General features: G+C 36.7%; 1 non-coding gene and 1 pseudogene across 1 annotated transcript; both read left to right on the forward strand.

Moving 5' to 3' along the window:
• The first annotated feature begins 25,575 nt into the window (after window positions 1-25,575).
• LOC122732239 lies at window positions 25,576-43,704 on the forward strand (annotated as a pseudogene).
• A 10,882-nt stretch (window positions 43,705-54,586) lies between these two features.
• Window positions 54,587-54,688, forward strand: LOC122733095. The gene has a single exon (XR_006353699.1). It is a non-coding gene; the product is annotated as a U6 spliceosomal RNA (small nuclear RNA).
• The last annotated feature ends 17,401 nt before the right edge of the window (window positions 54,689-72,089 follow it).

Consider the following 72,089-nt stretch of genomic DNA (forward strand, 5'->3'; position numbering starts at 1 on the left):
CCATTGCAATAATATACCACAACATTTTTAGCCAAATTGATTGTCATCCCTTTGATTTTCAGTTCTTAGTCACCACAAATAGAGCTGCTATAAATATGTTTGTGCAAATGTGTTCTTTCCCAGTTTTAGTGCTACATCAAAGTATCAAGTTATGTATGAAACCAAGAAAACAAAGAAATAAAAGTTATATATTCTCTTTAAGAATATGAAATTTAGGCCACAGCTAGGTGGTACAGTGGATAAAGCACCAGCCCTGGATTCAGAAGCACCTGAGTTCAAATCCAACCTCAGACACTTGACACTTACTAACTGTGTGACCCTAGGCAAGTCACTTAACCCTCATTGCCCCACAAAAAATAAATAAATAATAAAATAAAATAAAATGTATGAAATTTAAAAGGTAACATACTTATGTTTTATTAATATTCAGTAGTGCTTACATAAGAAAATATAGCCTAAAAGTTCCATTTCATGATCTATTTTATATTACTATAGTGGTTTTATATACACATATGCACACACGCATATGTTTGTAAATTGTAATATGTAATATAAATGTGTAGATGCATATGTGTGTGTTTAGCTAATTGCAATGAATCCTATAGATGAATACAGAAACTTTGTATTCCTGTATCCATTGTTTTTAGAAATATGTTTGATCCTTTAAAATAATTTAAATCAATGTAATTTCTTAATATTTGTCAGCTTTCCCTATTTTAAAATGGGATCCACACTTGTAAAAAATAAAAACCAGTTAAAGAGAAAAAATATGCCCTTTCCTCTTTTTTTCTGTCTTTGGGATATAAACCAAGCCATGGTATTGGTCAATCAAGTGGTATGCACAATTTTACAGCCCTTTGGGCACAGTTTCAGATTGTTCTGCAAATGGTTGGATGAGTTCACAACTCCATCAATAATGTATTAGTGTCCCAACTTCCCCACATCCCCTTCAACATCCAGCATTTTCCTGTTTTGTCATATTAACCAATGGGTGAGATGGTACCTAAGCATTGTTTTAATATGCATTTCTCTAATCAATAGTGATTTGGAGCATTTTTTACTATGACTATAGATAGATAAATAGATAGGTAGACAGTTGATTTCTTCGTCTGAAAACTGTTTATATCCCTTGATCATTTACCAATTGGGGAATGGCTTATATTCCTATAAATTTTTTCAGTTTTCTATATATTTAAGAAATGAGAATTTTATCAGAGAAACTGGTTACAAAAATTCTGTCCCAGTTTTCTTCTTTCCATATTATCTTGGTCACATTGGTTTTGTCTGTGTAAAACTTTTAAATTTTATATAATCAAAATTATCTATTTTACATTTTGTAACTCCCTCTATATTTTCTTTGGTCCTAAATTCTTCCCTCATTCATAGATCTAACAGATAAACTACCCCATGTTCTCCTAATTTACTTATGGTATCACCCTTTATGTGTAAATCATGAAACCATTTTGACCTTATCTTGTTATATGCATGAGATGAGATGTTGGTCTATGCCTAGTGCCTGCTATATTGTTTCCCAGTTTTCCCAGCATTTTTGTCAAATAATGAGTTTTTGTTCCAAAGTTTGGATGTTTGAGTTTATCATATACTAGATTACAATGGCCATTTACTATAATGTAATTTGTATCTAGTATAGTCTATTGATCTACCACTCTATTTCTTAGCCATTATCAGACTTTTTTATAATTAACACTTTTTTTTAGTGAGGAAATTGGGGTTAAGTGACTTGACCAGGGTCACACAGCTAGTAAGTGTTAAGTGTCTGAGGCTGGATTTGAACTCAGGTACTCCTGACTCCAGGGCCAGTGCTCTATCCACTGTGCCACCTAGCTGCCCTAATTAACACTTTATAATATAATTTGAGATCTGCTATGGATAAGAACACATTCCTTCACATTTTTTCCCATTGATTCCCTTGATATCTTTGACCTTTTGTTCTTCCAGATGAATTTTGTTGTTATTTTTTCTTGCTCTATAAAATAATTTTGGTTGTTTGATTCATATTGCACTGAATCAATATATTAATGTAGATAGAATTTTCACTTTTATTATGTTGGCTCAGCCTAACCATAAAGAATTAATATTTTTCCAATTATTTAGATCTGTCTTTACTTGTGTGACTAATGTGTTATACTTGTATTCATATAGTTCCTTGGTTTGTTTTGGTGGGTAGACTACCAAGTATTTTATATTGTCTATGGTTATTTTAAATGGAATTTCTCTTTCTATCTCTTACTTTGTTTGTTATAATATAGAAATGCTGATGACTTATGTGGGTATATTGTATATCCTGTAACTTTGCTAAAGTCATGAAACTGCATTTTAACAGCAATATTATTCAAGTGGTATCATTTGGTTGTAAGATATATATTGGGGGGGGAGGCAGCTAGGTGGTGCAGTGGATAAAGCACCACCCCTGGATTCAGGAGGACCTGAGTTCAAATCTGGCTTCAGACACTTGATACTTACTAGCTGTGTGACCCTGGGCAAGTCACTTAACCCTCATTGCCACACCAAAAAAAGAAAAAAAAAAGATATATAGGGAAAGATAGATATGTACATAATTAGTATATATGTGTATATACAACACATATATACACACATAAATATTAACCTTAGATGTCAGAATGATAGTTGAGTATGCTGATATATGTGCCCTATAGGTTCTCTTTTCTAAATGTATAATCTGGCAATATTAATTCTAAGATATTTGAAGTATAGAAAAATACCTGAGGAATGGGGAAAATATTAGTTTTTATTAATATCCCCAAAATACAACTGTGAGTACATACTCTAAACAATATATACTAATATATATCTATGTAAACTTTCCATTTGATATCTATATATAAATCTGGAGCATCCTTAGTGATATTAGACAGAAAGAGGCAGGCTTTCAAAAGCAATAGTCCATAATGAACAACATCTTTTTCATTACACAAATTGTCTGAAATAAATAAATAATCCCAATGCACTTATTATTTGTCAACTATACAATTAAAACATTTGAGTCAATAGAAACAGAATCCTAAACATTCTCTTTCATCAAAGTGTCTATAATGCATATGTCAACACTATATTCCTTAAAATATAAAAACAACAAAGATTACTTTTTTCAATGTCTCACTTTTAACATCAAGTAATGTTTTCTAAAGATGTCATCACCGCCATGGAGACACTGTCCATACACAATCCAAGTTGAGGAGGAAGCCTTTATAGATAGTGATGTTCTCCAAATGCCCCTGTTTGCAGATGACACTGAGTTGAATGCATTGAGACTTAGAACAATGCAAACCCTGTTCAAAGCAATCCAAATTGATTTAATAGATTTTCACCTAACTGTAGGGAACAAGTAAATAAAGATCATTTCTTATCTAGAATGCAGTAATTCAACAAAGATTCATTGGACAATTCATATTTACCATTCTTTATATTGTGAAGGAGACAAAAATTGTCTAAGAATGGTCTGTGAATTACAAGAACTTCCACACCATGATATTTATTCTCCTCAATAAAGAAATAGCTGCTTCCTTAATTGTGGCTTCCCTAAATATCAACAGTGGGGAGACAGGCAACCACCTCTCTTCCCCATTTTCAGGGATTCTTAACATCATCAGCATATCTCTACCTTGATATCATGGGTATAGAGGAAACTAAAAAGAAGTCCTCTGAACTCTCTCCTAAAGCTTACAAATTCATCTTTGTAAATGTAAAGGAAAGGAATACTAGTTTTGCTAAATCCCATATAGGTCTTATGAAAGTGTACTTCTTATTATATCTCTGCCCATCACAGGCCCTGTTTGTACCTTTGCTCTAAGGTCACCTCCAATTTACTCTATATTCATGTATGAATATAATTGTTTGTCAGCTTTATTGCTTATTAGAATGTGAAATCCTTGAAGACAGGGGCTGTTCTTGCTTTTCTTTCTACCCCTAACACTTACCAAAGCACTTAGCACATAGTTTTCCTTACCTCCTAATTTATCCATAAATTTACTCATGTTGAATTGTTATATAATTTACAAAAAGGTAAGATTCATTGGAGTTATAAAACTTTTGCTTTGTCCTATATCTTGTGCACAGTAGACAATAAAAAAAATGTGTAGTGAATATAGGAATGATTAGAGGACTTACTTAAGGAATTACCCAAAATGCTCATAAAAAAACAAAGAAAAAACCAGAAGCACTTGGTTGTTTAGAATTTCCTATACAATGGCAAATATATGCAGGTTGAAATTGTTTGTACCTATGACACATGTATCAATGCCATTTATATTTTGTGTACTTGAATTGCATTAAATATAGTAGAAATGAATCTAAGCATTTAGGATTTCTAACATTATCTAAGAGACATGATCCAATTTTAAAATACCAATAAGAAGAAAAAATACTATAGTTAATTGAGGAACCAATTAAATAATTAAAATATTACCATTACAGTAAAATATATGGAAAGATGACCAAGCAACTGTGAAAGGAAAACAATATCTCCAGTCACTACAATTACACATTTTTTTCTTTTATTTAGAATTTTATTTTCTCAAATTACATGTAAAAACAAATTTTTACATCAATGTTTTGAAATGTTGCATTCCAAATTCCCTTCCTCCCTCCCTCCCCACTCCCCCTTAAGAACTCAAGCAATTCAATATAAATTGTACATGTGTAGTCATGTAAAACATTTCCACATTAGGCAGGTTGTGAAAGAAAACAGACAAAAACAAAACTTCAGATAAATGAACTAACAAAAAATTATGCTTCAATCTGTATTCATATACCATCAGTTCTTTCTCTGTAGATGGATTGCATTTTTCTTAAGTCCTTCAGAGTTGTCTTGGATCATTGTATTGCTGAAAGTAACTAAGTCATTCATAGCAGATCATCTTACGATATTGCTGTTATTTTGTATACAGTACATTTCACTTTGCTCATGTAAGTCTTTCCAGGTTTTTCTGATAGAATCATGCTTATCATTATTTTTTTATAGTGAACTACATTTATATACTACTTTAAAGAGTGATTTCCCTACAATAAACTCATGAGGTTGATTAGTACAACAGTAATAGATAACATTTATATAGTACCTTATACCTGGCAAAGAATTTTCTTCACAATATCCCAGAAAAGTAAGTAATATTCAATCAACCCTCATCAATCAATTCTCATCTTCCTCTGATCATCAATCAACCAGTCAATCAGTCAAACATCATCATCATAATCATATTACATTTCTCTGGCCTCTGCTTCAAAGTTTTTTCACATTTTTACTGTTTCTCTATATCCCCATGATATTTACTCTATTTTCTATCTTCTTTCACCTGATCCCTCTTCAAAAGTGTTTTGCTTCTTACTGTCCCCTCCCCCAATGGGCCATTCTGTCTTTCAACCCTCCCCACCTTTTCCCCTTCTCCTCCTACTTTCCTGCAAGGTTACATAGATTACTCTGCCCAATTGAATGTGTATGTTATTCCCTCTCTGGGCCAATTCTGATGGAGTAAGGCTGGCTCACTTACTCCCCCAACCCCCCACCCCATCTTCCCCTCCACTCCATAAGCTTTTTCTTGCTTCTTTTATATAAAATACTTTTCCCAATTCTACCTCTCCCTTTTCCCTTTCCCTTTCTCCCACAGCAATCTTCTCACACCTTTATTTTTTTAAAAATACCATTCCTTCATATTCAACTCACACCTGTGCCCTCTGTCTAAATATACTCCATCCATCTGCCCTAATAATGAGAAAGTTGTTATGAGTTGCGAGTATCATCTTCTCACATAGGAATGTAAATAGTTTAAACTTTTAATATTCTTTATGATTTCTTTTTCCTATTTACTTTTTTATGCTTCTCTAGGGTTTTGTATTTGAAAGTCAAATTTTCTATTCAGCTCAGGTCTTTTCATCAAAAATGCATAAAAGTCGGGGCAGCTAGATGGCACAGTGGATAGAGCACCGGCCCTGGAGTCAGGAGTACCTGAGTTCAAATCCGGCCTCAGACACTTAAAATTTACTAGCTGTGTGACCCTGGGCAAGTCACTTAACCCCAATTGCCTCACTAAAAAAAAATGCATAAAAGTGGGCAGCTAGGTGGTGCAGTGGATAAAGCACTGGACTTGAATTCAGGAGGACCTGAGTTCGAATCCAGCCTCAGACACTTGACACTTACTAGCTGTGTGACTCTGGGCAAGTCACTTAACCCTCATTGACCCACAAAACAAAAAACAAAACAAACCAAAAATAAGAGAAAAATGACAAGCAGGAACAGAGGGCAGCAGCTTCAGTCCTATGCAAAGAACAAAAATGTCCTAGGAAAAATGCATAAAAGTCTTCTCTTTCATTGAATTTCCATTTTTCCCTTCAAGGATTATACTAAGTTTTGCTGGGTAGGTGAGTCTTGATTGTAATCCCAGTTCTTTTGCCCTCCAAAATATTTTATTCCAAGCCCTCTGGTCCTTTCAGGCAGAAGATGCTAGATCTTGTGTTATCTTGACTGTGGCTACACAATACTTGAATTGTTTCTTTCTGGCTTCTTGCAATATTTTCTCTTTGACATGGAAGCTCTGGAATTTGGCTATAATATTCCTGGAAATCTGCATTTTGGGATCTCTTTCAGGAGGTAATCAGTGAATTCCTCCAATTTCTATTTTACCTTCTGCTTCTAGAATACCAGGGCAATTTTCCCTAATGATTTCTTGGAAGATGATGTCTAGGCTCTTTTTATTTATCATGGCTTTCAGGTAGTCCAATAATTTTCAAATTATCTCTCCTGGATCTATTTTCCAGGTCTACTGTTTTTCCAAGGAGATATATCACATTGCCCTCTATTTTTTTCCATTCTTTTGGTTTGCTTTATTGTTTCTCAACTTCTCATAGTCATTAGTTTGCTCAACCCTCATTGTTAAGCAATTATTTTCTTCAGAGAGCTTTTGTATATCCTTTTCCATTTGGCTTTTCAAGCTGTTGACTTTTTTATGACCCTCCTTCATCACTCTCATTTCTCTTTCCATTTTTTCCTCTACCTCTCTTAGCTTATCTCCAAAGTCCTTTTTAAGTGCTTCCATGGCCTGAAACCAATTCATATATTTCCTGGAAGCTTTGGATGTAGGATGTAGGATATTTGACTTTGTTAACTTCTTCTGAGGGTTTATTTTGATCTTCCTTGTCACCAAAGAAACTGTCTATGGTCCATAGTTTTTTTGTTTCTTTGTTTTGTTTTGTTTTGTTTTTCCTGTCTGCTCATTTTCCTAGCCTATTTCTTGACTTTTAACTCCTTATTAAAGTCGATCACTGCTTCCAGGATGTACTGTCCCAAGCTTCTGGGGATCCAAGGTGGCATGATTTAAAGAAAGGCACATTCTACACTCCCCTGGCATGTGTTGTGGTCTGTAAGTAACCACAGGCCTCCTTACTCTTTAACCTGGGAACAGAATTCTGTTTCACTGTGGTTGCAAGCTCTAACATGCCTATACCCCTCCCCAAACTGGGCCACCAGTCAAGACTTATTCCTGGTTCCAAGCATGGGCAACACAACAGAGTTCTGCCTCAGCACCAGCAGAGACCCCTGCAATGTCCCCCTGGCTCCCCACTTGACACCCTTGCCAGTCTACAACTTGAGTTCCAGAAGTAGCCACTGCTTCACCTGATTCCAAGGCTCCAGAGCTCTGATTCTCAGGGGTTGGGGCTGGGTCTGTGTGTTGTGGCCTGGATCTGCACTCAACTCTCACTCTGGTACAACAGACCTTTCCTGCCAACCTTCTAAACCTTCTTTGGCTAGAAAATTATCTCACTCCATCCTTTTGTGGGTTCTGCTGCTCCAAGAATTGTCTTTTGTCATTATTTGAAGGGATTTGGAGGGAATTGTGGAAGAGTTTTGAGGAGTCACTGCCTTTCTTCTATTATCTTGGCTCCTCCCAGGAAGTCCCACAATTATTTTTAAAAATTAACATTTTGTGTCCTCTAAAATGTTATTTAAAGAGACTTTGCTTACGTATTAACCCTAGCCCAAAGAAGAAAGAATGGAAGGAAGGAAGGAAGGAAGAAGTGAGCAAGGAACAATTGAAGAAAACTAAAATTTTGTGAGGTAGATAGTTCAAATATCTTTATTCCCATTTTACAAATTAGGAAGCTTTGACCTTGCTAAATATACATAGTGTTCCATTTGAAGAGTGGAGAAAATAATAAGGCAATAATGATTAATGATGAGATAGCTAATGACCTATAAAAGTCCCCTTGCTTACTGGTATTGCTTTTATAGTGATAGAAAGAGAAAAGAAAAGACAAAAGGAAGGAGGGAAAAGAGGGGAAGAAGTGGAGAAGGAAGAAAGGAAGAAAGAACTGAAGGAAAATAAGGATAGAAGTAGGGGAAAATAAAGGAGAGAAGGAAGAAAGGAAATAAAGAGTAAAAGAAGGAGGGAAGGAAGGAGGAAAGTGATGAAGAAAGAAAGAGTAAAAGAGTAAAAGAAAGATGAAGGGGGGTGCAGTTAGGTGATGCAGTAAGTCAAGCACCAGCCCTGGTTTCAAGAGTACCTGAGTTCAAATCCAGCCTCAGACACTTAACACTTACTAGCTGTGTGACCCTGAGTGTCACTTAACACTATTGCCCTGCAAAAAAAAAAAAGAAAAGAAAAGAAAAGAAAAGAAAAAAAGAAAGAAAAGAAAAAGAAGAAAGAAAGAGGGAGGGAGGGAAAACAAATCTTTATATATATATATAGAGAGAGAGAGAGACAGAGAGACAGAGACAGAGACAGAGACATAGAGGCAGAGAGAGAGAGAGAGAGAGGGAGAGACAAAAAGATCTACCTAGCTAGTCAATTCGCAACATAAACTCTGCCATGAATTTCTCTGTCTGGGTATTTATGACTTTTACATTTTCTTTTTTTAAAAAAATTAATCAGTAAGTATTTCTTAAGATTTAATTATTTCCAAGGATAGTGATAACTAATGGAAGTACCAAGACAAAATTAAATGTCACTGTCCTCAAGAAGCTTGAATTCTACTTGAATTTGGAAGGAAACTAGTTATTCTAAGAAATGCAAATAAGGAGATATTTGCATCTAGGCATGATATTAATTTCTTCTAGGAAATCTCTGAGCATATAATTTCAACTCCCCTTTCCAAAAACCTGAACAGAACAATGGATTATTTTTTTTCTTTCTGGATATTTGGAGCTCAACCACCAACCATGTACTTTGCATGTAGAAAATAGGTGCTTTACAAATGTGTAAATGAATTTATTTACTGAAAATCCAAAGTAAAAAAAAATAAAAATTTTAAATTTTTTTTTAATTTAAGAAAAAGTAAAAGAAAAAAAAAGAATCCAAAGTCAAGAAGAAGCATATAATGTATACAGATTGGGCTCCTAGAATAGCTGGACTTTAATTCAGGCTCCTATTAGCACAGTGCCTGGCATATAGCAAGAACTTAATAACTGCAAGTTGACTATCAGGATCATAGAAAGTAGAGCTAGGGGAGGCTCAGCCAGGTGAAACAACATACCCAACATCACACAGGTAGTAACTGATGGAGTAAAGATCTGAATTTCGGTCATTTGACTCCAGAAGTGGTGCTATTTCCATTGCACCACACTGCACTCTTTTTCTCACTATAAATTTTTCTATAGTAACCAAAGGAAATAGAAAAAGGGGAGGTAGATTTTTTTCTGCTGTATTACAATCCAGGATCCATTTTTTAAAACTTATAAGAAATAATAGGGGGCAGCTAGATTGTGCAGTGCACCGGCCCTGGAGTCAGGAGGACCTGAGTTCAAATCCGGACTCAGACACTTGACACTTACTAGCTGTGTGACCCTGGGCAAGTCACTTAACCCTAATTGCCTCACCAAAAAAAATAATAATAGGGATGCAACTAGCAGGACACTGTAAGCATGAATGGTCATAAGTCCTAAACAACAAAATTCATATCAATCAGACATTATTCAATTACAGAGAAAATACTGTAGGAACCTCTTATCTGATAATTTCTATCCTGCCAAAGTACAAAACTAACATTTAGTATAATGAAGCTGAGAGAAGCAACATAGGATCATGTATTTGGACTTGTAATGGGGCTTAGAAGCTGTCTTATGTAACCCTGTCATTCCACAGAGGAGAAACTGAGGGTTACAAATGTTGAGTGACTTGCCCAAGGTTATGTAAGTGATGGTAGCAGAGGCAGCATCTCAATTCAGGCACTCTGACTCCAAGTTACAGGCTTTTTCCATTATGTCTCATTTCCAAAAGTCCATTCATTTTAGTACTACAGATAAGGAACTGAAGACAAGAAAGGTAAAGTAACATTTTTTGTGACCCAACAATTTAATAGCAAAACTACACTGTGAAAGTGTTATCCAAGAAAAACCTCTTCAAAGATATTTCACAGCAGCATTTTTTTAGAAACAGTATGGTTCAGTCTGCACTCATAAACCACAGTTCTTTTTTTCGTGATGTTGAGAATATTTTATATTATGAAGTTCTTTGAAATTGTTTTGTACCATTGCATTGCTAAAAAGAGCCAAGTCTATCACCTTTGTTCATCTCACAATTTTGCTGTTACTGTATATAATGTTCTCCTGCTTCTGCTCCTCCCAGTCAGCATCAGATCATGTAAATCCTTACAGGTGTTTTTGAACTCCCCCTACTCATCATTACTTTTCACATTGATTTTTTTTAAAACTTTGTGTTCTAAATTGTCTTCTTCCCTCCCTTCTCAACCCTCCCTATGAAACCCAGAAATTCAACATAAGTCATACATGTTCAGTTATGCAAAACATTTTCTTAGTCCGGTTGTGAAAGAAAATAGACAAAATACCTTTAGAAAGGTGATAACAAATAAAATTATACTGCAATCTGTATTCAGATACCATCAGTTCTATTTCTGTTGATGGTTTGCATTTTTCATATGTCCTTCTGATAGCTCCCTGCTTATCATTTCCTTCAGTTACTATTGTTAACTGTATTACCCTCCTTCTTTTTCCTACCCCTTGATATTTCCTCTATTTTCTCTCTTCCTTCACCCTATCCCTTCTCAAAAGTTTTGCTTTTTACTGTCCCAATCCCCAATCTGCCCATCCTTCCTTCAGCTCTCCCCCCAATCTCCTTCCCCTCCCACTTTCCCACAGGGCAAGATATCTTACTATACCCTCCTGATTGTGTATATTATTCCCCCTTTGAGCCAATTTTGATGATAGTAAGGCTCACTCACTTGCACGCTCCTTCCCCATCTTCCTCTCCACTCCATAAGCTTTTGCTTGTTACTTTTATGTGAACTACATTTCCCCAATCCACCTCTCCCTTTCCCTTTCTTTTTCTTCCAGTGTATTCCTCTTACCCCTTAACTTTATTTTAAAGGTGTCATTATGGGTCAGCTAGGTGACACAGTGGACAAAGCACCAGCCCAGGACCCGGGAGGCCCTGAGCCCCCATCCAGTTCCAGACATAAGCCACCTCACCCTGCTTGCCCCACAAAAAGCAAGGATAAACAAAAAATAAATGCTTTACAGATATCATCCCTTCATATTCCATTCACACCTGTGCCCTCTGTCTAAGTGCATTCCTTTCAGCTGTTCTAATACTGAGAAAGATTTTGTGAGTTAGAGGTATTATCTTCCCATGTAGGAATGTAAACAGTTTAATCTTTTAATATCCCTCATGATTTCTTTTTCCTGTTTACCTTTTTATGCTACTCTAGGATCTTGTATTTGAAAGTCATATTTTCTATTCAGTTCAGGTCTTTCTATCACAAATGCCTGAAAGTCCTCTTTTTCATTGAAGTCCCATTTTTCCCCTGAAAATTTGTAGTCAGTTTTGCTGGGTAGGTAATTTTTGGCTATAGTTTCAGTTCCTTTGCCCTCTGCAATATCATATTACATGTTCTCTGGTGCTTTAATGTAGAGGCTGCTAGATCTTGTTTTATCCTTACTTCTAGCTCCACAGTATTTGAATTCCTTTGTCTAGATGCTTGCAACATTTTTTCTTTGACCTGGGAGCTCTGGAATTTGGCTATAATATTCCTGAAGTTTTTCTTTTTGGGATCTCTTTCAGGAGGTGATCTGTGGATTCTTTCAATTTTTATTTTACCTTCTGCTTCTAGAATATCAGGGCAATTTCCCCTGATAATATCTTGGAAGATGATGTCTAGGCTCATTTTTTAATCATAGTTTTCAGGTAGTCCAATGATTTTCAAATTGTCTCCTGGATTTAATTTCCAGGTCAACTGTTTTTGCAAGGAGATATTTCATAGTGCCCTCAATTTTTTTAAATTCAATTGTATTTGCTTTACTGTGTCTTGGTTTCTCATAAATTCATTAGCTTCCATTTGTTCAATCCTAATTCTTAGGCAATTATTTTCTTCAGAGAGCTTTTGTATCTCCTTTCCCATTTGGCTTTTCAAGCTGTTGACTTTTTTTCTCATGACTCTCCTGCATTGCTCTCATTTCTCTTTCAATTCTTTCCTACATCTCTCCTACTTTCTCTTCAAAGTCCCTTTTGAGTGCTCCATGGGCTGAGACCAAATCATATTTTTATTGGAAGCCTTGGATGTTGGAGCTTTGACTTTGTTATTATCTTCTTCTGAGCATGTATTCTGGTTTACCCCTCTCCCAAAGAAGCTGTCTTTTTTGCCTACTCATCTTAGCTGGAAGCAGATGTCTAATTGAAATCCAATTCTCTATGGTCAGAAGTTTGGCATGCCTGTGCCCCTCTCGCACTGGGCTGCCACCACTCGATTCAGCACATTGGTTCAGAACCAGGGCACTTCACTGCAACTCCAGAAAAGACTGCAGCCAATTAGCCCTGGCCAATGGCTGAACCCTGTCACCAGTCAGTGAGCCAAGCCTCAGAAGAAGCTTCTGGCATTTAAAACTCTGAGCTCCCGGAAGCACTGTCTGTTCTTGGCTGGATTTGGACCTCATTCTGAGCTCCTCTCTCAGCCTGATCAGCAGGTAATCTCAATTGCCATATTTGGCTGGAAAATAGTCTCACTCTGTTCTTATGTACATTTGGCTGCTCTGTTTTGTTTGTTTGTTTTTTATGGCATTTTTGGGAGTGAGTGGACCGATTTATCTGGAGGTCCACCATCTTAGCTCCATCTACAATTATTGCTTCCCTCCTTAATTCAATAATTCTCATTAAACATATTGTCATGTCAAGGCAGTTCAGACAATCATGGAAAATCCTACTTGGCCCATTTCAGTTGGGCTGTGGTTAGAATGCTGTGTCTGGAGTTAGGAAGTCTCATCTTGATGAGTTCAAATCTGTCTTCAGATAATAGTAACTATATAATCCTGGGAAAGCCACTTACCCTATTTTCCTTTGTTCTTCATCTGTAAAATGAGCTGAAGAAGGAAATAGCAAATCACTCCAATATTCTTGCTAAGAAAACTCCAAATGGGCCAGACACCACTGAACAAAAACATTTGCATTTTCCCCCAAAATCTTGGTATTCATTTATAGATATTATATAATTCAATTCACTGATGAAAACATCAAATGCTATTCCTCTTAAATAGTAATTAAAGAACTTTATTAACAATGACCACTTTTGATATTTTGCAAATGTGAAGGCTATAACAAATATTTTTAAAATATGCAACTTATCATAAGCAATTAATTTTATCACTTAATCACCCTTTGGTTGCTTGATTTTCTGGTTTATGTGAAAATTGGGGGTGCGGCAGGAACAGTGTTCAAGGTATAGGTTAAAGAAATTTTCCCTTTGTTATTTTTTAGAATGCACACAATTTCCGTTCATTGGTGATGGAAGTGTTCCATGATTTGCAGCAATATATCATCACTTCAAGAATGAATGATAATCTACATTTCTGTGTATTTGTCTACTTGAACAGATTTGTATTATTTGAGTACTTTCTCAAATGAAATCCAATTTATTTGCTCTGTCCTGTTGGATACTAGATACAATTTGTCTTCCACCTGGTATTACTTGGCCCTTTAATAGCTTTAAAAAACATTCTTATCTGTTGATCCATCTCAACAGACACTCAGCTATATGAAGAATTAAAATAAGCCTTGTAAAAATTGTTCTCTAAAATCTTCAACCAGGACAGAGATTAACATTTATATTTCAGGGCACAAAGATAGGTGCAGACTATCTGGATGATGTTCAAAATGGTTAACACCCTCTCTTTGCATTTGAGACTCGCTAGGTCTTTTTCAAAAACAGTTGTCAAAACATATTCTGTGGCTTGCTTTTCTGTTATTAAATTTTCATCTGTGTAAAATAATCATATAATTTGGAATTGGACTCATGTTTGGCAACAGTCTTTCTGCTCTCTTTGGTGGTGATTTGAATCTCTAATATTATGAGGCTTGATTCAATTATCACAATATCCTCTCCATATTGGAACATGTAGAGGAATTCACTATTTTGGGGATCTCTCCTGTTGGCTCTGTGCTGAACATTTTCCACCACACTAGTGAAAACTTTGGGGGAACTAATTGTCCATTTTATGCCTCAGTTGATATTGTTAGGCAGATGATTGACAAATAATATATCTATTCTTACATCTCTTCTTGTATGATCTTAACATCCACATGGAAGAAACCTTGTTACCTGAAATCCTTTACAATAGCATTTTGCTCTGTTGAGTTAAATGTTTTGTTATTGTAAGAAACAATAGATACAATGGCAAGATACCACATTGGAAAGGGCAGCAGATTTAAATTCAGATTCTTTCTCTGCCATTTACTATTCTTGTCAGCTTTTTTTTTTTTTTTTTTTTTTTTTTTTTTTTTGTAAAAGGAGGGTATTAAACTTGATGATCTCTAAGCAGGGGTGTGTTGAAACCAGCTCATATCACTCATGAGTGCCAATGATTACATTTTCTTTGTAAGCATTTATACTTCAGAAATTGAAAAACACAAATGGGGTATTAGTTCATTGCTTTGTTAATTATGTAGACTTAAGAAGGTGATAGATAGGGGCAGCTAGATGATGGAGTGGATAGAGCACCGGCCCTGGAGTCAGGAGTACCTGAGTTCAAATCCGGCCTCAGACACTTAACACTTACTAGCTGTGTGACCCTGGGCAAGTCACTTAACCCCAATTGCCTCACTTAAAAAAAAAGTGATAGATAAAATGTCAATAATTCAAATTAAACTTAATAGTATACCATTAGTGATTGGAGATCCAGTTCCTAAACATTAACTTTAGGTTCCTTCTAAGTCTATATCTATTATATTTGATGACTCCCAATCAATGTATAGATCATTCAATAAAGGTATAATCTGTAGTTATTTTGCCTATCATTTGTTATCTTTCAGGTATCAGATATCAGAAATCCCTAAAAACTTTGAAAATTGTATCATTATTTTTATAAAGTTTTTATTTATTGAATTTTTAACTTATGGGACAAAGCCCTGTAATTTCCACTTCTTTGTCACCACAAAGAGAACTTCTATGAATATTTCAGAACATCTATTTCCCTAATCATCTTTGGAAATAGACTTAGTCATGGGATTGCTAGTTTAAAAGTTATAGACAGTTTAATAACTCTATGGGAATAATTCCTTATTTTTCTATAAAATGATTAGAACAGTTCACAATTCCACCAAAAATGAATTAATATCCGAATTTTTCCACACTCCCTCCAAAATTTGTTACTTTCTGCTTAAACCATTTCAGCCAATCTTGTGAGTGCAAAATGATATCTGAAGGTTGTTTGAATTTGCTTTTTTCTAACCAATAATGATTATTTCATATGATTATAAATTATTCTAATTTCTTTATCAAGAAACTGCCTATCATTATTTTTTCCACACATGGATTTCTTGTTCTAAACCACCTGCTCTTCCTGTGTTATAGCCATATTCTTTTCTTCCTATATCACTTCAAATTTTGAGATCTTAGGGTTCTCATTTTCAAATATCTTGTTTTCATCTCATTGATTAAAAAAAGAGGATAGCTAAAAGATTTGGTTCATTTTACAGCTGTTCATTGTCCTTGTGGTTTATTTTTGAGTGTTCATAAATTGGTTGGGCTAAATTCATCTTCATTCCAAAATCTTTGGTTTTTTACTTTGGTTTCTTTTTATTCTAAACTTAATAAACACCAAATAAAATGGATATTAGCATATATAAAATAGAACAGAAATATGGGATGGCACATAAAACCATAAATCAAGATTATACAAAGATTACTTTTCTTTGATTTTTCAACCTTATTTAACATGTATTTAACACCTTATTTGAACTTGTCTTGTCAGTATATACTGTAAATATAGATATAGATAAACATCCAGAGTACCAGTACTAAACTCATGGAACTCCAGGGGAGACTAAAATTAAAGCCTTCATTCATGGTTCCTTAACCAGTAACTAAATAAATTAAAACTACATAATATATGTGTGTGTGTGTGTGTGTGTGTGTGTGTGTGTGTGTGTGTGTGTGTGTGTATATATATATATATATATATAGAGAGAGAGAGAGAGAGAGAGAGAGAGAGCACATGGAAGGAATAGAGGTGGCTTTTGTGGCTCTGACAATTGAAAAAAGAAAAACAACAAGTAATAGGGGAAAAGATACAAAAAGATTTTTTAAGTATTACATAACTTAGTATTAAACCTTCCCTTCTCCCCCTTCCTTATCTGGATTTTTGTAAGTAACCCCTTTGCCTAGAACAAGGGAGCCTAGATAGAGACAAGAGATTCCCTCTAACAATATATTATATAATATTTCAATGACTATTAAAAATGTAAAATCAGAGTCTTGGGGATGTTTGCCTCCAACATATTTAGACTGCTTGTTACCTTCACCAGTCAGTTTTTAAATTCTGAGTCAAGTGCAAAATAAAATAAAATAGTAATTCCACTCTTTAACACATTACACCCCTGCATGAACACTATGGTTGAGCCATGTTAGCCTACTTACTGTTCCTTACACACAGCTTTCCATCTCTTTTCTCCATGTGTTTTCACTGGCTAGCCTTCATGCATAGAATGTTCGTCCTCTTAACCTTTGGTTTCAAATCTCTGACTTTTCGATTCAGTCAAAATATTAAATCCTATAGGAGGCCTTTTTCCTGACCTCTCCCTTACTCCATCCCTAGTGCCTTGCCATAGATAGATAGATTAGATACATGATACATAGATACTGTAATGATTGGAATGATGCCACCTACTGGAGACTTGCTGTGTGAAAGCTCCACCATGAGGAAAATGCCTCAGAGGCATTGTAGCTTTTCCTTGGTGTCAGGAAATGACGTTTGCTCATGGGTGCTGTCTATCAAGGCTACCAGCCAATCAACTTGAGAAGCCTCCTATAGTCTGGGAGGAGACAGGAAGGAGGAAAGGGAGCCTGCGCGGAGAGCTCTGGGGCTTTTTGGGTTCCTGACTTGATGGTGGTGGCAGAGGACTTCACAGGAAATTTGAGGAAAGAGGAATGCCAGGCTGTTGGAATTCTGTTCTCAATCTTTTTCTTTCTATTTTCCAATAAACCCTTAAAAACCTAAACTCGTTTTATCAGTGGTTTTAGTCAGTTTCCCCCAAAACTGGGGGAACAGATTAGAATCTACATTTAGAATCTTAAATTACACAGTTTGGCTGACCACAAAGAAGAAAACCAAACGTTCATCTTCTGATCTTCTGATTGGGTAAGATTTCCCCTCCCCTGTCCCCTTAAATTGTAAAGAACTACCAAGTATAGGCTGTTTTAAATTTCAAATGTATCTTTTAAACATCCTAAGTACCCCTTTTCTAGCTTTACCTTCACTAATCAGAGATGTTGGCCAGTTTGAATTTGAATATATTTTTATTACTCTTTTTGGTTTTGTGGGGCTTTGTGGTGTGGTATGGAGAATTTGGCATGCCCTAGATAATATTAGAATAAAGATGATTCCCCATTAGGAAAGCTACTTATGGATTGGAATGAGGGAAAACTTAGACTAAATAGAACCATGACCAGAGGAGAGCTTATCAGACTGTGTTTTATGTGGCATGAGGAATTACAGGAAGAATGGCCCAAATGTGGGTCATTTGATCCCCAAACATTGAGGCATTTGCAAAGAACCCTAAGTAGATGTCCACCCGAACATTTACGTTATTGGAAAATCTGGGCCAGAGCAAGCGAAAATTATCATACTAAAAATATAAGACGAAGAAAATCCAGTCCCCAGTTTACATCTGAGTCTGCCTCCCAAACTGAAACAATAAACTGGCAGAAAGACATGGCCTCCCAAACCGAAACACCCAATAATACAACTCAATCCAAGGCTGTTCAGACTGAAATTCCAAATGACCCAACTCTTATTCCCTCGCCATCTACTTCCTCCATGCCAAACAAACAAATACAGAAAGAAAGAAATGATTCCCCTGTAGAGGAGACAGAGAAAGTAAAAATTTTTCCCCTTCAAGAGATCCTCGCCCATGGTCAAAAAGGTACTATATGTAAGCTCAGACAATACACACCTTTTACACCCAAGGATTTCGCTTTATGGGGACAAAGCACTCCTAAATTTGATGAAGATCCCACAGCAGTTATCAGGCAGTTTAGAGCAATTTTTAGAGCATATCAGCCCACTTGGAATGATGTTACTGACCTTATGGAAACAATATTGTCCCCAGGAGAAAGAGCAGATATAGTAGCTGCAGCAAACAGCCTGGAAGCCACAGGAAAGGTTAATATTGGGTGGACTATTCAAGACCCTGACTGGGACCCCAATAACCCTAAGCATTTTGATATGTTGAAAGATGCAAGGGAAACATTGCTGAAGGCAATGGAATCCTGTATTAGAAAGACTGATAACTGGCAAAAATTTATAGATACAGTTCAGGGACCTGATGAGAGACCTAATAGATTTTATTACAGGCTGTGTAAGTATGCCAGGCAACATGCTAGACTAGACCCATTAGACAGTAGAGACGCCCATATTATCTGCTCTCATTTTGTAAACCAGTCCTTACCAGAAATTCGAAAATATTTTAAAAAGCAATGTCCTGGGTGGAATAGTTTGAGTCCTGACAGACTTAAAGAAATAGCAACATATATTTACGAAGGAAATGAGAGAGAAGAAAGGAACAGACAGGACATTTTAGCTCCAGTACAGGAAACAAAAGGGCAGAGAAACTGGAAAATTGAAAATCGTTATCAACCCCCTAAATTTTGTGAGTACTGCAAAAAACAAGGACACTTCTTGAGGGAATGTAGAACTAGAAAACAAGACCTTAAGAGGACAATGACCGAGAGCCTTGAGGAATTCTTTGGGAGAAATCAAATAATTTTGGAAACTTTTATCAGAAAGGAAACAACCGGAGTAATTATAACCCTTATTACAGGCAGAATCAAAATGGATATAAATCTTTTCAGGGGGATACAAAGAGACAGTATCAGAATAACCGTAGACCCTATCAGGGAGGAACAGAAGGACAGAACCAGAATCAGGGTAACCGTGGACTCCCTCAAAGGGGGGCACAGGATTGACAAGAGGAAGGGGAGGAATGGAACATAGATAATGAAAGCAACATATTCCCAGATCCGGATTTTTTGAATGCACTTGTGCCAGTCCATTCAACTCCCCAGAGTAATGAACCTCATGTGACCCTCAAAGTAGGGGACACGTATTATGACTGTTTGCTAGACACAGGAGCTTCTAAATCAGTTTTAGTAAGCAAACCAGATGCTGGGTGTAGACCGGTAGGATTTTTGAATGTAGTAGGAGTCTCAGGAAAGAGCCAGAGAGTGGCAAAATTGAATCCTCACATGGTATCTATGGGGCCCTTAACAATGGAACATTCGTTCTTACTCATGCCTGATGCCCCTGTAAATTTATTAGGTCGTGATCTCCTTTGCAAGCTTAGAGCAACCATATCTTGTGCTCCAGATGGGGCTGTCTCCCTACAATTGCCAGAGGATACTGTTCATTTATTACCAATTTTACTTACAGAAGCTCAAGGAACAGTAAGGGAAGTATCCAAAATTCCCTCTGACATTCCTGAGTCTTTATGGGCCTCATCCCCTAATGAGGTGGGGCTCCTTAAGTCTGCCATGCCTGTTACCTTTAAAGTTAAGGGGGGACCATCCCCCTCCATTCCACAGTATCCATTGTCTAGGGAAACAATAGAAGGGATCACACCTATAATTGAGGCTTTGAAAAGCCAGGGTATTATTATTCCATGTCATCACTCTCCATGCAATACTCCCATTTTGCCAGTTAAAAAACCCAAGCCTGGGCCAGATGGTAAACCTGTTTATCGTTTTGTGCAAGATCTTAGAGCAATTAATAATTATGTTATCCCTAAACATGCTATAGTGGCTTCCCCTTCTACCATAATTTCTTCCATTCCCTATGAATCTACATGTTTCACAGTGGTAGACCTCTGCTCTGCCTTTTTCTCCATACCAGTACATGAGGACTTCAAATATTTATTTGCTTTTACCTGGAAAAATAGACAGTGGACCTGGACTAGACTCCCACAGGGATTTGTAGACAGTCCCACATTATTTTCCCAAATTTTACGGCAGGATCTGGCCTCCATTACCTTTAAAGGCTCCACACTAGTACAACATGTTGATGACTTACTTTTAGCCTCCCCTAATGCTGAAATTTGTCAAGAAGATAGCCGTCACTTACTACTAGAGCTGCACAAGAGAGGCCATAAAGTGTCCAAGTCAAAGGTACAATGGTGTTTACCCCAGGTGGAATATTTAGGATTTATTCTGGCTGCTGGAACTCGCTTTGTCTCCTCTAAGCAAGTCCAGGCCATTCAACAACTTTCTGCCCCCTCTACTAAGAAGAAATTAAGAGCCATTCTGGGAGCAGCTGGGTACTGTAGACAATGGATACCCTCTTTTGATGAAACTACTAAACCTCTCATAGCTCTTACAAAAAGTTCTGTTCCAGACATTTTACAGGTGGATCCCCAGCATCTCTCAGCCATAAAAGAATTAAAACGGGCCTTGTTATCAGCACCTGCCCTAGGACTACCAGATTATAGTAAGCCTTTCACTCTCTTTGTGCATGAACAAAGGGGGGTGGCTTCTGGAGTTCTGACTCAGTCACTGGGGCCTAACCAACACCCTATAGCCTACTATTCAACTCAGCTGGACCCTGTAGCGGCTGGAGTGCCACCTTGCCTTAGAGCAGTGGCAGCCACAGCCCTTTTGGAAGAAAAAGCCTCTGATTTGGTCCTAGGTAACCCTCTAACTGTGCAATGCCCTCACAAAGTGGAGGCGCTCTAACTACGTCACAGGACACAAGCCTTTTCAGATCAAAGGCTGGCTAAGTATGAAATAACCCTGTTAGGTAATGAGAATATCACTTTAAAACGCTGCACAGGGGCAGCTAGGTGCAACACTTACTAGCTGTGTGATCCTGGGCAAGTCACTTAACCCCAATTGCCTCACTAAAAAAAACAAAACAAAACAAAAAAAACGCTGCACAGTTCTTAATCCAGCAACACTACTCCCTAACTTACCATTCTCAGGGGAACTGTTGCATGACTGTGCTTCTTTAGTTGATATGGCTGAAAAACCCCATGATGATCTTTTTGATACACCTTTAGAAAATCCTGATCTTGTCCTCTATACAGATGGTTCCTCATTTATGAGAGAGGGAACCCGTTTTACTGGAGCTGCTGTAGTTTCTGATTATGACACCCTCTGGACAGCTTCTCTGCCTTCCCATTTTAGTGCACAGGTTGCTGAACTTGTGGCTCTTACACAGGCCTGTAACATAGCCAAAGGTAAGAGTGCCACTATTTTTACTGACTCGAAATATGGCTTTGGCATATGCCACTTTATTGGTATGATTTGGCGTCAACGAGGCTTCCTAACATCCTCAGGCAAGGCTATTGGAAATGGGTACCTTATCAAGGACCTCTTAGATGCCCTGAAACTGCCTTCTTCCATAGCCGTTGTACATTGCCCTGCCCACACAGGTAATAGTGATCCTGTTTCAAAGGGAAATGCACGAGCTGATTCTGCAGCCAAGCTTGCTGCATTAGAAGCTCCTGAACATGTATTTAACCTTTCACCTTCTGAGGATATTCCTTCCAACCTAACCTATGATGATTGTGAAGTAGAAAAGTGGAAAAAGAAATTTAAGGAGAAACAGATCAATGGCATCTGGGTGTCTCTGGAAGGTAAGCCATTTCTTCCCCGTAAATTCTACCAACAGGTATGCCTCTCTGTTCACAGAAAAGGCCATTTTGGTACACAAGGCATTGTAGACTCTATTAAGAGAATCTGGATAGCACCAGGTGTGACTAATACAGCATCTCGAATCTGCTTGGCTGCTCCACATGTCAGTCTTATAATCAGTATGTTTTTAAGGCCAAAGCTTATGGAGGGCGTCCTCTAGCATATACACCTTTTGAGCACTTACAAATTGATTATATTACGATGCCAAAAGCAGGACATTATAAATTTTGCCTTGTTATAGTTGACCAGCTCACTAACCTAAACTCGTTTTATCAGTGGTTTTAGTTAGTTTCCCCCAAAACTGGGGGAACAGATTAGAATCCACATTTAGAATTTTAAATTACACAATACATAGATACAAAGATAGATGATAGTATGTATGTGCATATATACACACATATGTGTGCACACATTTGTGTGTATATGTATGCATTCACACATGTGTGTATGTACATATGTATGTATATAGGTATAGCTGTATCTCTATCTCTAACACTATCTCTATCTATCTATGGATATATATGGAATAAAACAACTTTAAAAATATCAGAGATATAAAAATCATAGATTTGAATCCAGATCCCCTGACTCCAAATCCCCTCTTCTTTTCACCCTAACATGTTGTTTCCCCTTTGAACACAGCAGAGACTTCAAATTGTTCCTTATTAAATTCCATTTATTTATATTAGCACTATTACTCCAGCTTACTGAAATCTTTCAAAATCCTAATTCTGCCATACAAGTGCTCTCTGTCCTCAGTTTATGTAACTGAAAAATACCTGGGCTTAGGTAAATCTGACAGATTCTTTCCTACCCAATGCACCTTTCTAATTGATACCCTAATTTTCATCCAAATATTCTCCCCAAATAAGGTAACACCATTATTGAAATCAATTATAAGGTACCATTATGGGCTTTAGAACGTACAATTGATTCAGTAAAAACACATTTAAAGGTATTCTCTAAGGAACTGTTTATCACATCCAAACTGTATTAATTGTTGTTCATTTAAATTTTAGTGAATTAAATTTTCTAATCATATCCCTGAATTCTTCAGTGTCCATCCTGGTTGGAACATGTATCCCTTCTTTGCTCAGATTACAAACAACCTGTCATATTAGTATAGAAACTAAGAGAATTACAGGTTTGAATTTTAATACTTTTCCAATTGCATGTAAAACAATTTTAGATGTTTTGTTTTGTTTTGTTTTTAAATTTTGAGTTCCAAATTCTCTTCTCATCTTCCCTCCTCTCCCCTCCCTGAAATGAGAAGCAATTTGATATTGGTTATACATGAGAATCACAGGTTTGAAAGAAAAAGAAAGAGGCAGATAACACTCAGTGTGAGCTGACCAAGGGGAAGAGAATCAAAATGGATCTTGAAAGCTCAAAGGGCTATGTCTGAAAGTGTGGAACAGTTATTTATTATATGATTCCCAGTTTATAACTCAAGAGCATACTTGAATGGGGTCATTATCATCCTGCCCCATCCCAACACATTGCTAATGGCACACAGACCTGAATAAGAGGCTCAGAACAGTATTTCCCTAGACCAATTTCTCACTCTGGAAAGAGTGCTGAAAAACAATTTTTTTTTGAAGCTTGTCACTCCTGCAGGTGCCTTGGGGCATCAACTATATAATAAAATATTTCTCATCATGCAAAAGTCCCCACAAAAACTCTCTGCTTTCTGTTTCTCCCAATATCTGTCCTAAGAATGCCTAAGAAGGACTCCAAAGAGGGTTATCACAGAAACAGCTGTGGCTAACTTTGTGGCATAGCATCAAACCTAAACAGGCTTATTCTTTCCCGTATTCTTTGCCTAAAAAAATCAAGAATCCTATTATACAGACTATTTTTTAAAAAATATCCTTTTTAGGTGACATTGGGAACACTGTAATAAACACAAAAAGTAAGCTACCCAGGTAGCAAGATACCCTGCTATTGTTCTTTTTGCTACACAGAGGTTAAAACTGTCTCATGATTTTTTGTTTGTTTGTTTTGTTTTCATTTGTTTTAAACTCTTTTCACAATAAAACATATTTATTCCAACAGTAGAATGAGCCAGCCTCAATCAACCCATAGGCTATCTTAGAGATAAAATCTGGCCTTTTTCCTGCTTTTACATGTAGGGGATGTGTGTTTGTGGAGGTGATATGAATACACATGGGTTTGTCTAAATGTAGTTCATTTGTACTAAATGTAGTCCAATGTAGTGAGGTGAGAATAGCTGTCTCTGGAATCGTGCCTATCCATATCCAAGGGATTTGTTGATTCCAGTCTTGAGAACAACAGGAGCTTGGGACTGTGTGGCTTACTTTATTCTTCTCTCTTCAGAAATAAAATGCAGAATTATATTTATATCTCACTGTTCTCCTAAATATTGATAGTCACAGGGAAATAATTTTTAGTTCAAGTTGCATTTTTGGCTTTCCCTTTAAGGGGAAAGGAGTGCCCTGAGCCATATGGCCAAAGGCTTGACATTCTTCCCACTGATTCTAGTTACAGAAAGACCATCACAAATATTGAGTAGTAAATAAACCTGTTAAAACAAACTGATAGCAAATAGAGGTCAAAGATGTTACATAGATTAGAATGCACTGGAAAATACATAGAATAAATGAGTCTTACTACTGGTAATGCGACATACACATTTTTATTTTTACCCAGAGGAGAATTCCCTAACATTCCTAACATTTCTAGCCATCAGCTAGGGACCTGTTGAAGAGTCATAAACTGAACTGTTTTTATCAGTGGAAGTTGCACTAAAGAAGGCACATTGTCATCTGCTTTTCTGCTGCACCCTAAAAACCATGGAACCCCTGCAACTAACTTGCAGCTAAAATCTTCCTCATGTGTCATCTTCCCCATTAGAATATGATCTCCTAGAGAGCAAGGACTATCTGACTTTCGGGGTCCCTATTGTTTAGGATAGTCCTTTTCATATAATAATGTTGAATAAACACTTCATTCAGAAACTGTTCATTATATCTTTAAATCATTCAGTCTTTTTGTTTGCTTTTTAGCCTGAATATTCCTAGAAAAGAGAAGGGATGCTGAGCTTTGGGTACAGTTGATTGGAGGGAAAATTGAAGGAGAACAGACACATCGTAGTTGTGTGACCCATACAAGTCGGTTAAATAAGGAATCATAATAGCACCTAACTCCCAGGGTAGTTGTTGCGAGGATCAAATGAGAAAATATTTGTAAACTGCTTAGCATAATGCCTGGCATCTAGTACACACATAATAAATGTATATACCCCTCTTACTGGTGGATAAAAAAAAAAAAAGAGTGAGTTTACAAAATGGCCTCAGTAGACATCCAGCCAAGTCCATGGGCCCCTACAGGTGAGATATTTGAAAACCACAAGAGAAAACCAACTTTGAATAGAAGTTACACATTCCAAACACACTCAGGATGCTTCAGCTCCTCATTGCCACATTTGCTAGAGGGAGGCTACGTTGTCAACCTATTCCAATTGCTTCTGGATGTGATGGAAAATGTAAAGATAAGAACCACGTGTCATTAATGCTTCATACGATTCACCAAGCCGACTCTGATGGGTGAGGGCTACTGCTTATCTAAGAACATTTCTGAGTTACTGCTTCCATGACTCACATCTACATCCAGCAAGGAGAAAACTCTGCCTAATGTTTTACATTATTTGCTCAGCTCTCCATCAATCATCCCTGCCCTGGAAACCATGCTTGTTTCTGCTTTCCCGGTAGGAAAATTCATGCCCTTTTTACTCCAGGATAATGGAAATGAGGAGCTTTTCACCCAGGTATTCAGCATCCATCGAGAACATATTACTGGTTCACAATTGGCAGCACCCTATGTTATTGTTCATTGAGCCCCTGTGTTGCAGCCTAGTTTAATACATTCTGTCCTATTAGTTATTTTCCAATGTTATCAACCTATGGAACAGAACAGAAGGACCATCTTTTGTGCATTTCTCATGTACTTTCACCTAAAACAATGATTTTTGTTGTGACTAGATAATCTCTGCCTCTCTATGAAAATTTTTCTGCATGTTGTATGCTATCCGGTGTGAGAAAATAATGGGTTTGGGGGGGGCGTCCCAGAGAGCCCCCCCCCCCACACACACACACACACTTTCAAGGGCCTAACTCCAGATCCTTGCCTGACTTCTTTTAAGGCCATCCCAGAGTCAGTAAAGTTGGAACTTGAACTCTCAATAGATTTTATAACCACACCTACCTGAAAGATTTTTTTCCCTTCAGAGGGTCTGTCCTCTGGACTCTGACCTCAGCATATACTGCTCATTTTAATATGGACCACCCTTAAGTCCAGTAAACCAATAGATTTGAATGATGCTAGTCAGTTAGCTTTGAGCACTGTGTAAGGGCCACCTCTTCTCCAGATGTAAGGGAACTTACACTCTCTCACAGTTCCTTGGCCTGGGACACTGGAGGAGGCAGCCATGGGGCCCCCTCACTCTCTCTCTCTATCCTAGGTAATGTAGGGCTTCTGAACTTTCAAAGCCATGTGCTCTCTCTTTACTAACATTTAATATACTTTAATAAATGCTTAATGCCAAAAGACTGGTGCTATAGCCTCTAATTTATAAGTATAAATATTAGAAATCCCAGCTAAGTTCCCTAAAACCTAGAACAGAGACTGACACCCCCATATCATTTCAAATGACACACCAGCATGGGAAAAGAGAAAATCATGGGGACATGTCATACTTTAAAAGGGAAAAGGAGAAGGAGATAATGTTCTCATGTGAAAAAAAGAAATGTCCAGTTTCACCAGATATATTCTCATTAGATAATATTTGTAAAGCCCTTAGCATAGTAACTAGAACATAATGGGCACTTAACAAATTCTTGATTCTTTACTTATTTTCCTCATTCCACTGCATTTTTGTCCAGCCTCTATGTTTGTAGACTTTATTTTCACTTTCTTTATAAGAACTTCTGAGATGTGTTTTTCTCCTTTGTTTTCTTTTAAATGAGTTTGTCCTCTGGCCTTTATTAATCATCTACTACATGCTAGGTGGGCAGGTAATTGGCACAGTGGACTGAGTACCAGGCCTGAAGTCAGGAAGACTCCTCTTCCTGAGTTTAAATATAGCTCAGAATCTTAATAGCTATGTGATCCTGGGCAAGTCACTTAACCCTGTTTGCCTCAGTTCCTCATTGATAAAGTGAGTTTGACAAGGAAAGGGCAAACCATTCCTGTATCTTTGCCAAGGAAACCAAAATGGGGTTAAAGAATCAGACACAACTGAAATGACTGAACAACATGTGCTAGGTACTGTGCTAAGTGCTGAGGATACAAAAAAAAAGGCAAAAGACAGTCCCTTTTCTCAAGGACAGAACAGTTTAATGTGCACAACATGAAAACAACTATGTACAAACAAAATATATAAGGATGAAATAGAGATAAGCAAATAGATGGGAGTTTCTAGTATTACTGGGGATAAAGAAATGTTTCTTGGAGAAGGTAGAATTTTAGCTGAGATGAAGGCAATCAAGGTGGCAATCTCCTTTAATCACAGAAATATTTCCTTGCTTCAATACAATGGCAAGATAATGTCTATTTGTTTGCTTGTGTTCAGTTGCTAAATTCACAGGAGAAATATATAGTAAAGTAGAAAGCATAACAATAACATCTTCTGACTTCTTAAGACTGTTCTGAAAACAATTTAAGAACTGCTTTTAAACATATCATAAAATGGACACAAGAACACATCTTATTCTCTCTCCAGTCTCTCTTGTCTCCCTCTTCTCTCTCCCTCCCTCCTTCTCTCTCTCTCTCTCTCTCTCTCTCTCTCTCTCTCTCTCTCTCTCTCTCTGTCTCTTTCCTACCCACTTCACCAACTAAAGGGTATTCTTCAAACCGTTGGAGTATAGAACTTTCACATGTTTATATAGGGTGTGCTGCTAGATTTTGCTTCCCTCCTGCTATTTCTAGTACCTAGACTCCAGTGAATTGGGTTTCCTGAAACTTAAATTAACCCTCTATCAGTTCCCTTATTCTGACTCACAATTTTCAATCAGGAGCGGCTGAGTGGCAGAAGGGATAGAGCACTGAGCCTGTAATTAAAAAGGACTAAGTTGAAATCTGGCCTCAGACACTTAATAGCCGTGTAACTGTTGGTAAATCACTTAACCAGTTTGCCTCAGTTTCCTTGTCTGTAAAATGAGCTAAAGAAAAAAAAAAGGCAATAACTCCAGTATCTTTACCAAGAAAACTCCCAATATGGTCATGAAGAGTTGGACAAGACAGAACAACAACATCTTTTATGAAATTCCATGAGTCTCTCTTGTAAAATGTTGTATCCTCTATATAGTAAATGGTCTTTTATGGTATAATGGATATAACCAGCAGTAGCATCCCTCAATAAGGAAGAGGATCAAATGAGACAGGGCTTTTAAATTTCATAAAGGGCTTTTAAATTTTAAAGCTATTCTCGTGCCCTAAAGATATAAACTTTTCTAATGTGGCAAGAGTTATCCCTAATTTTGTAGCATAGGTGTGTTGTTTTTTGGCTTTAAAGGAGACAGAATAGAAATCTCTAGCCTCTCTCCTTCCACTATTCTCCAAGGGATAACTTGATTTGTGCCAGGAGGGCAAGAAGGATTTGGAAGGGCCAGAGGCCACCCTCCTCTCCTTAGAGAGAGGGGGTAGCAGGCTAAAATTATATTATTCATCTAGAAGATAGGATTTTCTGGTTCAATACAACTTCAGATTGCTTTTCACAATTGGGAATAGTAGGACCTCTTTCCCACCTTTCCCATCAGTTCCAAAAAGAACCCATGGAGCAATTAGTCAAGAAAGCCATTGATCCAAATAGTAAAATAGAAGTCAGAGAAAGTATACATTGTTGAATATGCACCAGACAAAGGAGAATGAAAAAGCTAACTTACCTCACTGAGGTAACTCAGCTCATCCAAGGAGAAGTTCACCAAAATCTCTAGTGTAGCAAGCTAGGGACATGAGGGAGATTGTCAGCTTTTCTTAAGTTGGCTTCTTGCCAGTCTTTTCCTTCAGCAACCTGAGATAGGTTTGGCACCTTTTATCTTCTTTCTCAAAGCCAGAGTCGCACTAAGTGACTAAAGCATGTGAAGCACAAAGCGATTTAAACATACTCAAAACTTAAAGAGAACAGAAAAGTTCTCCTCTGCCCTGATTACACCAACCCTGCACCACCTGTTACACAGGTGGGTGACATTAATCTCAACCAATAAACACTGGGTACCATACCAATAGGTTTGTGATAGAAATGGTGTGTCTCCCTCAATTGGCAGGATACATTATTCAAGTCCTGGGCCTTCTCTCCCTTCTCCACCATTCCTTCCTTTTTTACTGCTGTTAACAATTAAGCTGTAAAACATGTTCCTCTCAGATAAGAACAAACTACGTACTTCAAGCCCTAAAAGCTTATTCCCACTCCCCCAAATTTCCCATCCCTTTCCCTGCTGAGTCAACAGAAGTTTTCTAAAATTAGATAACAAAGATTCACAAATTTTCAGGGTCTGGTCATCCCAGGGGTAGGGGAAGCCACTGTGGTGCCACATCTGGGGGTGGGGGGAAAGGAGGGTGGTCTATATGTTTAGAAATGTCAGTAAAGGATGTGAACCCAGATGAGGGAGGGACCTTGCATTAGATTTAAGATAAAAGGAGAACTTCACTGTAAAAAAATCTGCAGTACCCAGAAGGGGTACTTGCCTGTCCTTGCAAGGTTGAGAATAAATGGCCTTCCTGCTTTACATCAGACCGGAGTCCTATCTAAGTTTATCTGTTTCTTACAGTTTGGCAACTAGGGTTAAACTAGTTTGTAAGAAGGGATTTCTTTTCTCTTTTATATTGAAAAATATGGATAATTATCTAAAATACCAGGCAATAAGAATTGTTCCATTTACTATTTGTTTTGTTTTTTTTTCAGTTTTTTGCAGGGCAATGGGGGTTATGTGTGACCCAGGGTCACACAGCTAGTAAGGGTTAAGTGTCTGAGGCTGGATTTGAACTCAGGTCTTCCTGAATCCAGGGCCGGTGCTCTATCCACTGCACCACTTAGCTGCCCCCTCCATTTACTATTTAATTGTTTTCCCCCAGACCTATTGAGTCTCTACCCTTTATTGGTTCCTGAGGCAGGAGGTTTCTAGAACAGTCTAAAAATTCCATTAGCTATATGATCTTGGGTAATCAATTCACAGAATCACAAATCTGAGTGTTGGAAGAGGCATTAGCAGCCACATAGGCCAACACATACATGAAAGAAATCACCACCAATGGTTAGGAAATATTGTATTGGAGCAGCTAGATGGCACAGCGGATAAAGCACTGGCCTTGGATTCAGGAGGACCTGAGTTCAAATGCGGCCTCAGACACTTGACACTTACTAGCTGTGGAACCCTGGGCAAGTCACTTAACCCTCATTGCCCTGCCCAAAAATTTCTTAAAAAAGGAAATATTTGATTGAGATCATTGGCTCCTTTGAAATTATCACTATTCTCCTACTTGTGCCCTTTCAGCCAAAAAGAACAAATTTAATCCCTCCACTACTTGCCAGCCATTCTAAATACCTATATTCAGCTATCATGTGCTCCCTGAGTCTTTTATTCTCCAGGCTAAACATCAGCAGTTAGTTGAACTGATCTTCATGTACTCAAAGACTCAAGGTTTTTACATCTTTTAAACTGTGGCACAAAGAACTGAATACTCCAGATGAGATTTGGTATGGCCATGACATGATGTCTGGGGTTTTTTTGGAAACCATGCTACTGTTAATGCAGCCCAAGATCATATTAGACTATTTGATGGCACCATGACATAGTTGACTAATATTAAGCATGCAAAAAACTAACCCTCTCCCCCAATCTTTTTTTGTTTCAGAAAAAAAATGTATGCTTATCAATAATTCCCCAGTCTGGTATTGCAAAGTTGATTTCTTTTATTCAAGTGTAAACTTTACATTTATTATTTATAATTCTACCTTATTAGAAGCATCATAATTCTCTAGACTGTCAAGATCCTTTGGATACCTGACCCTGTCATCCAGTATGTTAGCTATCCTTCCCAGATTTCTGTCATTGTCAAATTAGATAAATCTAACATCAATGCTGTTATCTAAGCTACTGCTAAAAACGTGGATAAGCAAAAGGCAAAGCAGAGATCCCTGTGACACTCTTAGTTGGAAACCTCCTTCCATGTATCCATTGATCTATTAACAACTACCCCTGGAATCCAACTATAGCTCCAGTTCTAACTCCATTTAATCATAATGTCATGTAATTCAATTTTCTCCACAGGAATAACATGAAACATTATATCAAAGGCTTCACTAAAATTTCAGTAAGTCTATAAATAAAGCAGGCAACTGGGTGGCACAGTGCTGAAGTCAGAAAGCCTCATCTTCCTGAGTTCAAATCTAGCCTCATATACTTATTAGCTGTGTGATCCTGTGCAAATTACTTAACCTTGTTTCCTTAGTTCCTCATTTTTAAAATCAGCTGGAGGGGCAGCTAGGTGGTGCAGTGGATAAACCACCGGCCCTGGATTCAGGAGTACCTGAGTTCAAATCCGGACTCAGACACTTGATACTTACTAGCTGTGTGACCTTGAGCAAGTCACTTAACCCTCATTGCCCTGCAAAAAATAAAAAAATAAAAATATTTTAAAAATAAAATCAGCTGGAGAAGGAAATGGCAAACCACTCTAGTATCTTTGCCAAGATACTGGGTCACACAATGGAAATGACTGAATAACAAAAAATGCTTTAATTATATTAAGAAAAAATAGGTGGAACTAACTCTTTTAATTGATAACTGTCTTTCCCAGAACACTATTTCAGGAAAATCCTAGCCACATTTCACCTCACTCATTTTTCTCTGCTTACCTCCTCCCCAACTTTTTCACCAATTCCATTGCCAGTGAAAGCACACATACCCTTCTCTCCATCTCCCTCACTTTATGAAATAATTAAACATAATAAAATTAAGCTTTAAAATGTTACATAGGTGGAGTTACTCAAGAATTTTACTTAGAACTGCATAAATCAGGGTGTCTTGAGATTTACTGAATAGGTAAGAAAAAGCAAAGAAAAAAAAAGACTTTCATTTTATTAATGGGCTTCTCCATTCTAGTGGCTGCCTTGATCCTTGGATAACAGCTATACTATATTGCTAGGACTAAATGTTTTAAAATATTTTCTAACAGATGAAAACATACACAAGATTAAGTTCCCCTTGCTTAGACTTCACTAAGGCACTCTTCTATATAACAAGAAAAAAATGATCAGTCTATACAGCATTGATGGTGATTTGTGACTTTCTATTTCTTTCTTATAGAGTCATGCAGTGTCAGTGACCTTAATAAACTCTTCTGTCATTTCCCAAAATATAGCATCGTTCTTTGAATCTAATCAGCATACTGGAAGAAACAGGCCAATGTGGTAAGATTATTGGAATTTGGCAGACCAATTGGGATGAGTCACACCTGGTCTTCCCTGAGTGATGTGTGCTGCTAATGTCAGCAGGAGAAACCACTCTCCACAGGCAATTTTGAAGGACCTCCCCTTTTGGGGAGGAAGAGTAAATGCTTGCTGAGGGGAGCTCAGTCTCTTCCAGAGTTTCTTTCTTTCTGCTGCGTGGGAGCAGCATGAGCAGACAAGTCTTGGGGGCCCTGGCTGAAAAGCTGTTTTCCATTGAAGCTACAGACCCCAGGTGGTGAGTTAACATATGAGCCCTGCTCTTTTGAATTAGCTGAACTGGAAGCAAGTTTGGGGATTGTATAGACTTAGGTTAGAGTTAGGATGATTATCCGTATTTCTTTTTCCCTATTCCCTTGTCTTTGATTTTATTAATTTCACCTTTGCTGTTTATTTCATTCCCATTAATAAAACCTGATTCATTTGTGGAAAAGAGGCTGTTAGGCTCTCTTTTCTTATTGGCCTGGGAGATATATCTAAAAAGTCAGTTCGGAGGGGAAGGAGCTTTGGACCTAGAGGTCCCTCATTATTTCTGGGTCCCCAATATTACAGTGAGCCACTCAATTAACTCTCCATATATTAAATTTGGCCCTCACACCAAAGAGCCCAAAACTAACTCTCTATAATTTCCTTTAAAACCGGGGTATAGCATCATTACAAACATAACTAGAAACACATAATATCTCCATTAAAAGATAATATTTCATAAATCTCTGTGGCCCTGGCACACTTACCTTCTTTGAGTTTCCATTTGCTCATCTGTAAAATGAGGAGTTTGGTCTACTTGGTCTCTAAGATCCGTTCCAGTTCCCAAACTATGATCCTATGTTTTAATTTCACACACACACACACACACACACACACACACACACACACACACACATAAAATATCACAGAAGTTGAAATAGCATTAGTAGTCTAGAAATATTTGTATATATGTATATGTGTGTATGTATGTATGTGTGTTTGTATACACACACACACATAAAAAAAAGGTTTCTCCCATTCTAATAGAATATTTTTTTTATTTGTGCTGTATTTCTTGCTCTCCTATACTTTGGACTTATTTATGTATTTGAATCCTATGTAGTTAAAATGACCAAACTTGGCCTCTGCGAAGAAATGAGAAATGGACTTCTCTCCTTTTTAATGAATGGGGGACTCAATCTAGAATATTGCCAGACTACATGTTGTTTAATTTGGCTGTACTTTTTTTTTTCTTTCCTTTGTATTCTTTGTTACAAAGGACATCTTACTGAGTAAGGGAGTGGGGTACCTTGAGACAAGGTGGAGTAAAATAAATGAATAAGACTTTAAAATAAGTTTAAAAAACAGAAAGAGAGTGAGAGGCAGGGAATGGGGAGGGAGGAAGTAACTTAGGAAGCAATGGAGGGAGGGAAGGAGGAAGAGACAGAGACAAAGAGTCAGTGAGTACATTGACCCTGGAATCATAGGACCTGGACTCAAATCTTTCCTCTGACACTTGCTATCTATGCCAATTTAAGCAACTTAAATTTCCTGGGATTTAGCTTCATTATATGTAGAACCCATAAATCTTATAGTACTAGAAAACAACAATTTGAAATGCTGTCTAGGAAACATTTCAAGAACAAAAAAAGAGAGGAATTATTCATACTACAAGGCTAACCAATTGTTAAATGTAGGTTCAAAAATTGGCAGCTAGGTGGCACAATGGATAGAATGTGAGGACTAGAGTCAGGAAAACCTGAGTTTGTCTGTCCTCAGATCTTTACTTGTTGTGTGACCCTGATCAAATCACTTAATCTCTGCTTCAATGTCTATAACTGTCATATGGGAATAATAATAATAATAATAAACAATAGCACCTACCTCCTAGGGCTATTGTGAGAATCAAACAAGATAATATTTGTAAAGCACTGATAAAACATTACTACAATGCTCCCAAGAGAATATAAAAATGCAAATGGTTCACCAATAAGGACAACCAGCCAAGAGATGAATGACTAAGTGAATCAAATGACAAATAAAAGAATTTGGCAAAAAATAAAAACCCATCCTTTAGATAGTAAGCCAAGAAGAGTTTGCAGAACTGCAGAATCAAAGCCAACAAAAACAAGCAACACTTTCAGGATGATTTGAACACAAACTTCTACTCTATGTACATGTTAACACAAAGTTCATTCAAAAAGCATTGTTTACATGCTTACCGTGTTCTAGGAACTGTGCTAATTTCTAGGCATCTAAAGAAAGGCAAAAATAGTTTCTGTCTCAAGAGGTGCATATTTTAATGGATAAACATAAAACATAAATAGACAGTATAGGGAAGGGAATCTCAGAAGGGAAGCCATTAGCAGCTAGAACTAAAAGGTCTCCTCCAGAGGGTGGGATTTGTTTGTTGTTCCTGTTTAGCCTGCATTCTCAAAGAGGACCAATGACATTAGGTGGGTGATGTCTTGAGTTACATGTGAATTGGATTTGAGTGAGGCAGAGCTGTGAAAAGTCAACAGCCTCACTGTCTCCTCCAGAATCATTGGAGTCCAATGGCTAGACACCAGGATGATCATGCATGGCCCCTGATGGCCTTTTTAAGCTAAGATATTCCAGGTCTCAGTTTGTCAGAGACAACACATAACTAATAAAAGAAGCCAGTGGAGCTAAGAGGTAGAAATAAGGAGGGAGAACATGTCAGGTATGAATGCTAGCCCAAGGAGAGACACAGGGATTATAGATGGAGAGTCCTGTGGAAGGAACAGTTTGATCATAGAGTTCATGGAGGAGAATCAAGTGTAAAAAGACTGGCAAGGTAGGAAGGAGATTGATTGTGAAGAGCATTAAATGGTGAACTGAAGACTTTATATTTGACACTGGAGCCAATAGGGAGCTGCCTCAGTTTCTTAAGTAGGAAGTGACACAGGCAGACCTGTGCTTTAAACTTTAGGAAGTTTATGGTTTGCCATCAGGGGTTACAATAACTGCTGGCAATAAGATTTTCAATACCTAGTTTAACCCTCAAAGCACATTTTTGCTTGCTTATGTCACCTGGAATTATGTTCATAGAAGGTGAGTAGTACAGACACACAGGAATACATATATGTACACACATCGTGGATCTAAGGATGGAAGAGACCTCACATACCATCTAATACAATACCTCATTTTACAAAGGAAGAAAATAATCTCTCCTTCTTACCACCCTCCCCAGGAAAATGTCTTGTCCAAGGTCAAGACATTGGAGGTGAGATTAGAATCCATATCCTCTGAATAATCCAGAGTCAATGCTCCTTCCCCTGCCCCACACTGCCTCCTGAAACTTCTTGTAATCATGCCAGAAAACCCATTGGGATACTACTCTTCCTTCTTCTTTGTGGATTGCCTATTTCTACTCATATACTTAAGTCAACTGAAACAGTTGTATGTTATTCTCACTTGTCTCCACTGAAACTACTTCCAAAAATGCTGGATTTCTTTTTTTTTAAATCTTTACCCACTCATCCCTCCAAGATAAAATATAAGGGACAACAAAAAGGGTCAGTAATCAGATGACACATACTTCTTTCTCTTATTGTGAAGAAAAAAATGTCTCTCATATCTTGGGAAGAGATTCTATGTGCACTGCTTGTGGCTTGGATATTAATTATACATTCACTGTGTGCTGTAGCTGCAGATTCAATGGTGCTCTGCTGATATGAAACACTTGGGGATATACTCTGTTAATTTCGTAATATCATGGCTATAAGTAATACTTCCCTCGAAGCTGGTAGGTTGATCTAAGGATTCTGTCTAAATAGAACTAGAAGAAATAACTTCTGAAGATATTTGAACTAATCAAGAGACTCATGACCTCTGATGCCCAAAAAAGATGGCACACTGCAAATTCAGGACAGGGCTAGTTCATAGATACTTGGAAGTGGGATTCATCTTAGGCTAATAAAGTCAGTACTCCTTACTTGATTAGGGCATAGAGAGAGGGGTCTTGTATTCTTGAATTCAATAATATAATGTTTGGATTCTGTAAACTAATCCCCTGGTGATAACTCCATCCCGAAGCCAACTTAGTGATTGGCAAGACCTTTCCAGGACTCACCATATTGTGAAAAAAGCACTCTTCTGGCTCACCTTTGGCTAGGTCCAACTCCATACCAGTTGTCTAGCCTCCATTACAGTAGTCTTTTTCCTTTTCCTCCTACTCTTCTTTTTACCCCACCCCTTCCCTTGATATTTTGTATTACTGTTAGGATGTAAGCTCCTGAAGAGTGTCGAATAACTTATTTTTTTGGTTTTTGCCTCACCAGAGCTTGGCACAGTACCTAGTAAGCAGTTAATAAATGCCCAATCTAATCTATCTGTCTGTCTACCTACCTACCCACCCCTACAGGATCAAGGATTTAAAGCTAAAAGGGAATGTAGAAATTATCTAGTTTATCTAATGGGGAAACTGTGGTCCAATGAGGTTCATTGACCTAAGCAAACTCACACAGGCAATGCAATGATAGAACTAAAATGTGTTTGTGTATACACACATACATACATATATATATATATATATGTATATGTATATATATATATATATATATATATATATATATATATATATATATATATATATGGAGAAAGAAAGAGACAGAGACAGAGAGATCCTTTCCCTAGTAGCTAGTAAGCAAAGTTATAAAAACTCAATTCTGTAAGTTAAGGTATTCAAAGGAGAAAAACAAAATGAAATATGTTACCGTGACAGTGACCAAATCTAGATGCACAGTATTCAGACAGAGACCATGAGAAACATCTGAACTAGGGAAGAGGTTTTGGTCCCTATCCTCTTTCCTTATATGCAAATTGGCAGAGTATTTCCTCAAAATGAGCAGCCTGATGGCAGATGATCTCTCCCACTCTACTGTAGCCTGAGCTGAGTGACTTTTGCCAGGTCTCCCTCCCCTGCCATGCAAACCCAGCTGCTACTTGGCACAAGTATACTAAGTTTTATTGGAAGGATACCCGGACAAGTTACAGATTCCAATGGCAGAAAGCCTTGATGCCACTCACTGCCTACACCGTGAGTATTTTTATGTTTATAAGAAGAGACATACTGACATATTGGCAAAGAATTGCAAAAAGCTTTGGGACTTTCATTTGATGAACTATATTTCCTTTCACCTTCATATATAAAGTACTAAGCTTGGGGCACTCCTTTAGCAAAGGTATTTATGAAGTTAGAGCACAAGAATAAGAATCTCTTCTTTGCTAGTTACTACCTGCATGGACTAAGACAAGTCACCTAAATTTTTAAACCTCAGTTACCTCATCCATAATATTAGATATTAGACTAGATGACCTTACAAGTTCAGGCCTGACTGGAATGTTGGATTGGAGGCAGTGTAGTCCAGGGGAGGGATCACTGGACCTTTATTAAAAAGAACTGAGTTCAAATCATGGCTTTGATGCTTATGACTTGTGTGACCTTGGAAAAATCACTCAAACCCACATAGAGCTCTGTTTCATCACTTATAAAATAAGGAGGTTGCATTAGATGATGTCTTAAAATTCTGGACTTGTAATTCTATGATATAATCAATAAATTTATAAGGAAATCCTATTTCTAAAAGCCTTCGTATGAAATTCTAAAGAGGCATTAATAAAGGAGAGAAACAGATGAATAAGAGAAGAAAATGTTCCAAAGGAGAATAAACCCCAACTTTAAGAATGACTGATGAATTGTATGAGACCAATGTAAGTTGTTTACTGGGTAAACTTGATACCTGAGGCTGGAGCAACTGAAATCCTTCTCAAAGCCAAAGGCACTTGTAAATATCAGAGAACTAAAGTTCTCTCTGCCCTTACTTTGTAGTACACTACTCCAGTGGGTTTTCTGATGTAGTAGGAATGAAATAGGGACTTTGAGCCCCTTTAATTGGTACGTTTTGGCCGCTGACCCTCCTCCCTCCATTCTTGGTGACAGATTTGCCCAGGAAGAGCCCTGCTAGCTTTCCACGAACAAGGTTTGTACAGAATAAAGCCACTGTGTAAGCTATAGCCTCGGTGTTAATCACTGTTCTTCCTCTCAGATGAACCCAAGAGAACTCACACCCTGCCACAACTCCCTGTTCCCTTCAGGCCTTTTGACACAGCCATCAGGAAACTGTCACATTTCTAATATTGATGGTCATTCCCTGCCTTTATTTTCTGAGAGAAATTTGCCTCCCATCTTCAGCTGCTGCTCCTTTTCAGTACCAAATCAGAAGATAGTGATGCTTTATTGCTCATTATGTGATATCTCTCACACTCAGAGTGTTTCAATATAATTTTCAGTCCCTTCTAGACTCCAAACCTGCAACATTGATATGATAGTTTATGATGTCATAATGAACACTTTTATTACACTCCTATTAATCAATCAGTGATTTACAGAATGTCAAAATGATGTAGTCCCAAACCACTGAATTATAAATATTTATACAACCCTTCTCCGTGCAGAAACATCCTGGAATAGTGTAGAGAGTGTGCTTTAAATCCAGGAAGTCCTGGATTCAAGTCCTACCTCTGACCTGTACTGGCTGTGTGACCCTAAGCAAGTCACTTAATCTTTCACTGTCCTAGGTAGCTTCTGTATAAGGGTCTTTGACTTTTTAAGTCTTGGACACCTTTGGCATAATGGTGAAGCCTATGGACCCCTTCTCAGACTAATGTTTTTAAAGGCCAAAAACACAAAGGATAACAAAAGCAAATGATTATGTTAAAATACAATTATCTTTTTTTTCTTTTTTTAGGCCTCTGGTTAACAAGCCCTAATATGAATCTGAATACAAGTTACAGAGAATTTGCTGACCTACATTAGTAAAGAGAATCCTTCATCTGGAATTCAAAACCAGTGAAATCACAAGGCCAATGCCTATCCCCCTGCGTAGGCCCATTACATCTGACAGTTTATCTTCCATCTTTATGCTATTGCACAGGCTACTTTTCCATGCCTCTGATGCATTCTCTTACTTCCTCCTTTTATAATACCTAGTCACAAGCCAAGATAGGAGGAAAGGCAGTGACTTGTCTGAGCTCTCCTCAAGATCCCTCCAAATGCCTTCAAAAAATGCCATAAGACAATTTCTAGAGCAGCAGAACCCACAAAAGGACAGAGTGAAATACTTTTCCAGCCACAGATAACTTAGAAGTTTGGCATTCGATCCTGGCTTGGCTCTCCCTCTTAAGAAAGCATAGGTCTTGGGGCAGCTAGGTGGCACAGTGGATAAAGCACTGGCCCTGGATTCAGGAGGACCTGTGTTCACATCTGGCCTTAGACACTTGACACATACTAGCTGTGTGACCTTGGGCAAGTCACTTAACCCTCATTGCCTGCCCCTCCCCCCCAATTTGTTTTTAATTTTAACAAAAGACAGCATAGGTCTGATGGCCTGAGACCATGAGAAGTTATGGAGAAATGAGGTCAATCCTTTACTGGTATCTAAAATATTAATTAATAATAAATGCTTATGGGGCAGCTAGGTGGTGCAGTGGATAGAGCACCGGCCCTGAAATCAGGAGTACCTGAGTTCAAATCCGACCTCAGACACTTAACCCTTACTAGCTGTGTGACCCTGGGCAAGTCACTTAACCCTAATTGCCTCACTTAAATAATAATAATAATAATAATAATAAATGCTTATTGCCAAAACACAGGTAGTTTAGTTAAATTTTTTAAAAATCATTCTCTCTCTCTCTCTCTCTCTCTCTCTCTCTCTCTCTCTCTCTCTCTCTCTCAAGTTCTTTGAGGGCACAGACACTTATTTTTGTATTTGTATATCCAGATCCTTAGAAAGTACCTGGTGTATAGTACAGGCCCAAAGTCATGATGTTTTAATAACTTTTGTGAAAATAATTTTTCCTTTGTTTTTTTGCCATTTACGAGATTTTATTTTTCACATCTAATATAAATTCATTCCCTACATATACTGCATATGATATGGTATTGTAAATTAAAAACAAAAAAAAGGAGTTATTAAACATTTTAAACCCCTTAGTGACTTTTGGACCACCCTATAGATGCTCAATAGCTGCTTATTTACTGATGATTAGCACCTTTTTTTCATTATTTACTTTGGCCCTGTAGAAATATTTTATTAACTAGGCCTAATTTAGGGGCTAATCTGACTGGGGTACTAATCTGGGGACTTTTGACTCACTGGCTATCTGACTGCTGTTAATTTAATGTGGGCTGTTTATAAAGTTCCACCACACTGCTCCACTCCCAAATTGAGAAGCAAAATATTAAGAAGCCTCTTAACTAAATAATCAAAGCAGAGTTTATTTATGAGATACTATTTAAAATTAAGAATACAGGGAAATAAAATGTACCACCTGACTGCATTGCGGTGCGTTTCTTTCCACTGCGTCTCTTTCCCACCTGCTGCACCTGGAACTTCTAATCTTGTACGCCCAGTCTCTCTATCTTGTCCTTCAGCCTCCAGTCCTCCTGTTAGCCCCCCCTCCCCTTAATCTTGTCCACTGACCTTTCCTCCTCGCTCCTAGTCCTTTAGATATTCTCCTGCATTCTTGTAGCCTCCCTGAGTCTAACTCCCAGGTCTATATATATCTTTCTTTTCTCCACTCAAATCTCAGGGCTTTTTGCACCCACACACGAAGCTAATCCGCCAGTCAGGGCTGCGGCTGGGGCTATGCTCGAGCATCCCGTGCCTCAGCACAGGCTACGCTAGAGCCTGGCTTGGAGGAGCCCAGGATCTCTCAGATAGCTCTGCTCAGGGTAGAGGGAGCTGGCGCTCCCTCCCCCCAAATGTCTGACCTGGCGTCTTGTACAGCCCACAGGGCTTTTTGTCTCAGCTGAAGCAGAGGGGGAGGGGCACCAGCACCTCCCACACAGAAGAGACCCTGAGGGCCTAAAGCTTTTTAATCTCAGCCCAAAGGTAGGGTCCCCAAATCAAAATAAATTTCCACAGCCCCATGTGTGGAATTGCATCAGGGACACTATATTGGCATTTGCTTGTTCTGTTATATTATTATCCTCATTTTACAAATGGGGAAACCAAGGTTCAGAGAGGTTAAGTGACCTGTTTAGGGTCACAGTGAGTTTCTGAGGCCAAACAGAATCCAGGTCTTCCTGACTCCAAGTCCAGAGCTCTGTATATTATGCCACAGAGCTGCCCCACCCCCATTTCCACTACTTCTCCCCTCCTGGCCCAAGGGAAACAACTCAAATCTCTTTTTCACTACTCCAATACATTTATTATACCCTCTGCAAATCTTATAACTTCTGTGGCAAATGCTCCCAGTCCCTTCAGCAATTGTTATATACATTGGAATCGAGTCCCTTTCTCTGGTTACCCTCCAACATACTAATATCCTTCCTGAATGTTATCACTCAGAACTGAACAGCATTGTGTAAAGTGAAAAAAGAAACAGAATAGCCTATATTTTGAATAGTATAATTCAATCAACGTAGCCTAAGTAAAAGACTCCACAGTTTCATCATATGGCAATGCATACCATGAATTCTCAAAGAATAAGATAGTGGGGCACCAGCACTATCAGTTTACACCATGCTGGAGAGGCATTTGCTACACCAGCATTATCCAAAATCTCTGCTTGGTTTTCTGGAAACCATGACATAAGCCCAAAGAGAAAGAAAGCGTCAAAATACTGAGGTAGGGAGGGGACACTGGACAATGTTTTATCTTCTCTGTGATAGCCAATTGTGGTAGTTGTAGCCAAAACAACTACACTTACCCTTTGCCCATATTCCATCAATTCCGTTCCCTTCCTCCACTATGCAAGTTCTGAAACCCCTACCTTTTCTACCAAGACTTGTCCCCCTGAGGGTAATGATAAGCCATGACTTACTGGGACACCATCAGTGTCTCTAACAGATGACCTGTAAATCACCACCCCCACTTTCATTTTGAATGTAACAGAATAAAATCACACATAGGCAGCAGCTACCAAGGGGGATCCTGCTATGAGCAGGTCCTCCAAGATGTTGCTCCCTTCAGATTCCTTTCTGGCTGCTTTCAGGACATAAAGGGGAGATGTGTACCATAGCAGGTCCCACCTCAATGGATTCAACTTTGCATCTATAGGATTTGACATGTTCATCTTGCTATGGAATATGAATTGTGATTATGATAACTATGCCACCCTGAAAGGACACAGTGGGACAGACATGAAGTCGCACCATAACACAGATGGGAGCATGCTCTTGTCAACTTTGACAGATAAGACTTTCATTGTGTGGGATAGTTAGATCCAAGAGAGAATTAAGAGACTGAAGCGGCATACTTCCTTTGTGAATTCTAGTTATTCTGCTAGGAGGGGGCCCCAGCTTGTCTGCACTGATAGTAATGAGACTACAGTTAAGCTTTGGGATATCTGGAAGAAAGTGGCTATCCAGATATTTCTGAATACCCAGCAGGTATTCACTGTGGGCAGGTAGGTGGCGCAGGGCCTGGAGTCAGGAAGATTCAGCTTCCTGATTTCAAATGTGACCTCAGACACTTACTAGCTGTGTGACCATGTTTGCCTCTGTTCCTCATCTCTAAACTGAGCTGGAGAAGGAAATGGCAAACCACTCTAGTGCCAAGAAAACCCCAAATGGGGTCAAAAAGAGTCAGACATGACTGAAACAATTAACAACAACCAAGTGACTGCAACCTTCAATGACACTAGTGATTAGATTATTTCTACAACTGACAGTGACATAAAGGTCTCAGCTGACCCATACTATGAGGGACCACTCCAATTCTGTGGTGGGCTTGAGACCAAATTCCGAAGGGTCTTACCTGTTATCCAACACAATGGACAACACAGTTGGGATTTAGGAGGTTCATCCTTTTTTCCCCCCAAAGAGCAGGGTATGAAGATATTTCAGGAAAACATACACAACTTTAAGAAGAATCTCCTAAGGTGTCACCTTAGGAGTCACCTCAAGGAAGTAAAATCACAGCCAATATAGCCAAACAGGTTTATATCCCACAATCAGAAGGTTCCTTTACAAGCTTCCTGGCCATTCCTTGGTCAATGAAATGGCCTTCCACTCAGATGAATGCCTCATTCTCTTTATATCCAGTGACAGAAGACTTTATATAAGAGATCCAGTGAAGATTTGAAGTGGAAGATTCAACAGTTATTTCACCGTGAGACCTTGGTTTGCATGAGTAGAATTTAATTGAATGATGTTGGGCCCTGTGTTCTCCCTTTAGATAAAGACCACTAATAGTCAAAGGTGGAGGATAAGCTTGTTTTCTAAGGTAGGGAAGGAGTTATTTATTTTTTCCTGACCAGGGTGATTTGGCAACCTCCACTTGCTTCCTGAAACCATACACCAAATTTCCCAGGTTTATTTCTCAAAGAAACAAGGCTTCTTCCAAGCATCGTGTTAGTCTGTATTTCCCAATGAAGGGAGAAGGGAGAAGCAGGAAATTTAAATTAAAAAAATCTAATAGTAACTTTAACAAAAAAGAGATAAACTAAATTTGAATCATTTATTTTTGGTGACTTCACGCTAACTTGTAGTGTTCTGTTTCCCTTTACAGGTCTTAACACATTATCCTACCATTAATATTCTCAGACACTAACTAGCTGTGCTATCCTGGGAAAGTCACTTGATCCTGTTTGTCTCAGTTTCTTCATCTGCCAAGTGAGGTAGAGAAGGAAATGGCAAAACACTCCAGTATCATTGCCAACAAAACCCCAATGGGGTCACAAAGAGTCAGACATGACTGAAAATGACTCAACAACAGAAGAGACAGAGAAAATTGCCTATTCATATCCATCAAGCTAGATAAATAAAAAAATGAAATAAATAGAAAAAAATAGATACTAAATAGAAAACATGCATCTAAAGGAACCCATATTGGGGGGAAATACAGAGACAGAGGCAGAGACAGATAGAGAAAGAGAGATGGAAATCAGTAAGAAACAAAACCCATGAGCGAGAGAGAATATAGCATAATGGAACTGACCTCAGTGTGAGGAAAACCTGGATTTATTTTCTGCCTCTCACTCATTCTGGATAGGTGCCCCTGAGCAGGTTACCTAGGTTCTTAGTGCTCCCAGATAAATCTCTAAGACTCTAAGTGGCATGTTATAGCTTACTAAAAAGAAATGACATATGTAAAAGATGGAGTCTGGAATATCATGTGTTACTGTCGCAAAAAGAGCTCTCTCCACTTGTGAAGGGGCTCATGTGTAATGTCATTTCTTAGTGTAAGATGATGATGGAGATGGAGATGGTGATGGTGATGAATAATTATATTCCTTCAATGGTTTCTCTTACTCATCTAAACTTACACTATACTTTTCTTCTGTGAGAATTCAGGGACCTCCTTCCCTACCCACATCATCTCATTTTATAAATAAATAGCATCTTCTGTTTCTTTCAGAAGAAAAATCTCTAACTCACTCTCAACTTTCAATAAGAGAATTAACGTTTTCTCTGTAGAAATAATAGGGAGAGAAACTTCCACTCCCAAACTTCCATTCCCTTATCATTACCCACACAACTGGTGATTTTAGCCATCCTACTTTTTTTCTTAATTAAAGTAAATCAATTAATAAGCAAAGAAAACACAGTAGATAATCTAAAATAGTTCATTTGGACTACTAGATGCCATGGGCAACTCCTGGAACTCCTGACATCTCAGGAATGGAGGAGAGATAACCATTTATTAGATGCCTGTTCTTTTCCTCAGAATTGAAAAGGAATGCAATGTATTAAAAGCTCAGTGAAATATATTTTACTAAGCCACTCATTCAGCTCATAGCCATCTGCCTGACTCAGCCACTCATGGATGATTCTCCATAGTGGGGAAGAGGAGGGAGGTAAGGAATGGTGAGCCATTTCACGTCCTACTCCATTCACACTACAAGACAGTTCTTTCATTCCTCATGGCTCAACTATTTTAGCAAAACTTTTGATGAATTATATCATATTTATCTTATGGAAAAAATAGATGGAGAGAAATGAGCTAGGTGACAATACAATTAAATGGATTTTAAATTGGTTGAATGATAACACAAAGAGTAGTAATTAACAGTGTCTTCCTGAAAGATTATCTTCAGTGTCTTCTCAATAATATCTGCTAGACATCATTCTATTCAATGGTTTTATCAATAACTTTGTGAGGCATAAATTATATGTTTATTAAATTTTCAGATGAGACTAATATGTGAGGGAGGGATAACTAACATGACAGTATCTTGACAAGCTAGTACACTGGGCTGAATCTAATAAGATAGAATTTGATAGAGATAAATGTAAAATTAGTTTTACAAATGCCAGATGAGAGTGACATGGTAAGATAGAAGTTTGTCTGGAAAATATGAATGGGGGGGGGCAAAATTAGTAGACTGCAGGTTCAACAAGTCATCAGTCTTATAATGCAACTACAATTTTAAATAAACATATATTTTTCAAAGTTTTGAGTTCCAAATGCTATTTCTCCTTCCCTCCCTCCCCACCTTGAGGTGGAAAGTAATCAGATATAGGTTATACATGTGAGATTATGTAAAATATTACCATATTAGTCATTTTGTATAAGAAAACTTGAATAAAAGGGAAAAATGAAAGAAAGTAAAAAAAAGTAGCATGCTCCAGTCTGTATTCAATCATTATCAATTGTTTCTTTGAAGGTGGGTAGTATGCTTCATCATGAGTCCTTTTCGATTGTCTTAGATCATTGTGTTATTGCAAATAGTTAAATCAATCACAGTTCTTCATTGAACAATATTCCCATCACTGTGCACAATGTTCTCCTGGTTCTGCCCATACATCCTCAGGTTCACTATACTTCAGTTCATATAAATCTTCCCAGGCATTTCTGAAATCATCCTGCTTTGTCATTTCCTATAGCACAATAATAATCTATTACAATGATAGATCACAACTTGTTTAGCCATTCACCAATTGATGGGTATTCCTTTGATTGCCAATTCTTAGTCACAACAAAAAGAACTGCTATAAATAGTTTTGTACAAATATGTCTTTTTTTATCTTTTGTGGATATTTCTTGGATCTAGACCTAGGAGTGGTATTTCTGGATCAAAGGGTATGCATAGCTCCAAATTGCTCTCCAGAATGGTTGAATAAATTCATAACTCCAACAACAGTGGATTAGCATCCCCATTTTCCTCCAACATCCTAAATTAATGTTCAGTGCTCCATATTCTATGCTAAAGATCTAATTTTGATTATCGTATATTTGTTTGGAGACCTCCATTGAGGTAGAGTCCACTAACTACAGAAACAATCCACTAAAGTTTTGGCTTATTTTAATAATAAAAAAATGTTGTTGTAGGGGCGGCTAAAGCACTGGCCCTGGAGTCAGGAGTACCTGAGTTCAAATCTGGCCTCAGACACTTAACACTTACTAGCTGTGTGACCCTGGGCAAGTCACTTAACCCTAATTGCCTCACTAAAAAAACATTATTAAAAATTATTAAAAAATAAAAATAATTAATTTATGGGATAAAACAAGTATTTCCATAACAGTACAGTACAGCAATAAAATGAGCCAAGGCAATCCCAAAGGACTAACAATAAAGCACACTATTTGCTATTCTGAGGTGGTACCTCAGAGTTGTTTTAATTTGCATTTCTCTGATAAATGGCACTACAAAAATTAATACAATCTTAGTCTGAATTAAGAGAGACATATTGTGCAGAAATAAAATTTCAAATAGTTATATAGCTTTCTACCCCAGTCAAACCCCTGTGGAATAAGAAGGAGATGGTATCATAGAAAGTGTTAGGGCTGTGGAGTGAAAGAGGTGTGGTTTCAAATCCTACCTTTAGTATCTACTAACTGAGTGACTTTAAATAAGTCACTCATCTTATCTGGACCTCAGCTTTCTCCATTTTTAAAATGAGCAGTTTGAAAGAGATGACTTCCCAGGTCACTCATAGCTATGAACCTTTGAATATAGTGTTGAGTTATGAACATCACATCTTACTAAGGACACTGACTAAGATTAGAGGGTTTGGAAGAGGTACCTGGAGTTCATGTCAGATAAAGATTGGTGGAAGGAACTGGAAGGTTTACTTAATAGATGAGAAGATATAGGGGGCACCATGTTAGCTCTCTTCACATATCTGAAGACCTGCCATGGAGATGAGGGGTTACTATAACTAATGATGAACACAATGATTTTAGAAGAACATGGAAAGACTGATGTGCATGAAATAATGAAGAACTAAATGAGAAGAACTAAGAGGACACTGGATACAGAAACACCAATATTGTTTTAAGATAGATTTGATTGAATAAGTTATGGTGCCTATTATAAATACCCAAATTAACTATAAAGGACATATGAAGAAAGATGCTATGTGCATCCAGAGAAAGAACTGATGAATAGAAGTATGCACAGAATAATTTTACAAACACACAGACACAGAGAAACACAAATATATGTGTGTGTGCATGTCTGTGTGTGTGTTTATACACACATCCACACACCCACACACCCACACACCTATTTGTGTCTAATGGTAACCATCTTTAGGGTGGAGGGAGGGGAAGAAAAAAGGAAATATATGTGAAAATCTTTTATATTTGAAAGGAATAGCAAGTTGTGCATTCTAGATCCGTAGTTTCATGTATAATCATCTTTTTTTCTTTTTTAATATTAATAAACATTTTAATTTTAAAATTTTGAGTTCCAAATTTTATCTATCTGTCCTACCCTCCTCCCACCCCTTCCTGAGGAAGTAAGCAATCAGATATAGGTTATATGTGTGCAGTTATATAAAGCATTACCATATTAGTTATTTTGTATAAGAAAACTTGAATAAAATTTTAAAAATGAAATAGTGAGAAGAATAGCATGCTTCAGTCTGTTTTAAATCAATATAATTTGATCATGATGATCAAATGAGATATAATATGTAAATGATATTATATAAAGCATATTTCCAAAATTCAAAGCACAATATTATTGCTTGCTATGATTATTAATATAGCAACTTGTAACATAAATTAGTAAGACAATTCTTGTTCATTTCAGACTGGACAGCCTCTGGGATCCTTTCCAACTATAAGATTCTATATTTCTGTGAAGTAAAGACAAGGGCTTCCCATGTAATATAGCATGAGGATATTGTGTGATTCAAAGCGAGGCAGAGCAGACATGTCTAGTCTCTTCTCTCATCCTTCTCCAAGAAACACTTTAATCCTTGCCAGGAGCGGGAGTAAAAGATTGGGAGCTAAAGCTTGGCCAATCTAATCTTCTTAGAGAAAGGAGACACAAGGCAACATTGTATCTATATGTTTTCTCAAATATTATTAGTCTAGGGAATTTTCAGGTTCATGCTAACTTCTGATCCGTGTTTCATTAGTGGGAGAAGGGGGACCCTAAGCTTTATATCTAATGCCAGTTCCATAAGGAACACATGCAAGAAGTAGCAAAGAAACACATTTATCCATGTCAACAGCAAAACAGAAATCAGAGAACATGTGCATGGGAGAATATATATCAAACAATACATATTAAAGGAGCTCTCTCAGTGGAAACAAGACAACTCATATCAATCACAACAACCTGGGATTCACCCAAGGAGAAGTTATCTGAAATCTCTAGTGTAGCAATCTGGGGATAAGGGGATGATGAAGACTGCTACCTCTTTTACATTGGCTTTTACCCAGAGACTTTCCCTTCAGCAACCTGTAGTGGGGTCAGAATGATCTATCTATCTTTTCTCTCAAAGCTGGAAGCGCAGAAAATACAGAGAACAAAGAGCCTGAAGATAATCGAAAAAAAAATTGAAGAGCCTAAAGTTCTCCTCTCTGAGGCTTTCACCAATTCTGCAACACTTCTCACAAGTACAAGACACTGATCTTCACCAATAAGCTGAGAGTCCCCATAACAATAGATTTTAGGAATCAGGCTATAGAGGGAATGGATCCTTTTAAACATTAAATCTAGGATTAATGTTCCTAGGGATACAGTGCATCTCTTAGCAAGGTATAATGGGTTTTTACATGATTATTTCCATATTCCTTAGCAGGGTCAATAATCATCATTACACGTCTTTTCCCACTGGGGTGCTTAGAGGATTCTTTGAACTTGTTAATACTTATTAATCTTCCTTACTTTACTACTTTCTGGTAATCTTTGTCCTTCTTCATTCCCCCTGTAAGTATTCACAAAACAATTCATAAGCTGAGCACTTTTTAAATTGATTTTTCTTTATATCTTTGCTTTTTTACATCACCTAGATTTCCCCCTCTATGCTATGCCCTTCTAGTCATATAAAAATAAGTGATCTCTTCTGGTCTTCTTGAGAGTCAGTATAGTATAATGATTAGAGAGCCAGCTTTGCAATGAGGAATTCTAGAGTTCCACCTTTTCTTCTGACATGGCTAATATAGAAATATGTTTTACATGATTTCACATGTATAATGGGTATCATATTGTTGAATGGTTAGGAGAGGATCTGAAGGAAAGGAAATAATTCAAAACTCAATTTTTTTAAAAAAAATGAATAGAAAATAAAAGATGGGAAGGTATTTGAGGATGATATGATTCCATTTATATTTCATTGTGTTCCCCATAATGATTATAACAGGGTCCTGTATACTGTAGCATTTCACATATATTGTTTTAAAGAAAACAAATAAAGATTTGGTTCTGAAGTAAACTTGATTTGCATCCATGAATGTGTCACTTTACTTCTTTTTCAGGAAATTAGGAAATACCAGGAGTCTCCTATATTAGTAAAATGCCAAATGCTGATGAAAAGCAAAAAAAAAATACTAAAATTGAGCAAATTCTGAATAATAGGGTAAGATTCTTACTAGAAAATCAAGATAGAGAAATGTAAGGATTATTGATATAATTTCCAGAGGTGATGTAGGAAAATAGGAACACTACTTCACTGTTGGTAGAGCTGTGAACTAGTCCAACTGTTCTGGAAAGCACTTTGGATCTATGTCCAAAAAGTTTAAAACTGTTCGAACCCATTGACCAAGCAATATTACTACTAAGTTTATACACCATAGATCAAAGGAAAAGAAAAAGTATATATACAAAAATATTTATATCAGCTCTTCTTGTAGTACCAAAGAAATGGATACTGAAGGAATACCCATCAATTGGAGAATGGCTGAAAAAGTTATGATACATGAATGTGATGGAATACTATTAGGAAAAAAAGGGGGGAATGTTTCAGAAAATACTGGGAAATTTAAATGAAATGATTCAAAGTGAAGTAAGCAGAACCAAAAGAAAACTTTTCACAGTGATAGTAATACTGTTTTCTGGGTTTTTTTAATCATAAAAGTAATCTATTATTTTCCAGGTACATGCAAGGATAGCTTTCAATATTTGTTTTCATAAGATTTTTCATTCTAATTTTTTCTTCTTCACTCCCTTCCCTCCCCCCTCCCCAAGACAGAAAGCAATCTGAAGTAGGTTATATATGTACAAACACATTAAACATATTTCTGCATTAGCAATATTGTGAAACAAGAATCAGAACACAATGGAAAAACCTCAAAAAAGACAAAAAAAAACAGCCAAAAATTAGAAACAGTATGGTTCAATCTGCATTAGTAATCCACAATTCTTTTTTCTGGATGTGGTGAACATTTTCTATTATGAGTTCTTGTCTTGGATCATTGTATTGCTAAAAGGAGCTAAGTCTGTCACAGTTGATCATCACACAATGTTGCTGTTACTGTGTACAATGTTCTCCTCGTTCTGCTCACTTCACTCAGCATCAGTCCACTTAAGTCCAGGTTTTTCTGAAATCTGCCTGCTCATGATTTTTTTTTATTACAGGGCAATGGGGGTAACTGACTTGCCCAGGGTCACACAGTAAGTGTCAAGTGTCTGAGGTCACATTTGAACTCAGGTCCTCCTAAATCCAGGGCCAGTGTTTTATCCACTGAAGCACTTAGCTGCCCCGTGCTCATCATTTCTTATAGTACAATAATATTCCATTACATTCATATACCAAAACTTGTCCAGCCATTCCCCAATTGCTGGGAATTCACTCTATTTCCAATTCCTTGCCACCACTAAGAGAGCTGTTATCAATATTTTTGTACATGTGGGTCCTTTTCCCTTTTCTATGATATCTTTCGGAAACAGACCTAGTAGTGATATTACTGGGTCAAAGTGTATGCACAGTCCCATAGTCTTTTGGGCATAGTTCCAAATTGCTCTCCAGAATGGTTGGATCAATTCACAACTCTACCAACAATAGATTAGTGTTCCATTTTTTCCACAGCTTATCCAATATTTAATCTTTCCCCTTTTTTCATATTACTCAATCTGAGAGGTGGGAGGTGGTACATCAGAGTTATTTTAATTTGCATTTCTCTAATCAATGGTGAGCATTTTTTCACATGGCAATAGATAGCTTTGATGTCTTTATCTAAAAAGACCTGTTCATATCCTTTGTTTGACCATTTCTCAATGGTCAAATGATTTGAATTCTTATAAATTTGATTTAGTTGCCTATATATTTTAGAAATGAGGCCTTCATCAGAAAGACTGCCTGTTAAATTTTTTCCTAGCTTTCTCCTTCCCTTATAATTTTGGCTGCATTGCTTCTGTTTGTACAAAAAACTTTTTAATTTAAGGTAATCAAAGCCATTCATTTTGCATTTCATAATGTTTTCAATCTACTGTTTGGTCATAAATTGTTTTCCTCTCCATAGACCTGAGAGGTAAACTATTCTTCCCTATCCTAATTTACCTATCATACCACCTTTTATGTCTAAATCATGCACCCATTTTGACCTCATTTTAGTATAAGATGTTGTTCTATGCGTAGTTTTTGCCCTAGTCTTTTCCAGTTTTCCCAGCAGTTTTTGTCAAATACTGAGTTCCTATCTCAGAAGCTGGAGTCGTTGGGTGAATCAAACAGGAGATTACTATAGTCATTTATTCCTGTGTCTCCTGTGCCTAACATATTCCATTGATCCACCACTCTATTTCTTAGCCATTACGAAATAGTTTTGATGACTGCCGCTTTCTAGTATAACTTCAGATTTGTTATAGCTAGCCCAACTTCCTGTGCATTTTTTATTAGTTCCCTTTATATTCTTGACTTTTGTTCTTCCAGATGAATTTTGTTATTATATTTTCTAGCTCTATAAATTAATTGTTAGGTAGTCTGATTCATATGGCACTGAATAAGTATATTAATTTAGGTAGAGTTGTCATTTTTATTATAATAGCTTGGCCTCTCCATGAGCAATTAATATTTTTCCAATTATTTAGATTTGATTTTATTTGTGTGAAAAGCATTTTGTAATTGTGTTCATAGAGTTCCTGGGTTTTTCTTGGCAGGTAGACTCCCAAGTATTTTATATTATCTACCTTTACTTTAAATGGAACGTTTCTATCTCTTGTTGCTGAGTTTTGTTGGTCATGCATAGAAATGCTTATGATTTATGTGGGTTTATTTTATGTCATGCAATTTTGCTAAAGTTGTTAATTGTTTCAAGTAGTTTTTAGTTGATTCTCTAGGATTCTCTAAGTATACCATCATATCATCTTCAAAGAGTTTTGTTTCCTCCTTGCCTATTCTAATTCTTTAATTACTTTTTCTTCTCTTATTGCTATAGCTAACATTTCTAATACAATATTAAAGAAATAGAGGTGATTATGGACATCCCTGTTTTACCCTTGATCTTATTGGGAATGCCTCTAACTTATCCCCATTACATATAACATTTGCTGATGGTTAGGTAGATACTGCTTATTATTTTAAGGAAAGCTCCACCTATTCCTATTCTTTCTAGTGTTTTTATTAGGAATGGGTGCTATATTTTGTCAAATGCTTTATATGCATCTATTGAGATAATCATATGATTTTGGTTAGTTTTGTTATTGATGTGGTTGATTATATTGATAGTTTTCCTAATGTTGGACCAGCTCTGAATTCCTGGTCTAAATCCCACCTGGTCGTAGTGTATTATCTTGGTGATAAATTGCTGTAATTTCCTTGCTAATATTTTATTTAAGATTTTTTGCATCAATATTCATTAGGGAAATTGCCCTATAATTTTCTTTCTCCATTTTGGCTCTGCCTGCTTTAGATATCAACACCATATTTGTGTCACAAAAGGAATTTGGTAGAATTACTTCTTCCTTTTTTTTTCCAAATAATTTGTATAGTATTAGAATTAATTGTTCTTTAAATGTTTGGTAGAATTAACTTGTAAACCTATTTGGCACTGGGGATATTTTTCTTAGGGAGTTCATTGATGCCTTGTTCAATTAATTTTTCTAAAATAGGCTTATTTAAGGATTTTATTTCCTCTTCTGTTAATATGGGCAGTTTATATTTTTCATAAATAATCATCCATTTCATTTAGATAGTCAGATTTATTGGCATATGGTTGAGTAAAATTTCTCCTAATTATTGCTTTAATTTCCACTTTATTGGTGGTGAATTCACCCCTTTCATTTTTTGAGACTGATAATTTGGTTTTCTTCTTTCTTTTTTTTAATCCACTTAACCAAAGCTTTATCTATTGTATTGATTTTTTCATAGAACCCATTCTTAGTTTTATTGATTAATTCTATAATTTTCTTCCTTTCAATTTTATTAATCTCTCTTTTGATTTTCAGGATTTCTAATTTAGTATTTAATTAGGGATTTAAATTTTTCTCTTTTTCTAGTTTTTGTTTATTTGCATGCCCAATTCATTGCCCTCTTCTTTCTCTATTTTATTCATGTAAGCATTTAGAGATATAAAAGTTCTTCTAAGAACTGCTTTGGTTGCATCCCATAAGTTCTGGTATGTTGTCTCATTATTGTCATTCTCTTGGAGGAAGTTATTATTTCTATGATTTCTTGTTTGACCCATTCATCTTTCCATGGCTCTTTATTACATGTAATTTTTATTGCATCATGATTTGAGAAAGATGCATTCACTATTTCTGCCTTTCTACATTTGTGGTCCATTTTGTGTATTTGTCACGTACTGCTAAGAAAAATGTATATTTCTATCCTCATTCAATTTTCTCTAGATGGTGCTCACTCTGGCAGCACATATACTAAAATTTGAATGATACAGAGAAGATTAGCGTGGCCCTTGCGCAAAGATGACACACAAATTCATGAAGCAATTTTCTCCAGATGTCTATCATATCTAACTTTTCTAAAATTCTATTTACCTCTAACTTTTTTCCCTTTTTTGTTGTTAGATTTGTCTAGTTCTGAGAGGGGAAGGTTCAGGTCTATTGCTGTCTATTTCCTCTTGTAACTCATTTAACTTCTCTAAGAATTTGGATGCTATAGAACTTGGTTACATATATGTTTAGTTTTGATATTACTTCATTATCTATAGTAAATTTTAGCAAGATGTAATTTCCTTCCTTATCTCTTTTAATTAGATCTATTTTTTCTTTTGCTTTATCTGAGAAAAAGATTGCTACCCCTGTTTTTCTTACTTTAACTGCAACATAATATATTCTCCTCCAACCTTTCATATTTTCTCTGTGTGTATCTCTGTGCTTCAAATGTGTTTCTTGTAAACAACATATTGTAGGATTCTGTTTTTTAATCCACTCTATTTACTTCTGTTTTATGGGAAACTTCATCCCTTTCCCATTTAAAGTTATGATTACTAACTGTCTATTTTCCTCCATCCTGTTTCCTCTTTTGTACTTCTTTTTCTTCTTTCACCCTATTCCTCCTGACCAGTGTTTTGCTTCTGACCCCTGCTTCTCCCAATCTGCCCTCCTTTTTATCAATAGTAATGTTGTAAAGACAATCAACTGGGAAAGTTTTTGTAGCTCTGACCAATGTAATTACTCACCATAGCTCTACAGAACTCTTTTTTAAAATTATTTTTCTTTCAATTCTTGGAACAAAACAAGCATTTACATTACACAGAATAATAAAAAAAAGATGACTGTATATGAAACTACAAGTCTACCATGTACAACTTGCTATTCTCTCCAAATATACAACAATAATCATGTAAATTTGTTTATCCTCTTTTCATTCTTCCCTCCCTCACCCTAGAGATGGCTATTAGACACAAATAGTAGTATGCATGTACTGAGTGTGTATGAAAAATTATTCTATATATACTTCTATTTATCATTTTCCCCTCTGAATGCAGATAACGTCTTTATACATTTGCTTTTATTTTTTATTTGTGTATTTATAATAGTCAAAATGACATTGTCACTAAAAGTTGTTCTTAAAATGATATTATTGTTACTGGATACAATGTTCTCTTTCTTCTGCTCACTTCACTCTTTAACATTTTGTGCAAGTCTTTCTATACCTTTCTAAGATAATTGAGCTCATCATTTTGTGAGAAATAATTCATTTATACCCCTACTCTATTCCCATAAGTATTAATCAGCTTGATATTTTAAATAAATCATGTAGGGATAATTAGATGAAATAGCTTCTTCTAGTAGGACTCAAAATTTAACTTAATGTTCACTACTTGTTTACTAAGTTATAAGGCTCACTTGCACAACCATGAGAATGCTAACATATCTCTTTCCTGTTTTACTCAAATTCCATGTCCAAACCCAGAGTGTGTGGGATATATTGATGGTTTGGAAAGTCATCCAATTTATTTTTGTACCTCCAGACCACTCTCTCTTGTCCAACTTGAGCAGGTGATGATCTTATGACCACTTGCTCAGTGGAGATGCCCTGTGCTTCACCCAACCTGTGACCCCCACTGCTATTCCATCATTTTTGGCTCTCAAGAGCAAAGTCTATCAGTGAATGAGATTCTGTATTTCACCTTGCCTCTTTTGCATATTTCAATATCAAACCCTATGACAACAAAATCCTGGGGACTCGGGGCATCTCGATTGTCAGGAATATCTAAAGTTCACTTCATAAGAGGAGACCATGGATCCTTAATAAACTGTCATTGGTTCACCATTCTGCCTCAGTGATTTTTCTTGTAGGTTGGGCAATCATCATAATCCCCCAAATTTCTTATAGCACAGTAGAATTTTATCGCAAACATAAACCACAACTTATTCAGTCATTCCCTAATTGATGAGAATCACTGCAATTTCCAGTTCTTTGTCAGCACAAAGAGCTGCTATAAACATCTCATTCACATTTGAAGTTATCATTACTATTTGGATATTTCCCTCCATCTTATTTTTACTCATTTTCTTTTTCTGCCTCTTTTTTTTTTACCCTATCCCTGTTATCTTCCTCCCCCCTCCCACTCCTCCAAGAGTGCCTCCACCATCTGCTCCTCCATTCCGTCCCCCATCCTTCAATCTTGATCCACAAAACTCTGCAAAGGTCCACCCCCTCCTCTAAAATCTCAATTCACTTACCCTTCTAAAAGTTCCTCCCCCAACCTGTTCCCCATTTTCCTAAAATTTCTACATGTCCAGAAGATTTCTATACTCTTCCAGATGTACACGTTGTTTCCTCTTCAACCCAGATAAGACTAAGGTTCCAACATTACCGGCCCTCCATCCAGACCTGCTTCCCTGTATTAGTTCTTCCTTTCATGCCCCATTTTTATATTGTTATTGCTCCCTTTTACCTTTTCCTACCCAACTTTGTGTTTTTCAGAATCACCCCATTATACACAACTCAGCCCCAACCTTTTCCTCAAACTACTTTAGTAATGACAGTTTTAAGAATAGTGATAAGAGCAAGGCAGTTAGATGGCATAGTGGATAAAGCACTGGCCCTGGATTTAGGAGGACCTGAGTTCAAATCTGGACTCAGACACTTGACACTTACAAGTTGTGTGACCCTGGGCAAGTCACTTAACCCTCATTGCCCCACAAAAAAAAAATGTGATAACATTTTCAGATATCTATCTATCTGTTATAGGGAAATAGGGTAGGGGGTTTGGGGTCCCTAGGAATTCCTCTTTAAAGAATTACACCCTTTTGCATACAAATCCAGTGGAATAAGATAATAGTTTATTTAGGGGCTGGGGAAAGGAAACCAAGAGAGAAATACTTGAACTTCTCATGGGGAAAAGGCATAGCACAGAGGTGTGGGTCTGAGATACCTATCTCCTCAAGCAGGAGACAGGCAGATACTTTTATAAAGGACTGATGGGGGTGATCATCTGACTGTGGAAAGTTCCCTTATTGGGGGAACCACTGGTGGTGGCTGGGAGAGTTCGGTGAGGGATGACTATGGATCTCTCAAGCCATCTCTCTCCTCCTCCTGCCACAAAGTCAACAGCCACACCTAATCTTATCTCTGGAAGGGTGGGGGAGACTAGAATGAAGGGTGGTGGTCCTGGAGCTAGCTCAGTCCTGATCCAGTGCCACTTCTCAAGGAGAAAGTTCTTTGATATACCCCAGAAAACTTTGGGGTGCTAGGCCTAAAACATATCTACCCACACACACACATATATATGGCTATATATCAGGGATATCAATATATTATATATATATATATATATATACACACACACACACACACACACACACACACACACACATATACATATACATATACACACATATATAATTAGGGTCAAGCTGTTTACTTATATATAAAAACTCTACATTTATTTAAAATATATGCTACAAGAACATATTTCTACATTTTATTTGTATATATTTTAATATAAAAATTATATATAATATTGTATACATATATACACACCCACAAACAGCTTCACCTTAATGAGTGCCTTATAGTCTTTAATGTTTTCCTTATATTTTTTTTGAATCTTTTGTATCAAATTTTCCAGTGAGTTGTGTTCCTTTTGCTATGAATACCCAAAAGTCTTTCAGCTTGTCAAATATCCATTAATTTTTATTTAGGAATATACTCAACTTTGATGGGTAAACTATTCTTCGACACAACCCCAGATCTTTTGTTCTTTGTAATATAATGTTCCAAAAAAAAAAAAAATAGATGAGCAGGATGCTATCAGAAAAACCTGGAAAGATTTACATGAGCTGAGGCAAAGTGAAATGTACTGTATACAAAATAACAGCAATATTGTAACATGATCTGCTGTGAATGATTTAGTTATTTTTAGCAATGCAATGATCCAAGACAACTCTGAAGGACTTATGAAAAATGCAGTCCATTTACATAAAAAGAATTGATGGTATCTGAATGCAAATTGAAGCATATTTTGTTACTGTTCTATTTTCTAAAGGTTTTTTTTTCTTCTATGTTTTGCATGACTGCACATGTATAACTTGCATTGCTTGAGTTCTTAAGGGGGGATAGGGAGGAATGAAGAGAATTTGGAAAACAAAATTTTAAAAGTCAATTTTACAATTTGTTTTTACATGTAAGGTGGGGAAAATTCTAAATAAATAATTTTTTTTAATTTAAGAGATATATAATATTCTAAGACATGTTTTGGGGGTCTTTTTCCTTTGGTTGGTTGGTTTTGGTGTAGAAGCTTGTAAAATCCTGACTGTATCTCCATGGTATTTAAATTGTTATGGTGTTTTTCTTCTTTCTTGAAATATTTTCTCCTTAACCTGGGAGTTTTCAAACTTGGCTATTACATTCCTATAAATTTTCATCCTGTGATTACTTTCTGGTGATGAACGTAGATTTTTTTTCTATTTCTACTTTACCCTCTTGTCCTAGAACTTCAGTACAATTTTCCTTAATAATTTCTTATAATATTGTATCCATATTCTTTTATTGATCATAACTTTCAGGTAGTCTGACAATTCTTATATTGTCTCTCCTTGATCTGTTCTCCAGATCAACTGTCTTTTTTAATGAAATGTTTCAGATTATCTTCTTTTTTCTTATTATTTCTTGCTGTCATATAATGCCATTCAATTCCTCTTGCCTAATTTTAATTGTCAAGGAGTTATTTTATTCCTTAAGATTTAACATGGCTAATGCAGACATTTATTTTTCATAACCTTATATTTGTAATCTGTTTTGTATTTTTTGACTTCTCAATGGGTGGAACAGGGGAGGAAGATAATATGGAACTGAAAATAAAGTAAAATATAATTTAATAAAAATAATTATTAGTATTTTCATAATGCTTTAAGATTTCCAAAGTGCTTTATAATTATTATCTCACTTTATGCTCACAACCACCCTGGGAATTAATACTATTAATATCTTCATTCAACATATGAGGAAACTGAGTATAAGAGATGCAAAGATCCTTGTTCAGAGTCACTGAGGTAGTGAATATCTGAAGCCAAATTTGAACTTATGTCTTCTTGACTCCAAAGTTAGTGCTCTACTTATTACATTAACTAGCTGCCTGATGATCACTTTACTCTAATTCACTCATTTTAGAGAGGAGAAAAAGCTTTTTCTCCCTCCCTAAAAGGGAAGAAACTTGACAAAAGTCACATAGAAATTCAGTGGCAAAAACAGGCTGCATTTCTCCCAGTCCCTAGATCATTCTAAATCAAATCCTATTCATTTGGATAAGGATTAGCTGTTGTTATTGTTGGTGCTGCTGTTTCCCTCCAAAGAGGACCAATGATATCAGGAGATATCATTGTCTCAACTTTAAACTGAATTGGATTTAATTTAGTTGAGCCTGTACAAAGTCATCAGCCTCACTCTTTCCTCAGGATCATCAGGAGTACAGTGGCAAGACATAGGTAAAGATGACTGGTGATGGCCCATGATGCAGTGGGAGACTTGGGTTCTCTGATGCAACACTCCTTCAGCAATTAATGCTTAGGTAAGAATTGAGGCAAAAAATGGCTTAGTTTGCCTTCATAAAAGACAGTCTGAGAAGGGAAGATTCTCAAAGTTTCTGGTCAGACCAGAAAAAAAATTCCAATCCTACTCACTGTGAGCCATTAAAACCCAAATGATAGGGGCAGCTAGGTGGCATTGGGGCAGCTAGGTGGTGCAGTGAATTTATCACAAACCCCCAAAGATCATGAAAAACTAAGGAAAGAAGGAAATGAACATTTATTAAGCAACTACTATCTACCAGGTACTCTGCTAAGCATTTTACTCATATCTCATTTCATCCTCACAACAACTATGTGAGGTAGATGCTATTATCTTCATTTTACAGTTTAGAAAACTGAGGTAGAGAATGGTTATGTCACTTCCCCACAGTCCCACAGCTAGTAATTGTTTAAGACCAAATTTGAACTCAGTTCTTTCCTCATTCCAAGCCCAGGGCTCTAGCCACTGAATCATCTAGGTGTCTAGAATACAAATATAAAAACTAAAATAGGAAATGATTGAGTTATATAGTTTTCTTTGCTAACTCAGTCTAATGTATCCTACCTGCCAGGATTCCTAAATCAGAATTCTATTCTTCATCTGTGTACATTATATACTGAAACAATGTCTCCAACAATTCTAGAATAGTTTTATAACATCATAGAAGGATACATAAAGTGTAGTGAAATGAGATGGGTTGGGATAGAACATGAGGAAAAGCAGATGGCATACTCATTTCTCATAGGATTTGCTGTAGCTCTGAAGTGTAATTGCCTCAAATTGTCATTTAAACTTTTCACTTTTGACTAAAGGATTGTTTGGCAGCTTGTGGTGAGTGCATTTTTGAGTTAGTTTGCCACTTTTGATACTGCATTTTTAATTTTGCCTCTTTTATTATAAGGGAATTGTAATCAAAAGGAACCTTTTGAGGCAACTTTGAAACAGCCCAAGCAAATGGTGAAAGACTGTCAAAAAGTTGAAACAGCATTTTCTGATGGAAATCTCAAATGATGCTACTTCATGAATATTAAAAGCAAAAAAATTGAGAGTATACATGTTCATGGTAGACCTGTAGCAATAATACTCAAAAGTCATTATCAGATATTATATAAGTTGTGCTTTCTTCTCACCAAATACAGTGTTTAATGGATGAAGTAGGTATTTGAAAAAAAAAAAACAGAAAGCACTGTTTAGAGCCTTAAAGGAACAACTCAGGAAATTTTCTCTCAAAAGTTGGCAAACAATAATAAGATAAATTTACCCACGATTGTTACTTCAGTGGGAGGTTACACTGTCCATTACACTTTCCATTTCCCCTCATATTTCAATGTTGGATTATGACATTATTTCTTACCAGACTGCATTGCAGAAATTTCCACAATGCCTCTTTAGCCTCTTCAGCCCAGAAGGTCAATTTAGCCCCAGAATTTATTTCTTATGTGTCCCCATACCCTTCCCCTCCACTCTCTGATTAGATGGCTCCTTCCAGAATCTTTCCTTAAGGAAGGCACCCCAGAGTAGCCATCTTTTCCTTTCTCACCAGGCTAGATTCCAGACCTCTCTAGTACCTGCTTTTTAAGTTTCCTTTTATGTGTTCTCTTGCCCATTAGAAAATAAGAGCATTGAGGGCAGGACATGTCTCTCTTTTTTGCCTATTCTCAGTGCTTACTTAAGTGTACATACAAAGGCCCATGAAATGGTTGTTGACTGATTACTATCAGAATGTGAGCAGCTAGAAGAAATCATTATGTATTTTTCTTGAATTACCTCTTAGAACACTGTAGTTCTTTACATATCATTCTTGACTGGTTGTATGTTTTTTTACTTGAGTTGATCAGAGAATATTGTTTTAGTGAACACAAGATGATAATTTAATTAATTAATAAACACATATGTCAGGCACTGGACTACAGTGTTGAGGATGAAAATACACAAACATATATAATTCATTGCTTAACACATAGTAGCTATTTAATGTTTGTTGATGTGTGTACATATGTATATATACATATACATGAATATATACATGTTTATGTATATGTAGTCATAAGTATATATGCATATGTGTGTGCATATGTAAATAATTTTCCTTTTTGTTATAACCCCCTGCAACTTACTTCCTCTTTGTGCTCCTCATGCTTCCTATATACCTACCTCAAAAGTAAATGCTTAGTCATAGATCTGGGAGGACCTTGAGAGGTCACCTCCTTTAGAAGAGATTCAACATATGAATGATCTTGTCCTGTAGAGATTTTTTTTTTTTTTAAGTAGGATATTCATTACCATAATGACTTCTAGGAGTTATCTAAGGCAGGAAATTACCCAATTTTGTAAAATCATGTCAAGTAGCTAACTAAAAACCAAAGCTATTGCATTTATGGCAGCATAGCAGGGTAGGTGGAAAATTAGCCTGAAAGTCAGGCTGACCTGAGTTCAAGTCCAGACACAAAAGGTCTGTGGAACCCTGGGCAACTTACGTCATCGTTTAGTGTTCTAGGTAACTATCTAAGGTTCTAAAATGTAGAAAAGGTCCATTCATAATTTCCTCACCAGGGATTTGCCTATCACAGCTCCAATCTTTATCCATTTACCACATTACTAAGATAACAATTTTGTTAAATTATAGAAGACATTTGAATTTTGATTTTTAAAATTTTTATTTAGAGCTAATCTAGTAATTCTATTTTCTCATTTGCGATTCTATATATTCATATGTTAAATAAACACCTATACAGTATATACATGTGCATATGTATGTATAATGTATATATACACAAATATTCAACACATATGCGTATTTGTATGTTATGTAAAATTGGGTCTGTATTATAAATATAAATATGTAAATTAATATGTATATTCAGTGTGTGTATATATGTATATATATATGCAGATATGTGTGTATATATGCACTTGCAATTTTCTAGCTTTCTTAAGGAAGCATGAGGCTTTTATTGAAGTAGAAGCAATGGCACCTTGGTTGATTTATGGAAAACATGTTCTCAATTACTGCAAATTGAGCACTTGTGCTTCCTTCTACCCAGAAACAAATCATTTAGCACACAAGCAGGTGCTAATGAATTGCCTCACACATGTTTTCAGTAAATGGATAAAGGGCAAAATCATATTAGAAGTCATTCAATAAATATAACCTGCTATGATAGTCTTGAGTTGAATTGAGTATTTTTTTTTCTTTTCTTCTGGTCGCTTTTCATTAGTAATATTTGTGATTTGGAAAGCAATGTTTCACAAAGCAAACCTCCCATTTCTCTTAAGTTCCTATTTTCCCTATCATTATGCATCTGTCTATGCCACCTGATACCCCCTAATGGAGCAGTCCCAAAGCCATCTTGAAAGACTATAAACCTACTGTCCAGACAATAAGGGCCAAACCTCTGGGCCAGACACCCAGGATTTTTTCTTATCCTGATGATTTCCTGTATTCCGTGTATTTTCTAGACTATCTATATGACTGTCATCCCTCCTACCCTTGTCCTTTTCATCAATTATTTTACATCCTAGACTGGGAAATAAGATATGTTCAATAATAACAAAAGAGTCAAATAAGAAAACAAAAATATGAGCTGGTATAGCAGATAGGGAGCTAGTTTTGTATTGAGAAAGGCTATCTTCACATCTGCCTCTTATTTGTTTAACCTCACCATGCCCTAGACAACTACTGCCTAAATCACAGATCCTTTGCATATTCACATATTTTGAGAGTGAAGAAAAGGAACATTGGTCTCTCAGCTCCCAGGAAATAATTGATAAAATTTCCAATAGTTTCATCCTTTTCTGGTCATTATCTTTACCCCCACTGTCCTAGATTGATTCCTCATTCTTCCTCCACTTTCCATACCGACTATATAGAGACTACATCTCTTGGGCAGCTTTACCAGCACAGTTCCCAAGATCACTTCCTACTATGATGCTGAGGTCAACATAAACCATTTTTCTGCTCCCTTCCACCCACCTAAGGCTGGAAGCACTATTGCACCAACATGCATTATATTATGTTGTTGTTCAGTCATTTCAGTCATGTCTAACTCTCTGTGACCCCATTTGGGGTTTTCTTGGCAAATATCCTGGAGTGGTTTGCCATTTCCTTCTCCAGCTCATTTTACAAATGAGGAAACTGAAGCAAATAGCCTTAAGTGACTTGCCCAGGGCCACATTGTTATTAAAGTGTGTGAGGCCAGATATGAACTCAGAAAGATGAATTTTCTTTACTCCTGTCCTCATATTCTATCAATTGTGTCACCTAGCATTATACTATAGCACTATGAATTGGAACCAGAGAGGGACTAATAACACCTTGCCCCCGATGTGCTAATAAAACTTCATGAGCTGATGGAGGTCCCATAGGATGGTTTATGCCAAGAAGATATGAGACAAGATCTGAGTTGGAGCAATGGGCCTATATCAAATTATACAGTGGGTGGCAATGATTGGTTTTAGACCATTTAGCTCTGAAATTTATTAGTTCAGAAAATGTTGATATAAAATGCAAATTCATTTTATATAGATGTCTTGTGCATATTATATAATAGAGTTAGCTTTAGACTAAAGATATAGGGTAGAACATTTCTTTTGATTCCAAGACTTAATGCTATATACTAGATATTAAGTACCACCACCACCACCATGTGATCTAGAACTCAGTACCACCAAAACTCCTCATTGTACTTTCTATTATTGCCAAAAGGTGTGCCAATTTTATATTAAACTTCTTAACTCATTATCTTTGCTACTTTGGAAGCAGGTTGGTTTGTTCATCTTTGATTTTGTTTTCTTTTTTGCTAGTTAGCTTCTTAGGTACTATTATTTTAATGCCAACATGGAAAGGTGATATATAGTTTCTTCTTCCCCAGGGTTTCCTTCTCTATTAGTGGACTGCTTGGGCACTCAGACACTTATGCTTCTCATTTGAATTTATGAGTAGTGTGATATGCCACCAATTTGCAACCTGTGACAGAAAGCCAATACATCATGCCGCAACATCCAGGCACAAAATTTGGGGCTTCTAAATAAGGGCACCTTATGAAAAATATGGGCAATATAGGTGTAGACAGCCAGGTGTTACAGTGGATAGAGTGCTGGGCCTGGAGTCAGGAACACATTTCCAAGAGTTCAAATCTGGCTTCGGACATTTACTAGCTGTGTGACCCTGGGCAAGTCACTTAACCCTGTTTACATCAGTTTCCTCAACTATAAAATTAGCTGGAGAAGAAAATCATAAACAACTCCAGTATCTTTGCCAAGAAAACCCCAAAATGGTGTCAGAAAGAGTGACACATGACTGAAACATTTGAATAACAAGTGCCACTTCATGGAGGGTTTACTCAGGACATCAGCACTCAGCAGCCTTGATAAAATCTTTAAGAAACTTCAACATTAAATCTTTATTAAGTTCCTACTATGGTAAACACTGGATAAAAAGAGGCAAAAGATAGTTCCTGCCCTCAAGGAGTCAGAAATATTTGTGCTTATGTTCCGAGAGGGAGACTTGAAACCAAGAAGTACACACTGGGTGTGATTTATAAATCTTATAGTTCTCTATTGATGCTGTTATTATTACTACTTGCAAAGCTAGAGTGTCTGCATGTTGAAGCAGTAATTCAAAGCATGAAGTCTGAACTAGATCAGAAAACAGACTATGGAAAGTGGCAAGGATCTCCCTCTTTGGCTCAACCCATCTCCCTAAAGCTTTGATGCTTTTATGATAGCTATGGTTGTTCCTGGTGACTCCAGGAATGATCAAGGCTGTGGTTTGGGACTCTATACCTTGGTGCAAAGGCAGCCTTCTATACTGATAGATAAATTAAAACAATATGCATTTGATTTATTTTCTATCAATCAATTTTTTAAAAGACTGAGTCTTCATATCTTAGCCAGGATAGAAGTACAGGGACCACTCATGGATCCAACTCTACTGATGATTAGCATAGGAAATTCGACCTGAATCATTTGCTTTTTAAAAAATTTTATATTTTTTTATTTAAATTTTTGAGTTCCAAATTATATCCCTCTCTCCCTTCCTCTCCTACCACCCCAAAATGGTAAGCAATCAGATATAGGATATATATGTGTGTGTGTGTGTGTGTATACATATACATATATATACACACATACACATACATATACATATATATATATACACATATAATTATGCCAAACATTTCCATATTAGTTTGTATAAGAAGACTCAAATAAAAGAAAAATAAAGAAAGAGATAAAATAGAAAATATCATTGTTCAATCAAATATCAATTCTTTCTCTAGAGTCAGATAGTATGCTTCATCATTAGTCCTTTGGGGTTGTTTTAGATCATTGTATTGCTGAGAATATCTAAATCACTCACAGTTATTTATCAAACAATATTCTTGTTACTGTGTATAACATTCTCCTGATTCTGATTCTGTTGACTTCATTATCCATCAGTTCATATAAAAATTTTCAGGTTTTCCTGAAATCATCCTGCTTGTCTTTTCTTATAACACAATAATATTCCATTATAATCATATACTACAGCTTGTTTAGCCATTCACAAAATGATAGGCATCCCTTTGATTTCCAATTCTTAACCAACACAAAAAGAACTGATATAAATATATTTGTACCAAGAGGTCCTCTTACCCTTTGAGATGTAGACCTAGCAGTGATATTACTGGATCAAAGGGCATGCACAGTTTTATAGAAGCTTGAGCATAGCTGAACCATTTTCAACCCCACCCCTGGGGACTTACCATATTGGTGCCAGATTTGATGCACCTTTATCTCTAATGCAGCTCAGAACTCTGGAGCTAAAGTGATCCAGCATCATCCCTCCTTTGTAGCAGGGATTAATACCTATTGCCATACCTGACTATCAATCAGTTTTTTAATTGATGTGAAATTTAAGCATTGTTTACAGAAATGTGAGAGGCAATGTGATGTAGAGGATAGAGAGCCAGTTTCAAATCACAGAAGATATTGTACCCATGGCCCATATTGACTATATGATCCGGAGCAAGTCATTTAACTTCTAAATAGCCTAGGTAATTCTCTAAGACTATAAGCTATAGAGATGATACTGATTTGCATTCATAGAGGGAGTTCCTTGCCTGGGAGTTATGTACATCAATAAATCACAGTCCCAGTTCCTCTCCAACCTACATGTAAGGATTAAAAGAAAGAAAAAACTGAAACTAAATGTAAAAAATAGCACCAAACAACTTACCTAATTTCATTTAATCACTATTTCCTTAAATCCAACTCTAACGCCTTCTCAGATTTCTTAGAACTCACTGAGCAGCTTCAAGACATTGAAAAAAGTGGCCCTGCGTTTCAGAAAATTCCCCATGGAAATGAGCAGTTTCAGTTTTTACTACTACCAGTTTGTCTTAGGAAAACTGTGTCACAGTCCTCACGTCTAAATTTATAATTTCAGAGAGACAAAGGAGTACAAATTTACTCTTGCTTCTAAAGCCACATTATTTCTTTCAGTTCCAAGCCTCTAACTTCTCTAACCATCTATGTCTTTTTTCTGTTTCTTACTACCCTCTTTTTAAAAAATTAACCACCATGACTGTTTTCCTACTACTTTTGTGTCCAAAATGAAACATAGCAAAACTCTGATATCTGACAACTAGATTTCTCTACCCAATGACCTTAACTAGAAATCAGGAATACTTCAGGAGTGAGAAATGATTGAGTTTGGAGGATATTCCTCTCCTTTTTATTCCATTAACAAATTCTTACTAGGACAAGTCTATTATGAACATGAGTATTTCAAGGCAAAACAGTTCTTTAGGTATACAGCCGAAATCTTAAAAACACACACACATAAACATAACTGAATTTATAACTTCTACCTCTCTGACCAGTAATTTGAAAAGTCATCCTCCATGTCCTACCCTGTAGCAATTGATCAATGAGCATTTATTGAGCACCTTCTATATGCCAAGTATTGGGAGGGACAAAGGTACAAACATACATTCTCTACTTTCAAGAAGCATATGAGGAGACATGATTTATACATATACTATTACATACAGAATAAATTCAACTATATATAAAATAATTATATATAATGCAGTTAGGAAGTGAGAGCATAGTAGTCTGGGATTTTAGGAAGGGCTTCAGAGAGAAGTTGGTGCTTGAATTACATCATTAAAGAAGTGAAGGATTCAGTGAGATGGGAGGGGTAGAGAAGAAGGGACTCACCATGTGAGAAAACCACTGCAAAACCATAGAGGTGGAAGATGGAATGTCATGCTTTAGATAAATCAGGCTGGCTAGAGTATATGGGTGCCTTATAATGCACACTAGATGTAAGTATAGTCCAGGCCTCTGTCCCAGATATTTTCCTCTGTTTTTTTTTCTGTATTCACTCTTGGTCATCTGATGTGTTCCCACTGCTTCAGCAATCATCTGTGAAGATATAGATAGATAGATAGATAGATAGATAGATAGATAGATAGATAGATAGATAGATAGATAGATAGATAGATAGATATGTATATATTGTATCATACATCTTATCATATTATATTAATACACACCTGTATATATACATGTATATGTACATATTAATAGATATCTACATGTATGTATATGTACATGCATGTGTGTACATATATATGTGTATATACACAAAGACACACACACATAACCCTCATCTTTCTACAGATCTCTAGTTCCTAGTTGATTAAAAGCCTGCTTGAAATTTCCATCTTCTATGGATAAAGACTTGACTTGTGATTTCACTAATAAAAGGAATTCCCTGGTGATGAAACTCCCACTTCCTGTGGAGGTTAGCACTTTCTCTGCAGCTCATAGTCATAAAGGGAGTAGAATGCTGAGAGGTTATGTAATTTTCCCAGAGTTACACACCTAGTATGGGCCAGAGTTGAGATATCTTCCTGGATTTGAGGTGGATCTTTCTCATACAGCTAGAAAAATATGTCAGAGAAGGGACCAGAAAAGTTTGCCTTGCCTCCAATGGTTACTCTCTATCAACCATCCCATGTGATTTGTCCATGAGCACTTCAAACTCAACATATCCAAAATAAAAAATATTATCTTTTGCTCTATACCCATCAAATCTGTCCAACTTCTCAATTTCTGTTTAAGGCAACAAGTCATCTTCTAGCTATGAGAACCTGAAGTTGGTCAAAAGTAAAAGAGTGCCATTCACTCAACTTCTTAGTTTATAGTTTTAAAACAATTTACAGATGGTATTTGGCTAGTTTTCACATTACCCACAGAAAAATTGACTTATAACATTAGACAATCCATGGGTCTGACACTGGCTACCATTACATATTACTTTATATATGGAAATAAATTCCGTTTGCAGATTTTTTTGTGGAGGAAATAAATTCTGTATGAGAATGGCACATTCTGTATTTTCCTGGTTTGCAGTAAAATGAATTCTCTTAATATAAGCTGTACACAGAGAGCTAGTTCACAGCTGAGTGGCTGCCTTCAGACACAGGGTGGTTGTAGATGCCAGGGGCACAGGAATTACCATCATAATTGCATGATTCATAACTTCATGAGAAATACCATGGTAATGACCTTCAGCAATCTAGGCAGCAGTGTTTATTATTCAAACAATGCTAAATGTCCTTTGCATCTAATGAGAAGAGACCATGCATCTATTCTACAACTTGGGATGAGGGTAGCTGGGAAATCAGACCTTTAAAATGATGATTCAACTGAAGGAGAGTTAAGAACCATTATGTCTCTTTGGCCTCTAAGGTACTTAAGTGCATTGAAAACATGGATTTGGAATTTGAAGCTTCCTTTCTAAAGTAGAGAATTGATAATGCCAAATATGAGACATCCATTGGTAGAATCTCCCCAAGGATGTGAAGAAGAGATGAAAAATTAAGAATAGCAACATACTCTATTATTCTGGACAAGATCATTTTGATTAAAGGACTGGAAAATGTCATTTAGAATATTCCTATGCTTACTCTGATGAATCAGAGATCAGAAGTTATTCATGTTGAATTAATCAATGAGTGTTTTAGCTTTTCAATTTTCCCAGGCCCTAAATAAAATTACTGCTGAGCAATTTTATATGGTTTTATTCTTTTACCTATAGTAAAAGTATCTAGAGAAACTCGTGTCCCTTTCTCATTCCTGCAATTAAATTAGTTTTTAATTCACTTACATCCAGCCAATTTGTTTCTATTTTAGAAATTTCAATAATTGAACATATAATATTACTATCACCCAAAGCTTTCTTTTTTGTGGCTTTCTTCATTTTATTTATTTCTTTAAAAAAATCTACTCTTTAAGGTGTTTTTTCTTTACTATGAGAAATATCAACAAACAATAATATTCCAATCAACAAAGAAGAAAGAAAATTGTATAAAGATTTAAGCTGTTATTGATTATATCAACTTAACAAAGTAGTAAAAAAATTACATTACCTCTTTATGCACATCTTATTATACATGTGCAGTCATGCAAAACATAGCAGACAAAAAAAATAACTTTAGAAAAGGGAACTAACAACAACAAAATATACTTCCACCTGTATTCAGGTACCATCAGTTCTTTCTCTGTAGATGGCTTGCAATTTTCATAAGTCCTTCAGAGCTGTCTTGCTTGGCTCATTGCATGGCTGAAAATAACTAAGTAATTCGCTGCAGATCATCTTACTATATTGCTGTTATATTGTATACAATACATTTACTTTGCATCAGCTCATGCAAATCTTTCCAGGTTTTTCTGATAGCATCCTTCTCATCTTTTTTTTTTCTTTAAGTAAACTACGTTTATAGGGTCCTTTAAAGGGAAATTTCCTTGCAAAACACCCATGAAGTTGATAATTGCAACAACAATAATAGCTAACATTTATATAGTGCCTTATACCTGACAAAGAATTTTCTTCACAATAGCCCAGCAAAGTACCATCATCATCATCATCATTATCACTACCATTATCCTCATCCTCATCTTACATTGCTCTTGCCTCTGCTTCAGATTTTTTCCCAGTTACTATTGCAAACTGTGTTTCCCTCCGTCCTATTTGTTCCACATATTTACTCTATTTTCTATCTTCTTTTACCCTATCCCTCCTCAAAAGTGTTTTGCTTTTGACTGCCCCTCCCCCAGTCTGCCCTTCCTTCCTTCACCCCTCATCCCTTATCCCCTTCCCCTCCCACTTCTCCACAAAGCAAGATATATTACTACACCCACTTGAATGTGTATGTTATTCCCTTTGAGTTAATTCTGAGGAGAGTAAGGCTCATTCACTCCCCAACTTCTCCCCCATCTTCCCATCTACTCCATAAGCATTTTCTTGATTCATTTATGTGAGATACTTTGCCCCATTCCACCTCTCCCTTTCCCTTTCTCCCAGTGAAACCTCTCACCTCTTAATTTTATTTTAAGGATGTCATTATTGGACAACTAGGTGACACAGTGGACAAAACACCAACCTTGGACGCAGGAGGACCAGAACCTAAGTCCAGCCCCGGACATAAGACTCTCCCCAACTACAGGACCCTGGGCAATGCACCCGAACCCTGAATGTTCCACAAAAAAAATAACTATAAACAAACAATAAATGCTTTACAGATATCATCCCTTCATATTCTATACCCACCTGTGCCCTCTGTCCAAATTTATAGAATAATGCTTCTTAATGAAGAAAATATATACATAGGTTCATAATGTAAAATATAAATGAATGAAATGAAAATACAATTGTGAAAATATTTCTTTCTAAACAAGTTCACTTGCTATCAGTTTAAGGGCCCCTTCATTAAAATAAATATAAATTAAAATCAGCCTGCTAAAGATGAAATAAAAAGAAATGATGACAATTTTAACCAACTTTCTTAGTGGATTTTCTTTAAAGCCATCTGCTTCTACTCA

This window comes from Dromiciops gliroides, chromosome 6 (assembly GCF_019393635.1).
Source record: "Dromiciops gliroides isolate mDroGli1 chromosome 6, mDroGli1.pri, whole genome shotgun sequence".
NCBI lineage: Eukaryota > Metazoa > Chordata > Mammalia > Microbiotheria > Microbiotheriidae > Dromiciops > Dromiciops gliroides.